The 55,082-nt window shown below is 40.1% G+C and overlaps 2 protein-coding genes across 2 annotated transcripts; both read right to left on the bottom strand.

Annotated features, from left to right (window-relative positions):
- Positions 1-10,596: 10,596 nt before the first annotated feature.
- On the bottom strand, positions 10,597-33,347 carry LOC116366503 (WAP four-disulfide core domain protein 3-like; the record flags this gene model as incomplete). The annotated part of the gene is made up of 9 exons (XM_031818609.1): positions 33,229-33,347; positions 32,280-32,411; positions 31,406-31,542; positions 22,956-23,073; positions 22,001-22,138; positions 21,200-21,336; positions 12,353-12,470; positions 11,398-11,535; positions 10,597-10,733 (listed from the first exon to the last, which is right to left on the bottom strand). Coding segments are annotated over exons 1-9 (1,158 nt in total), but the record flags the coding sequence as incomplete, so codon positions are not given.
- An 8,732-nt stretch (positions 33,348-42,079) lies between these two features.
- LOC116366502 (WAP four-disulfide core domain protein 2-like) lies at positions 42,080-44,849 on the bottom strand. The gene is made up of 4 exons (XM_031818608.1): positions 44,731-44,849; positions 43,782-43,913; positions 42,912-43,049; positions 42,080-42,237 (listed from the first exon to the last, which is right to left on the bottom strand). Exons 1-4 carry the CDS (start codon positions 44,831-44,833, stop codon positions 42,080-42,082), a joined length of 531 nt encoding a protein of 176 aa, XP_031674468.1. The 5' UTR covers positions 44,834-44,849.
- Between the last annotated feature and the right edge of the window lie 10,233 nt (positions 44,850-55,082).

Raw genomic sequence — 55,082 nt, 5'->3', positions numbered from 1 at the left:
ATCCCCATGCCCCATCGTCTAACAGGGCACACTCCAGGCTTGCTTTGGGACAACACATTTGAGCAGATGTCAGGGGACCCGACATACCACAAAGAGACATGAACACGGACAAAATTGGACTGAACCATTTTCTGGAAATCAGTCATATTTTGTGAGGAGATGGTTACGATAAATAGGCATTTGCATTTTGTGGAAGTCAAACAGAAAGCGTGACATTGTCAGCTGCTACAGAATCACACAGTGTTCCACAATGTCATCATACAATACAACAGTGAATAATCAGTGTGTCCTCGGTCCTCTACTGGGACCTCCAGTCTGCGTCAATCATATCACAAAGAATATGAGAACAATCCATAACATTCATCATCAAGTCTAGTGAGCATCAACCCACCCTTGAATGTCCCAAGAAAAACAATGGAAATCATGTGTATTACAGAAGCTCTATACTACACATTGTTTTGATCACTCTAAATTAATATGAGCTTTACTGGTCTTAAATGTACCCATTACAAATCAAAAGGTTTATGGTGTATATCATATAGGTATATATAGATTATATATATATATATATATAACATAAAAACTCTAATATACTACATGGCTCTCAGAAATCTTCTTTTGAGTGTCTCGCTCTAACTGATATTGTATGAACCTATTGACTATGGTGAAGAAATGTACATTACAAGCTCCATCTTTTTGTTTCCAAAGTAATGCAGCAATAATGAATGCAATAGATGGGTGTATCTGTCACTCTGGGACCATATCCTACCTGTGTAAGGGTGCAATGCAGTTATGCCCACATCCATTGTGGCAGCATTTTTCGTCATTGGGGCAGTCACTGTCATTGGAACATAACTCTGCACATATCATATCCCCCATCGTCTAACAGGGCACACTCCCAGCTTTGCTTTGGGACAAACACAATTTGAGCAGATGTCAGGGACCCAACTTGCCACAAGAGACATAGACACAATTGGACTGAACCAATTTCTGAAAATCTATTTGCATCTCTGGAAAGTTTGTAGGCCATACTCCAGTAAGTAATTTAGTGTCTAATTAATAGTTTTGGAGACATTTGTCCCCCATCATCATGGTTTCCCCCCCATAACACCCATAAAATGCATGACAGCCTTCTGAACACTCACAATCTATTGGTTCAAAGAAGTAGGGTGAAATGAACACATTGTATGTAAATCAAATGGGCTGTGCAGCTAGTTCACCACAGAACACAAACAGTGCTTTAAGATGCAGAAATAATCATTTCTAGTTAAATGAACATATGAGACGAAATTGACACAACATCATTCTATGTTTACTGAATTGTTGTTCATAAGTTTTTTCTCAAGTTGGAGCTAAGTTTGGGGCCAAACTAAAAAGATAAGTTCAGGTAACTTTTTATCTAGAAGTTGAATAAACTGAAAAAGGCTTTGGAACCACTTACTTCATAATCATTGTTGAAACAACTAGAATTTATTTACAGTGTATGCGTAAAATGGCCCAGGGTAGGCTGGGTTGTTTCAAAGTCAAATGGCTGGCTTGTATTTCTTAGTAAGGTTGCAACAAAATAGGTTGCAAAGGGGCTATGCACAACTATAGGCTATTGTTTATAACCAATTAGGTAGGCTTTAACACCTAAGTCAAGTGTAGCAGGGCTTCTTAAAATAAATCATCAAATTGTCACAGTGTGTTTCATGACAAATAATGCAAAGTAGCTAATTAGAACAACTCACCTGTAGATGTGCCTTCCGTTTCTCAGCAGCGACTATTTTCAAATCTACAATGCCAAAAGAAAAAGAACCAAAGCCACAACGCGCTGACAAATTCATGTCCATGCTGACTTTCAAGACTGTTAGAGCAAATGCAGTCCAAATCAATTTAATAGAAGAGGAGGACCAGATATATGTATTAACCTTAGATGACTAAGAGGGGACGCTGCTTTGAAGCCATCGCACAGCCATTTTGGTACTCCTCCTTCATTTGACAAATATATCTATTCGACACCTTACATACATGCAAATTTATGAATTGAATTGAACATGAACATTTATCATTTTGATAGTGTTGTGTGTTACTGCCCCCACCACAACAAAGAATTACTTAAATACATTGATTGTTGTCCTTGAAACATTTGATTGAAATATTGTAGAATTCCATTCATTCCTATAGAGGACTGCTCTTTCTGGATGTGCCAATGTGGCGGCCTGTGGCTTCAAAAGCCTCTCATTGGCCATTACAAAGCATCAGCAATCCAGGGTTTATTACATCATTGGGGAGAGACCATAGAAAAAGATGAATGCACAAGGAACAATGCATCTGCAGGGTCCCTATGCCCATCAAATTACATTCCGAGTTCGGATCCGGAACACTTGCTTAGGTCACATGGAATGAGAAGAATTAAACGAGGATATGGCACTTGTGCCCTGGGGGTGCTCTTTGATCCAAAAGTGGTCCCCCAATGGACAGTAATATTGTCCAGAAATTAAGTCAAAATTTGATGTAAACATTCACAACTATCTCAAGGCCATCAGGCCATCAGACCTGTTAAACAGCCACCACTAACATTGAGTGGCTGCTGCCAACACACTGACTCAACTCCAGCCACTTTAATAATGGGAATTGATGGAAATTATGTAAAATATATCATAGCCACTTTAAACAACAAGCTACCTAATATAATGTTTACATACCCTACATTATTAATCTCATATGTATACGTATATACTGTACTCTATATCATCTACTGCATCTTTATGTAATACATGTATCACTAGCCACTTTAACTATGCCAACTTTGTTTACATACTCATCTCATATGTATATACTGTACTCGATACCATCTACTGTATCTTGCCTATGCCGCTCTGTACCATCACTCATTCATATATCTTTATGTACATATTATTTATCCCCCTACACTTGTGTGTGTATATGACAGTAGTTTTGGAATTGTTAGTTACATTACTTGTGGTTTATTACTGCATTGTCGGAACTAGAAGCACAAGCATTTCGCTACACTCGCATTAACATCTGCTAACCATGTGTATGTGACAAATAAACATTTGATTTGATTTGATTTTCAATAGTGTGTCTTCAACTGAGTTTGTAGTTTCAAGGACTGTTAAACTGCAGGTGAAAATCCACCATGTATAATCATTCATAACGAAATGTTTCAAAGTACAGTATGTGGAGAGCTATAACACTGTTGATGGGTTGATTTTTGGGCAACGGTTGGGAAATGTTTACATGGTATATGATTTTTTTACTTGTAATTCGTTTTAAGAAATAGGCCTATACATGTCCCAAAATAACTTTTTGAATTTCTATCAAATATTTTCTCTCTCATCTGTCTTGTTCATGATGGGCAGACCTATACGCTTTTATCATTTTACTACACTGATATCTTGTAGCTTAGAGCGGACAACTATTTGGCGGACTAAAATAAATTCTCAACATTGGATTTTCTACATTATTCTCTCACAATAACGTCGTAGGACTATACACATCACATTCTATATGACTGACTGTTAACCTGTCTCCTACCCTTCATCTACACTGATTGAAGTGGTTTTAACAGGTGAAATTAATAAGGGATCGCAGCTTCACCTGGTCAGTCTATATCAGTCTATGTTCATAATATTTGTACAGTCAGTCTATAACATGTTGTGGTTGACAAAGTGATTAGCCATTTGATTCGCTGTTCAAGAGTCTTATGGCTTGGGTTAGAAGCTATTTAGGATCCTCTTGGACCTAGACTTGGCGCTCCGGTACTGCTTGCCGTGCGGTAGCAGAGAGAACAGTCTATGACCAGGGTGGCTGGAGTCTTTGACCATTTTTAGGGCCTTCCTCTGACACCGCCTGGTATAGAGGTCCTGGGTGGCAGGAAGATTGTCCCCGGTGATGTACTGGGCCGTAAGCACTACCCTCTGTAGTGCCTTGCAGGCAGAGGCCAAGCAGTTGCCATACCAGGCAGTGAACCAACCTGTCAGGATGCTCTCGATGATGCAGCTGTAAAATCTTTTGAGGATCTGAGGACCCATGCCAAATCTTTTCAGTCTACTGAGGGGGAATATGTTTTGTCGTGCCCTCTTTACAACTGTCTTGGTGTGTTTGGACCATGTTAGTTTGTTGGTGATGTGGACGCCAAGGATCTTGAATCCTGCTCCACTACAGCCCCGTCAATGAGAATGGGGCGTGCTCGGTCCTCCTTTTCCTGCAGTCCACAATCATCTCCTTTGTCTTGATCACGTTGAGTGGGTGTTGTTGTCCTTGCACCACACGGTCAGGTCTCTGAACTCCTCACTATAGGCTGTCTCATCGTTGTCGGTGATCAGGTCTACAACTGTTGTGTCATCAGCAAACTTAATGATGGTGTTGGAATAGTGCCTGGCCGTGCAGTCATGAGTGAACAGGGAGTACAGGAAGGGGCTGAGCACGCGCCCCTACCCTTACCACCTGGGGGCGGCCCATCATGAAATCCAGGATTCAGTTACAGAAGGAGGTGTTTAGTCCCAGGGTCCTTAGCTTAGTGATGAGCTTTGAGGGCACTATGGCGTTGAACACTGAGCTGTAGTCAATGAATAGCATTCTCACATAGGTGTTCATTTTGTCCAGGTGTGACAGGGCAGTGTGGAGTGCAATAGAGCTTGCATAGTGTGTGGATCTTTTGGTGTGGTGAATGCTGCAGACATGAGTACCACGGGTCGGTAATCATTTAGGCAGGCTATCTTAGTTTTTTCTCGGGCACAGGGACTATGGTGGTCTGCTTGAAACATGTTGGTATTACAGATTCAGACAGGGAGAGGTTGAAAATGTCAGTGAAGACACTTGCCAGTTGGTCAGCGCCTGCTCTGGGAACATGTCCTGGTAGTCTGTCTGGCCCTGCGGCCTTGTGAATGTTGACCTGTTTGAAGGTCTTACTCACATCGGCTGCGGAAAGCGTGATCACACAGTTGTCCGGAACAGCTGATGCTCTCGTGCATGTTTCAGTGTTACTTGTCTCTAAGCGAGCATTTATTATAAGATCTCTGTTGCTCTAGGTCGACAGGTTCCGGCTCCTTATCAGAGGTGACCGGTCTGCTCCTGATCCCCGGGACCGTCATCTTGGTCTGCGTCCTGTGTCTGGAGCCGCGCGTCAGGGAGGGGCAAATGTCACGTGTGCTCCCTCTCCGTCCTCTAGGTCACCAGCCTGCTCGTTATGGCGCAGCCCTGTCACCATCGTTACGGTCATCAGTGTGTTGTGACACTCACCTGGACTCCATCACCTCCCTGATTACCTGCCCTATATTTGTCACTCGCTTTGGTTCCTTCCCCAGGCGTCATTGTTTCTGTTTCAGTTTGGTCTGTGCGTTGTTTGTGTTTCTTGTTTTCTATTATGTTTTGTTTATTGATTAAATCACTCACTCCCTGAACTTGCTTCCCAACTCTCAGCGCACATCGTTACACTAATATTCATAAGACCATTACACAAGATATGTAATATAGGTCTTTATAAACGACTTTACTAATCATCAGTTAAGTCTTTTTGCGTGGCCTCATCTAAAGTGTGGGCTATTTATACATAATAAATACTAAATACTTTCTAAACAATAAGCACACAATATTCCGAAACGGTCACGCTGTTGCGATATGGTGATGTGTAACTTCAGACAAACTCTATGTTGAGTAACATAATGTTTTTAGTGAATAAATGCTTTTCTTAATTACATAAATGCTTCAAAATTCGCAAAAAGTGACATTAGCTGATGAAGATTATCTCATAGAACAAAACGTATAAGATCTCCCAAACCGGTCTTCACCACAAAACGTAATTTCAGCGTTTATCCAAAAACCCTACAAAAACTCAATACATTTTCCCATAGGCTTTGTTCAAAGAACCATGATGGAGTTAGTCCCTACAAAGAGACATCATTACTATTGCTCTCTATACATGTTAGCAATTGGGAGTATCCAACCCTTGCAAAAGTAACCTCACAGTCCAATCCCCCCATCCCCCCTTTGCTAATTTCACCACCAGCAAAGCATTAAAAAAGAATCTGCCCACAATATCTCATAATGACAGTGAAAACATGATTTTAGAAATGTTTGCTAATTTATTGAAAGTGAAATACAGAAATATCTCATTTACATACAGTACCAGTCAAAAGTTTGGACACACCTAGTCATTCCAGGTTTTTTCATTTATTATTATTATTATTATTATTATTTTACTATTTTCTACATTGTGTTATAATAGTGAAGACATCAACACTATGAAATAACACATATGGAATCAAGTAGTAACCAAAAAAGTGTTAAACAAATAAAAATATATTTTAAATTCTTCTTAGTAGCCACACTTTGCCTTGATGACAGCTTTGCACATGCTTGGCATTCTCTCAACCAGCTTCACCTGGAACGCTTTTCCAGCAGTCTTGAAGGAGTTCCCCACATATGCTGAGCACTTGTTGGCCCTTCCTCCCCAATTAAGGTGCCACCAACCACCTGTGCTAGACAGCCATTTTCAAAAACGGTTCTCTTTGCGGTTATACAAATTAAAACCATCCATTTCTGGTGGATTGACAATGGAACTCTGTTTAAAGTATCATTTTTAAATTAAGCCAAACAGAGTAGGCTACTATTTAAATGTTATCCTCCAGAAGAGGCAGAACATAGGCTATATTACAGCAAATAATGTCAAATCTCGAAAGTACCGATAGAGGAAAAAACTTTTTCTTGTAGAGAATGCATAAGGAAGGTGTCATGTTAATGAATGACATTGTAAACAACAAAGGTCAAATTATGTCACACAAGCAATTAATCACAGTATAAGGAAATGTATGCTCAATACAAAATTATAACCAGTTCATCGCAGCTCTGCCACGAAAATGGAAGAGGCAATTACTTAAAAGAGAAAGGAATTAATTAATCGTAAATGGCTTAAAATGACCAATATGAATCTTAAAATGTATCAGTTTCACTTATGGTCAAGAGGGTTGACAACTATACCGCATAAAATTCAAGATAGTTGGGAACAGATATCCCAATACCATGGCATCAGATTTATTGAAGTAATATTTTCTTTTTAATTTAAGCTATTATATAAGATTCCCGCTACAAAAAGAATGCTCAGTATATGGGGCATTGAACAGAATCAATAGAGTATCTATTTTGGTACTGTCCATCGGTGGCTTGTTTTTGTAGTCAGGTTCAGGAATGGTTGTTAACATGGGTACCACTGGGCGCACATTTGGTGGTTTTGCCCTAGCACTACACAGCTGATTCAAATAACCAACTCATCATCAAGCTTTGATTATTTTCATCAGCTGTGTAGAGCTAGAGCAAAAACCAAAACGTGAACCCAGGAGGAGCCCCAGGACCGAGTTTGGGAAACCCTGCCCTATGGTACTGCCCAGGGACACAGTGATTTAATGCAAAGTGGTGGATTGTGGGCATGCGCCTGCCACGGAGGAACATGCAAATATTCCACTGTTTGATGTCAGAGTAGCTCACCATTGTCCCAGGGGACATGCGGACTACCTCCAAATCATCTCACATCTGACGCACCAGGGCTGTCCCCTTTGTGTGTCCAAGTTGTTTCCACCGAGATGGATGACGATATTCACGGTCACAACTCGACTCGGCGAGAGAGAATATTTCAGAACCCTTCAACTGAGAACAGCTCGGCCATATTTCCGGCTCGTGTAGTCGTCTATCTAGCCAGCTACATTGTGTAATCGCATAGTAAATATTTGCTTCAGTCTTTGTTTCCTTGCTCTCGCCAATTTTCTGTGAGCAATGATCAGTATGATTATGACCATGGATCTTATCAATAAATAAAACGTACAACATCGTGAAGATTCACAAGGAGAGCATGTGTTAAACTATATTATAAAGTGGGTGGTTCGTGCCCCGAATGCTGATTGGCTGACAGCCGTGGAATATCAGGCCATATACCACGGGTATGACAAAACATTTATTTTTACAGCTTCAATTACGTTGGTAATCAGTTTATAATAGCAATAAGGAACCTCGGGGGTTTGTGGTATATGGCCAATATACCACGGCCAAGGGCTGTATGTGAAGGCACGTGCTAAGAACAGTCCTTAGCATGGTATATTGGCCGTATACCACACCTCCTTGTGCATTTTTGCTTAATTATAATGTTCTATAATAAGGTTGCACGATCACCTTCCGGTGTAAAAACCATGGAAATTAAAAACAAAACACTATGTTTAAACTGAGAACAGGCATTGGTCTGAAGCCGGAAAATGAAGGATATTCACATGAGCACCACACGAGTCTCAAATAACCCCCTAAAAAACCAAGCACAGGTGTTCAAAATCTTGTTTTATTCAAATTCAGCAGTCCACATGAGTTTGTCCATTCACATACTGCCGTTTGTCAATTCACATACTGCCCATGAAAATGGTCCAGTTTCCATAAAAGCTATGATCATTTTTCATATTTATTATTGCATAAAATCATCAGTTTTCATAGACATAATTGTACATGTAATGATTTGTATTTTCTACTTATTTCTTATAACGAATAAGAATTTCCAATAAAGCTTCAATGGCTCACTGCAGGCATAGAATCAACATATCCGGAAACACATCTGTTCCTCGGGGCACTGGCCATCTTTGTAACAGTACTCGGCACACATGTAGGTCCCGTTGGGCAGGACACAGCGACCGGGCTTCACTATGGTAACAAATTAAAAGTTGTTAGTTATACAGTAGAAACATACGTGTAATAGGAATTTCCAGGATAACAATCGAGAAAAGCAGTCGCAGGTAAAGTCAATCAAATCTATCCATAATAAATCGATACATGTAAAATGTATATGTACAATGTATGTGCATGAATATACATGTAACGGTTCTCTTGTGGTACAGTGGGGAGAACAAGTATTTGATACACTGCCGATTTTGATTTGATACACTGCCGATATCCATATAAAATGTATATGTAAAATGTATGTACATGAATATACATGTAACGGTTCTCTTGTGGTGAAGGAGAGTCGGACCAAAATGCGGCGTGTAGATTGCGATCCATGTTTAATCAACAAACGTAAAACACGAATCAATACAAAAACTACAAACGTGGAAACGTAACGAAAACCGAAACAGCCCTATCTGGTGCAAACACAGAGACAGGAACAGATCACCCACAAACACACAGTGAAACCCAGGCTACCTAAATATGGTTCCCAATCAGAGACAATGACTAACACCTGCCTCTGATTGAGAACCATATCAGGCCAGACATAGAAATAGACAAACTAGACATGAAACATAGAATGCCCACTCAGCTCACACCCTGACCAACCAAAACATAGAAATATACAAAGTAATCTATGGTCAGGGTGTGACAATACAGCAGAAAAGCTGTAAAACTCCAAAATATTTGTGTCCTCCAAAGAGGTGGATTGGTTAATATTAATGATTTTTTATTTAGAAAATAATTATATCCAGTTTATTACAAGCTGCAACAGGGAGACACTTCCAGCACAGAAGCATAGAAAATGTCTAACTGGCATCTTGGAGACATGTCCTTTACATTCTAATCAGACAGCACCAAATGTTCTGTAAACACCAGCTCTAGAGGCTTGTAGGAAGTCAAAACAAACAGGCTGTCAGCTGCTACAGAATCACACAGTGTTCACAGAATGTCATCAATACAACATAACAGTGAATAATCAGTGTGTCCTCGGCCCTTATACCTCAAGTCCGGCGTGAACCTCTATCAACAGATATGAGAACAATCCATAACATTCAGCATCAAGTCTAGTGACCATCAATCCACACCTTGAGTGTCACAAGTAGAACACTGGAAATCATCTGTACACTGATTCTTTCCATTGAGGTCTTACTATTACAATGAGTTGGAATTTTGTTGGTGGCCCTTGACAAATTGTCAGCTTAAAGTTCTGTGAATTGCTGTATCGTAAGAAACGTATGTTGCTACTCCTCTGAAGTCTCAGCCTGATATTCCCAAAATCCTTTTTCCCTGAAATATTTTACTTTTATTTATCTAGGCAAGTCAGTTAAGAAAAAAATCTCATTTTCAATGACGGCCTAGGAACAGTGGGTTAACTGCCTTGTTCTTAACGACAGATTTTTATCAGCTCAGGGATTTGCTTTTGCAACCTTTCGGTTACTAGTCCGACGCTCTAACCACTAGGCTACCCTGCCGACAACGGTCCACCAACCAAAGGACATCTAGCCAACATGACACAACTGTGAGAAGCATTGGAGTCAACATGGGCCAGCATCCCTATGGAACGCTTTAAACACCTTGTAGACCCCATGCCCTGATGAATTGAGGCTTTTCTTAGGGCAAATGGGGGTGCAACTCAAAAATAGGAAAGTGTTCCTAAAGTTTGGTATACTCAGAGTGTATAGATGTTGCATAACATTGGTATATACTCTAAAGGCCTGCATGGATCTTGAAAATCTTCTTAATTGAGTGTCTCAGCTCTAAAGAGAGTGTATGTGAAAAATATCTATCTATGTGTATGAAATGTACAAGCCCCAGCTTTCTTGTTTCCAGAGTAATGCAGCAAATAATGAATACAGTGGATGTGTGTATCTGTCACTCTGGGACCATTCCTACCTGTGTCGGTGCAATGCAGTTATGCCCACATCCATTGTGGCAGCATTTTTCATTATTGGGGCAGTCACTGTCATTGGAACAGAACTCCACACACATCCCCATGCCCCATCGTCTACGAGGGCACACTCCAGGCTTTGCTTTAGGACAACACAATTTGAGCAGACATGTCAGGGGACCCGACATACCACAAAGAGACATGAACACGGACAAAATTGGACTGAACCATTTTCTGGAAATGGAGATGGTTACGATAAATAGGCATTTGCATTTGTAGGAAGTCAAAACAGAAAGCGGTGACATTGTCAGCTGCTACAGAATCACACAGTGTTCCACAATGTCATCAATACAATACAACAGTGAATAATCAGTGTGTCCTCGGTCCTTCTACTGGGACCTCCAGTCTGGCGTCAATCACTATCAACAGATATGAGAACAATCCATAACATTCATCATCAAGTCTAGTGAGCATCAACCCACACCTTGAATGTCACAAGAAGAACAATGGAAATCATGTGTATTACAGAAGCTCTATACTAAACATTGTGTTGATCACTCTAAATTAAATATGAGCTTTACTGGTCTTAAATGTACCCATTACAAAATGTTTATGGTGTATATATATATATATATTTATATATATACATATAAAACTCTAAATACCTACATGGCTCTCAGAAATCTTCTTAATTGAGTGTCTCAGCTCTAATTTGAGTGTATGTGAAACATATTGATCTATGTGATAATGCAGCAATAATGAATGCAATAGATGGGTGTATCTGTCACTCTGGGACCATATCCTACCTGTGTAAGGTGCAATGCAGTTATGCCCACATCCATTGTGGCAGCATTTTTCGTCATTGGGGCAGTCACTGTCATTGGAACATAACTCTGCACATATCCCCATGCCCCATCGTCTAACAGGGCACACTCCAGGCTTTGCTTTGGGACAACACAATTTGAGCAGATGTCAGGGAACCCAACTTGCCACAAAGAGACATAGACACAATTGGACTGAACCAATTTATGAAAATCTATTTGCATCTCTGGAAAGTTTGTAGGCCATACTCCAAGTAATTTAGTGTCTAATGAATAGTTTTGGAGACATTTGTCCCCCATCATCAATGTTTCCCCCATAACACCCATGAAAATGCATGACAGCCTTCTGAACACTCACAATCTATTGGTTCAAAGAAGTAGGTTGAAAACATTGTATGTTAACTCAAATGGGCTGTGCAGCTAGTTACACACAGACACACAAACAGTGCTTTTAAGATGCAGAAATAATCATTTCTAGTTAAATGAACATATGAGACAAATTGACAAACACATCATTATATGGTGACTGAATTGTTGCATATGTTTTCTCAAGTTGGAGCTAAGTTTGGGCCAACTAAAAATGATAAGTTCAGGTAACATTTTTATCTAGAAGTTGAATAAACTGAAAAAGGCTTTGGAACCACTTACTTCATAATCATTTGTTGAAACAACTAGAATTTATTTGACAGTGTATGCGTAAAATGGCCAAGGGTAGGCTGGGTTGTTTCAAAGTCATAATGGCTGGCTTGTATTTCTTAGTAAGGTTGCAACAAAATAGGTTGCAAAGGGGCTATGCACAACTATAGGCTATTGTTTATAACCAATTAGGTAGGCTTTAACACCTAAGTCAAGTGTAGCAGGCTTCTTAAAATAAATCATCAAATTGTCACAGTGTGTTTCATGACAAATAATGCAAAGTAGGCTAATTAGAACAACTCACCTGTAGATGTGCCTTCCGTTTCTGCAGCAGAGACTATTTTCAAATCTACAAATGCCAACAGAAAAAGAACCAAAGCACAACGCGCTGACAAATTCATGTCCATGCTGACTTCAAGACTGTTAGAGCAAATGCAGTCCAAATCAATTTAATAGAAGAGGAGGAGACCATAATATGTATTAACCTTAGATGACTAAGAGGGGAGCGCTGCTTTGAAGCCATCGCACAGCCATTTTGGTACTCCTCCTTCATTTGACAAATATATTCTATTACAGACACCTTAATGCATACATGCAAATTATATGAATTGAATTGAACATGAACATTTTATATTTTGAGAGTGTTAATGTTACTGCCCCCACCACAACAAAGAATTACTTAAATACATGAAATTGTGTCCTTGAAACATTTGATTTAAATATTGTAGAATTCCATTCATTCCTATAGAGGACTGCTCTTTCTGGGATGTGCCAATGTGGCAGCCTGTGGCTTCAAAGCCTCTCATTGGCCATTACAAAGCATCAGCAATCCAGGGTTTATATACATCATTGGGGAGAGACCATAGAAAAGATGAATGCACAAGGAACAATGCATCTGCAGGGTCCCTATGCCCATCAAATTACATTCCGAGTTCGGATCCGAACACTTGCTTAGGTCACATGTAATGAGAATAATTAAAGAGGATATATGGAACTTGTGCCTCTGGGGGTGCTCTTGATCCAAAAGTGGTCCCCCAAATGGACAGTAATATTGTCCAGAAATTAAGTCAAAATTTGATGTAAACAATTCACAACTATCTCAAGGCCATCAGGCCATCAGACTGTTAAACAGCCACCACTAACATTGAGTGGCTGCTGCCAACACACTGACTCAACTCCAGCCACTTTAATAATGGGAATTGATGGGAAATTATGTAAAATATATCACTAGCCACTTTAAACAATGCTACCTAATATAATGTTTACATACCCTACATTATTCATCTCATATGTATACGTATATACTGTACTCTATATCATCTACTGCATCTTTATGTAATACATGTATCACTAGCCACTTTAACTATGCCACTTTGTTTACATACTCATCTCATATGTATATACTGTACTCGATACCATCTACTGTATCTTGCCTATGCCGCTCTGTACCATCACTCATTCATATATCTAGTTATATAACTATATATATATAGTTTTGGAATTGTTAGTTACATTACTTGTTGGTTATTACTGCATTGTCGGAACTAGAAGCACAAGCATTTCGCTACACTCGCATTAACATCTGCTAACCATGTGTATGTGACAAATAAACATTTGATTTGATTTGATTTTCAATAGTGTGTCTTCAACTGAGTTTGTAGTTCAATGACTGTTAAACTGCAGGTGAAAATCCACAATGTATAATCATTCATAACGAAATGTTTCAAAGTACAGTATGTGGAGAGCTATAACACTGTTGATGGGTTGATTTTTGGGCAACGGTTGGGAAATGTTTACATGGTATATGATTTTTTACTTGTAATTCGTTTTAAGAAATAGGCCTATACATGTCCCAAAATAACTTTTTGAATTTCTATCAAATATTTTCTCTCTCATCTGTCTTGTTCATGATGGGCAGACCTATACGCTTTTATCATTTTACTACACTGATATCTTGTAGCTTAGAGCGGACAACTATTTGGCGGACTAAATAAATTCTCAACATTGGATTTTCTTACATTATTCTCTCACAATAACGTCGTAGGACTATACACATCACATTCTATATGACTGACTGTTAACCTGTCTCCTACCCTTCATCTACACTGATTGAAGTGGTTTTAACAGGTGAAATTAATAAGGGATCGCAGCTTCACCTGGTCAGTCTATATCAGTCTATGTTCATAATATTTTGTACAGTCAGTCTATAACATGTTGTGGTTGACAAAGTGATTAGCCAATTGATTCGCTGTTCAAGAGTCTTATGGCTTGGGTTAGAAGCTATTTAGGATCCTCTTGGACCTAGACTTGGCGCTCCGGTACTGCTTGCCGTGCGGTAGCAGAGAGAACAGTCTATGACCAGGGTGGCTGGAGTCTTTGACCATTTTTAGGGCCTTCCTCTGACACCGCCTGGTATAGAGGTCCTGGGTGGCAGGAAGATTGTCCCCGGTGATGTACTGGGCCGTAAGCACTACCCTCTGTAGTGCCTTGCAGGCAGAGGCCAAGCAGTTGCCATACCAGGCAGTGAACCAACCTGTCAGGATGCTCTCGATGATGCAGCTGTAAAATCTTTTGAGGATCTGAGGACCCATGCCAAATCTTTTCAGTCTACTGAGGGGGAATATGTTTTGTCGTGCCCTCTTTACAACTGTCTTGGTGTGTTTGGACCATGTTAGTTTGTTGGTGATGTGGACGCCAAGGATCTTGAATCCTGCTCCACTACAGCCCCGTCAATGAGAATGGGGCGTGCTCGGTCCTCCTTTTCCTGCAGTCCACAATCATCTCCTTTGTCTTGATCACGTTGAGTGGGTGTTGTTGTCCTTGCACCACACGGTCAGGTCTCTGAACTCCTCACTATAGGCTGTCTCATCGTTGTCGGTGATCAGGTCTACAACTGTTGTGTCATCAGCAAACTTAATGATGGTGTTGGAATAGTGCCTGGCCGTGCAGTCATGAGTGAACAGGGAGTACAGGAAGGGGCTGAGCACGCGCCCCTACCCTTACCACCTGGGGGCGGCCCATCATGAAATCCAGGATTCAGTTACAGAAGGAGGTGTTTAGTCCCAGGGTCCTTAGCTTAGTGATGAGCTTTGAGGGCACTATGGCGTTGAACACTGAGCTGTAGTCAATGAATAGCATTCTCACATAGGTGTTCATTTTGTCCAGGTGTGACAGGGCAGTGTGGAGTGCAATAGAGCTTGCATAGTGTGTGGATCTTTTGGTGTGGTGAATGCTGCAGACATGAGTACCACGGGTCGGTAATCATTTAGGCAGGCTATCTTAGTTTTTCTCGGGCACAGGGACTATGGTGGTCTGCTTGAAACATGTTGGTATTACAGATTCAGACAGGGAGAGGTTGAAAATGTCAGTGAAGACACTTGCCAGTTGGTCAGCGCCTGCTCTGGGAACATGTCCTGGTAGTCTGTCTGGCCCTGCGGCCTTGTGAATGTTGACCTGTTTGAAGGTCTTACTCACATCGGCTGCGGAAAGCGTGATCACACAGTTGTCCGGAACAGCTGATGCTCTCGTGCATGTTTCAGTGTTACTTGTCTCTAAGCGAGCATTTATTATAAGATCTCTGTTGCTCTAGGTCGACAGGTTCCGGCTCCTTATCAGAGGTGACCGGTCTGCTCCTGATCCCCGGGACCGTCATCTTGGTCTGCGTCCTGTGTCTGGAGCCGCGCGTCAGGGAGGGGCAAATGTCACGTGTGCTCCCTCTCCGTCCTCTAGGTCACCAGCCTGCTCGTTATGGCGCAGCCCTGTCACCATCGTTACGGTCATCAGTGTGTTGTGACACTCACCTGGACTCCATCACCTCCCTGATTACCTGCCCTATATTTGTCACTCGCTTTGGTTCCTTCCCCAGGCGTCATTGTTTCTGTTTCAGTTTGGTCTGTGCGTTGTTTGTGTTTCTTGTTTTCTATTATGTTTTGTTTATTGATTAAATCACTCACTCCCTGAACTTGCTTCCCAACTCTCAGCGCACATCGTTACACTAATATTCATAAGACCATTACACAAGATATGTAATATAGGTCTTTATAAACGACTTTACTAATCATCAGTTAAGTCTTTTTGCGTGGCCTCATCTAAAGTGTGGGCTATTTATACATAATAAATACTAAATACTTTCTAAACAATAAGCACACAATATTCCGAAACGGTCACGCTGTTGCGATATGGTGATGTGTAACTTCAGACAAACTCTATGTTGAGTAACATAATGTTTTTAGTCAATAAATGCTTTTCTTAATTACATAAATGCTTCAAAATTCGCAAAAAGTGACATTAGCTGATGAAGATTATCTCATAGAACAAAACGTATAAGATCTCCCAAACCGGTCTTCACCACAAAACGTAATTTCAGCGTTTATCCAAAAACCCTACAAAAACTCAATACATTTTCCCATAGGCTTTGTTCAAAGAACCATGATGGAGTTAGTCCCTACAAAGAGACATCATTACTATTGCTCTCTATACATGTTAGCAATTGGGAGTATCCAACCCTTGCAAAAGTAACCTCACAGTCCAATCCCCCCATCCCCCCTTTGCTAATTTCACCACCAGCAAAGCATTAAAAAAGAATCTGCCCACAATATCTCATAATGACAGTGAAAACATGATTTTAGAAATGTTTGCTAATTTATTGAAAGTGAAATACAGAAATATCTCATTTACATACAGTACCAGTCAAAAGTTTGGACACACCTAGTCATTCCAGGTTTTTTCATTTATTATTATTATTATTATTATTTTACTATTTTCTACATTGTGTTATAATAGTGAAGACATCAACACTATGAAATAACACATATGGAATCAAGTAGTAACCAAAAAAGTGTTAAACAAATAAAAATATATTTTAAATTCTTCTTAGTAGCCACACTTTGCCTTGATGACAGCTTTGCACATGCTTGGCATTCTCTCAACCAGCTTCACCTGGAACGCTTTTCCAGCAGTCTTGAAGGAGTTCCCCACATATGCTGAGCACTTGTTGGCCCTTCCTCCCCAATTAAGGTGCCACCAACCACCTGTGCTAGACAGCCATTTTCAAAAACGGTTCTCTTTGCGGTTATACAAATTAAAACCATCCATTTCTGGTGGATTGACAATGGAACTCTGTTTAAAGTATCATTTTTAAATTAAGCCAAACAGAGTAGGCTACTATTTAAATGTTATCCTCCAGAAGAGGCAGAACATAGGCTATTACAGCAAATAATGTCAAATCTCGAAAGTACCGATAGAGGAAAAAACTTTTTCTTGTAGAGAATGCATAAGGAAGGTGTCATGTTAATGAATGACATTGTAAACAACAAAGGTCAAATTATGTCACACAAGCAATTAATCACAGTATAAGGAAATGTATGCTCAATACAAAATTATAACCAGTTCATCGCAGCTCTGCCACGAAAATGGAAGAGGCAATTACTTAAAAGAGAAAGGAATTAATTAATCGTAAATGGCTTAAAATGACCAATATGAATCGTAAAATGTATCAGTTTCACTTATGGTCAAGAGGGTTGACAACTATACCGCATAAAATTCAAGATAGTTGGGAACAGATTTCGATATCCCAATACCATGGCATCAGATTTATTGAAGTAATATTTTCTTTTTAATTTAAGCTATTATATAAGATTCCCGCTACAAAAAGAATGCTCAGTATATGGGGCATTGAACAGAATCAATAGAGTATCTATTTTGGTACTGTCCATCGGTGGCTTGTTTTTGTAGTCAGGTTCAGGAATGGTTGTTAACATGGGTACCACTGGGCGCACATTTGGTGGTTTTGCCCTAGCACTACACAGCTGATTCAAATAACCAACTCATCATCAAGCTTTGATTATTTTCATCAGCTGTGTAGAGCTAGAGCAAAAACCAAAACGTGAACCCAGGAGGAGCCCCAGGACCGAGTTTGGGAAACCCTGCCCTATGGTACTGCCCAGGGACACAGTGATTTAATGCAAAGTGGTGGATTGTGGGCATGCGCCTGCCACGGAGGAACATGCAAATATTCCACTGTTTGATGTCAGAGTAGCTCACCATTGTCCCAGGGGACATGCGGACTACCTCCAAATCATCTCACATCTGACGCACCAGGGCTGTCCCCTTTGTGTGTCCAAGTTGTTTCCACCGAGATGGATGACGATATTCACGGTCACAACTCGACTCGGCGAGAGAGAATATTTCAGAACCCTTCAACTGAGAACAGCTCGGCCATATTTCCGGCTCGTGTAGTCGTCTATCTAGCCAGCTACATTGTGTAATCGCATAGTAAATATTTGCTTCAGTCTTTGTTTCCTTGCTCTCCGCCAATTTTCTGTGAGCAATGATCAGTATGATTATGACCATGGATCTTATCAATAAATAAAACGTACAACATCGTGAAGATTCACAAGGAGAGCATGTGTTAAACTATATTATAAAGTGGGTGGTTCGTGCCCCGAATGCTGATTGGCTGACAGCCGTGGAATATCAGGCCATATACCACGGGTATGACAAAACATTTATTTTTACAGCTTCAATTACGTTGGTAATCAGTTTATAATAGCAATAAGGAACCTCGGGGGTTTGTGGTATATGGCCAATATACCACGGCCAAGGGCTGTATGTGAAGGCACGTGCTAAGAACAGTCCTTAGCATGGTATATTGGCCGTATACCACACCTCCTTGTGCATTTTTGCTTAATTATAATGTTCTATAATAAGGTTGCACGATCACCTTCCGGTGTAAAAACCATGGAAATTAAAAACAAAACACTATGTTTAAACTGAGAACAGGCATTGGTCTGAAGCCGGAAAATGAAGGATATTCACATGAGCACCACACGAGTCTCAAATAACCCCCTAAAAAACCAAGCACAGGTGTTCAAAATCTTGTTTTATTCAAATTCAGCAGTCCACATGAGTTTGTCCATTCACATACTGCCGTTTGTCAATTCACATACTGCCCATGAAAATGGTCCAGTTTCCATAAAAGCTATGATCATTTTTCATATTTATTATTGCATAAAATCATCAGTTTTCATAGACATAATTGTACATGTAATGATTTGTATTTTCTACTTATTTCTTATAACTAATAAGAATTTCCAATAAAGCTTCAATGGCTCACTGCAGGCATAGAATCAACATATCCGGAAACACATCTGTTCCTCGGGGCACTGGCCATCTTTGTAACAGTACTCGGCACACATGTAGGTCCCGTTGGGCAGGACACAGCGACCGGGCTTCACTATGGTAACAAATTAAAAGTTGTTAGTTATACAGTAGAAACATACGTGTAATAGGAATTTCCAGGATAACAATCGAGAAAAGCAGTCGCAGGTAAAGTCAATCAAATCTATCCATAATAAATCGATACATGTAAAATGTATATGTACAATGTATGTGCATGAATATACATGTAACGGTTCTCTTGTGGTACAGTGGGGAGAACAAGTATTTGATACACTGCCGATTTTGATTTGATACACTGCCGATATCCATATAAAATGTATATGTAAAATGTATGTACATGAATATACATGTAACGGTTCTCTTGTGGTGAAGGAGAGTCGGACCAAAATGCGGCGTGTAGATTGCGATCCATGTTTAATCAACAAACGTAAAACACGAATCAATACAAAAACTACAAACGTGGAAACGTAACGAAAACCGAAACAGCCCTATCTGGTGCAAACACAGAGACAGGAACAGATCACCCACAAACACACAGTGAAACCCAGGCTACCTAAATATGGTTCCCAATCAGAGACAATGACTAACACCTGCCTCTGATTGAGAACCATATCAGGCCAGACATAGAAATAGACAAACTAGACATGAAACATAGAATGCCCACTCAGCTCACACCCTGACCAACCAAAACATAGAAATATACAAAGTAATCTATGGTCAGGGTGTGACAATACAGCAGAAAAGCTGTAAAACTCCAAAATATTTGTGTCCTCCAAAGAGGTGGATTGGTTAATATTAATGATTTTTTATTTAGAAAATAATTATATCCAGTTTATTACAAGCTGCAACAGGGAGACACTTCCAGCACAGAAGCATAGAAAATGTCTAACTGGCATCTTGGAGACATGTCCTTTACATTCTAATCAGACAGCACCAAATGTTCTGTAAACACCAGCTCTAGAGGCTTGTAGGAAGTCAAAACAAACAGGCTGTCAGCTGCTACAGAATCACACAGTGTTCACAGAATGTCATCAATACAACATAACAGTGAATAATCAGTGTGTCCTCGGCCCTTATACCTCAAGTCCGGCGTGAACCTCTATCAACAGATATGAGAACAATCCATAACATTCAGCATCAAGTCTAGTGACCATCAATCCACACCTTGAGTGTCACAAGTAGAACACTGGAAATCATCTGTACACTGATTCTTTCCATTGAGGTCTTACTATTACAATGAGTTGGAATTTTGTTGGTGGCCCTTGACAAATTGTCAGCTTAAAGTTCTGTGAATTGCTGTATCGTAAGAAACGTATGTTGCTACTCCTCTGAAGTCTCAGCCTGATATTCCCAAAATCCTTTTTCCCTGAAATATTTTACTTTTATTTATCTAGGCAAGTCAGTTAAGAAAAAAATCTCATTTTCAATGACGGCCTAGGAACAGTGGGTTAACTGCCTTGTTCTTAACGACAGATTTTTATCAGCTCAGGGATTTGCTTTTGCAACCTTTCGGTTACTAGTCCGACGCTCTAACCACTAGGCTACCCTGCCGACAACGGTCCACCAACCAAAGGACATCTAGCCAACATGACACAACTGTGAGAAGCATTGGAGTCAACATGGGCCAGCATCCCTATGGAACGCTTTAAACACCTTGTAGACCCCATGCCCTGATGAATTGAGGCTTTTCTTAGGGCAAATGGGGGTGCAACTCAAAAATAGGAAAGTGTTCCTAAAGTTTGGTATACTCAGAGTGTATAGATGTTGCATAACATTGGTATATACTCTAAAGGCCTGCATGGATCTTGAAAATCTTCTTAATTGAGTGTCTCAGCTCTAAAGAGAGTGTATGTGAAAAATATCTATCTATGTGTATGAAATGTACAAGCCCCAGCTTTCTTGTTTCCAGAGTAATGCAGCAAATAATGAATGCAGTGGATGTGTGTATCTGTCACTCTGGGACCATTCCTACCTGTGTCGGTGCAATGCAGTTATGCCCACATCCATTGTGGCAGCATTTTTCATTATTGGGGCAGTCACTGTCATTGGAACAGAACTCCACACACATCCCCATGCCCCATCGTCTACGAGGGCACACTCCAGGCTTTGCTTTAGGACAACACAATTTGAGCAGACATGTCAGGGGACCCGACATACCACAAAGAGACATGAACACGGACAAAATTGGACTGAACCATTTTCTGGAAATGGAGATGGTTACGATAAATAGGCATTTGCATTTGTAGGAAGTCAAAACAGAAAGCGGTGACATTGTCAGCTGCTACAGAATCACACAGTGTTCCACAATGTCATCAATACAATACAACAGTGAATAATCAGTGTGTCCTCGGTCCTTCTACTGGGACCTCCAGTCTGGCGTCAATCACTATCAACAGATATGAGAACAATCCATAACATTCATCATCAAGTCTAGTGAGCATCAACCCACACCTTGAATGTCACAAGAAGAACAATGGAAATCATGTGTATTACAGAAGCTCTATACTAAACATTGTGTTGATCACTCTAAATTAAATATGAGCTTTACTGGTCTTAAATGTACCCATTACAAAATGTTTATGGTGTATATATATATATATATTTATATATATACATATAAAACTCTAAATACCTACATGGCTCTCAGAAATCTTCTTAATTGAGTGTCTCAGCTCTAATTTGAGTGTATGTGAAACATATTGATCTATGTGATAATGCAGCAATAATGAATGCAATAGATGGGTGTATCTGTCACTCTGGGACCATATCCTACCTGTGTAAGGTGCAATGCAGTTATGCCCACATCCATTGTGGCAGCATTTTTCGTCATTGGGGCAGTCACTGTCATTGGAACATAACTCTGCACATATCCCCATGCCCCATCGTCTAACAGGGCACACTCCAGGCTTTGCTTTGGGACAACACAATTTGAGCAGATGTCAGGGAACCCAACTTGCCACAAAGAGACATAGACACAATTGGACTGAACCAATTTATGAAAATCTATTTGCATCTCTGGAAAGTTTGTAGGCCATACTCCAAGTAATTTAGTGTCTAATTAATAGTTTTGGAGACATTTGTCCCCCATCATCAATGTTTCCCCCATAACACCCATGAAAATGCATGACAGCCTTCTGAACACTCACAATCTATTGGTTCAAAGAAGTAGGTTGAAAACATTGTATGTTAACTCAAATGGGCTGTGCAGCTAGTTACACACAGACACACAAACAGTGCTTTTAAGATGCAGAAATAATCATTTCTAGTTAAATGAACATATGAGACAAATTGACAAACACATCATTATATGTTGACTGAATTGTTGCATATGTTTTCTCAAGTTGGAGCTAAGTTTGGGCCAACTAAAAATGATAAGTTCAGGTAACATTTTTATCTAGAAGTTGAATAAACTGAAAAAGGCTTTGGAACCACTTACTTCATAATCATTTGTTGAAACAACTAGAATTTATTTGACAGTGTATGCGTAAAATGGCCAAGGGTAGGCTGGGTTGTTTCAAAGTCATAATGGCTGGCTTGTATTTCTTAGTAAGGTTGCAACAAAATAGGTTGCAAAGGGGCTATGCACAACTATAGGCTATTGTTTATAACCAATTAGGTAGGCTTTAACACCTAAGTCAAGTGTAGCAGGCTTCTTAAAATAAATCATCAAATTGTCACAGTGTGTTTCATGACAAATAATGCAAAGTAGGCTAATTAGAACAACTCACCTGTAGATGTGCCTTCCGTTTCTGCAGCAGAGACTATTTTCAAATCTACAAATGCCAACAGAAAAAGAACCAAAGCACAACGCGCTGACAAATTCATGTCCATGCTGACTTCAAGACTGTTAGAGCAAATGCAGTCCAAATCAATTTAATAGAAGAGGAGGAGACCATAATATGTATTAACCTTAGATGACTAAGAGGGGAGCGCTGCTTTGAAGCCATCGCACAGCCATTTTGGTACTCCTCCTTCATTTGACAAATATATTCTATTACAGACACCTTAATGCATACATGCAAATTATATGAATTGAATTGAACATGAACATTTTATATTTTGAGAGTGTTAATGTTACTGCCCCCACCACAACAAAGAATTACTTAAATACATGAAATTGTGTCCTTGAAACATTTGATTTAAATATTGTAGAATTCCATTCATTCCTATAGAGGACTGCTCTTTCTGGGATGTGCCAATGTGGCAGCCTGTGGCTTCAAAGCCTCTCATTGGCCATTACAAAGCATCAGCAATCCAGGGTTTATATACATCATTGGGGAGAGACCATAGAAAAGATGAATGCACAAGGAACAATGCATCTGCAGGGTCCCTATGCCCATCAAATTACATTCCGAGTTCGGATCCGAACACTTGCTTAGGTCACATGTAATGAGAATAATTAAAGAGGATATATGGAACTTGTGCCTCTGGGGGTGCTCTTGATCCAAAAGTGGTCCCCCAAATGGACAGTAATATTGTCCAGAAATTAAGTCAAAATTTGATGTAAACAATTCACAACTATCTCAAGGCCATCAGGCCATCAGACTGTTAAACAGCCACCACTAACATTGAGTGGCTGCTGCCAACACACTGACTCAACTCCAGCCACTTTAATAATGGGAATTGATGGGAAATTATGTAAAATATATCACTAGCCACTTTAAACAATGCTACCTAATATAATGTTTACATACCCTACATTATTCATCTCATATGTATACGTATATACTGTACTCTATATCATCTACTGCATCTTTATGTAATACATGTATCACTAGCCACTTTAACTATGCCACTTTGTTTACATACTCATCTCATATGTATATACTGTACTCGATACCATCTACTGTATCTTGCCTATGCCGCTCTGTACCATCACTCATTCATATATCTAGTTATATAACTATATATATATAGTTTTGGAATTGTTAGTTACATTACTTGTTGGTTATTACTGCATTGTTCGGAACTAGAAGCACAAGCATTTCGCTACACTCGCATTAACATCTGCTAACCATGTGTATGTGACAAATAAACATTTGATTTGATTTGATTTTCAATAGTGTGTCTTCAACTGAGTTTGTAGTTCAATGACTGTTAAACTGCAGGTGAAAATCCACAATGTATAATCATTCATAACGAAATGTTTCAAAGTACAGTATGTGGAGAGCTATAACACTGTTGATGGGTTGATTTTTGGGCAACGGTTGGGAAATGTTTACATGGTATATGATTTTTTACTTGTAATTCGTTTTAAGAAATAGGCCTATACATGTCCCAAAATAACTTTTTGAATTTCTATCAAATATTTTCTCTCTCATCTGTCTTGTTCATGATGGGCAGACCTATACGCTTTTATCATTTTACTACACTGATATCTTGTAGCTTAGAGCGGACAACTATTTGGCGGACTAAATAAATTCTCAACATTGGATTTTCTTACATTATTCTCTCACAATAACGTCGTAGGACTATACACATCACATTCTATATGACTGACTGTTAACCTGTCTCCTACCCTTCATCTACACTGATTGAAGTGGTTTTAACAGGTGAAATTAATAAGGGATCGCAGCTTCACCTGGTCAGTCTATATCAGTCTATGTTCATAATATTTTGTACAGTCAGTCTATAACATGTTGTGGTTGACAAAGTGATTAGCCATTTGATTCGCTGTTCAAGAGTCTTATGGCTTGGGTTAGAAGCTATTTAGGATCCTCTTGGACCTAGACTTGGCGCTCCGGTACTGCTTGCCGTGCGGTAGCAGAGAGAACAGTCTATGACCAGGGTGGCTGGAGTCTTTGACCATTTTTAGGGCCTTCCTCTGACACCGCCTGGTATAGAGGTCCTGGGTGGCAGGAAGATTGTCCCCGGTGATGTACTGGGCCGTAAGCACTACCCTCTGTAGTGCCTTGCAGGCAGAGGCCAAGCAGTTGCCATACCAGGCAGTGAACCAACCTGTCAGGATGCTCTCGATGATGCAGCTGTAAAATCTTTTGAGGATCTGAGGACCCATGCCAAATCTTTTCAGTCTACTGAGGGGGAATATGTTTTGTCGTGCCCTCTTTACAACTGTCTTGGTGTGTTTGGACCATGTTAGTTTGTTGGTGATGTGGACGCCAAGGATCTTGAATCCTGCTCCACTACAGCCCCGTCAATGAGAATGGGGCGTGCTCGGTCCTCCTTTTCCTGCAGTCCACAATCATCTCCTTTGTCTTGATCACGTTGAGTGGGTGTTGTTGTCCTTGCACCACACGGTCAGGTCTCTGAACTCCTCACTATAGGCTGTCTCATCGTTGTCGGTGATCAGGTCTACAACTGTTGTGTCATCAGCAAACTTAATGATGGTGTTGGAATAGTGCCTGGCCGTGCAGTCATGAGTGAACAGGGAGTACAGGAAGGGGCTGAGCACGCGCCCCTACCCTTACCACCTGGGGGCGGCCCATCATGAAATCCAGGATTCAGTTACAGAAGGAGGTGTTTAGTCCCAGGGTCCTTAGCTTAGTGATGAGCTTTGAGGGCACTATGGCGTTGAACACTGAGCTGTAGTCAATGAATAGCATTCTCACATAGGTGTTCATTTTGTCCAGGTGTGACAGGGCAGTGTGGAGTGCAATAGAGCTTGCATAGTGTGTGGATCTTTTGGTGTGGTGAATGCTGCAGACATGAGTACCACGGGTCGGTAATCATTTAGGCAGGCTATCTTAGTTTTTCTCGGGCACAGGGACTATGGTGGTCTGCTTGAAACATGTTGGTATTACAGATTCAGACAGGGAGAGGTTGAAAATGTCAGTGAAGACACTTGCCAGTTGGTCAGCGCCTGCTCTGGGAACATGTCCTGGTAGTCTGTCTGGCCCTGCGGCCTTGTGAATGTTGACCTGTTTGAAGGTCTTACTCACATCGGCTGCGGAAAGCGTGATCACACAGTTGTCCGGAACAGCTGATGCTCTCGTGCATGTTTCAGTGTTACTTGTCTCTAAGCGAGCATTTATTATAAGATCTCTGTTGCTCTAGGTCGACAGGTTCCGGCTCCTTATCAGAGGTGACCGGTCTGCTCCTGATCCCCGGGACCGTCATCTTGGTCTGCGTCCTGTGTCTGGAGCCGCGCGTCAGGGAGGGGCAAATGTCACGTGTGCTCCCTCTCCGTCCTCTAGGTCACCAGCCTGCTCGTTATGGCGCAGCCCTGTCACCATCGTTACGGTCATCAGTGTGTTGTGACACTCACCTGGACTCCATCACCTCCCTGATTACCTGCCCTATATTTGTCACTCGCTTTGGTTCCTTCCCCAGGCGTCATTGTTTCTGTTTCAGTTTGGTCTGTGCGTTGTTTGTGTTTCTTGTTTTCTATTATGTTTTGTTTATTGATTAAATCACTCACTCCCTGAACTTGCTTCCCAACTCTCAGCGCACATCGTTACACTAATATTCATAAGACCATTACACAAGATATGTAATATAGGTCTTTATAAACGACTTTACTAATCATCAGTTAAGTCTTTTTGCGTGGCCTCATCTAAAGTGTGGGCTATTTATACATAATAAATACTAAATACTTTCTAAACAATAAGCACACAATATTCCGAAACGGTCACGCTGTTGCGATATGGTGATGTGTAACTTCAGACAAACTCTATGTTGAGTAACATAATGTTTTTAGTCAATAAATGCTTTTCTTAATTACATAAATGCTTCAAAATTCGCAAAAAGTGACATTAGCTGATGAAGATTATCTCATAGAACAAAACGTATAAGATCTCCCAAACCGGTCTTCACCACAAAACGTAATTTCAGCGTTTATCCAAAAACCCTACAAAAACTCAATACATTTTCCCATAGGCTTTGTTCAAAGAACCATGATGGAGTTAGTCCCTACAAAGAGACATCATTACTATTGCTCTCTATACATGTTAGCAATTGGGAGTATCCAACCCTTGCAAAAGTAACCTCACAGTCCAATCCCCCCATCCCCCCTTTGCTAATTTCACCACCAGCAAAGCATTAAAAAAGAATCTGCCCACAATATCTCATAATGACAGTGAAAACATGATTTTAGAAATGTTTGCTAATTTATTGAAAGTGAAATACAGAAATATCTCATTTACATACAGTACCAGTCAAAAGTTTGGACACACCTAGTCATTCCAGGTTTTTTCATTTATTATTATTATTATTATTATTTTACTATTTTCTACATTGTGTTATAATAGTGAAGACATCAACACTATGAAATAACACATATGGAATCAAGTAGTAACCAAAAAAGTGTTAAACAAATAAAAATATATTTTAAATTCTTCTTAGTAGCCACACTTTGCCTTGATGACAGCTTTGCACATGCTTGGCATTCTCTCAACCAGCTTCACCTGGAACGCTTTTCCAGCAGTCTTGAAGGAGTTCCCCACATATGCTGAGCACTTGTTGGCCCTTCCTCCCCAATTAAGGTGCCACCAACCACCTGTGCTAGACAGCCATTTTCAAAAACGGTTCTCTTTGCGGTTATACAAATTAAAACCATCCATTTCTGGTGGATTGACAATGGAACTCTGTTTAAAGTATCATTTTTAAATTAAGCCAAACAGAGTAGGCTACTATTTAAATGTTATCCTCCAGAAGAGGCAGCAAATAATGTCAAATCTCGAAAGTACCGATAGAGGAAAAAACTTTTTCTTGTAGAGAATGCATAAGGAACGTGTCATGTTAATGAATGACATTGTAAACAACAAAGGTCAAATTATGTCACACAAGCAATTAATCACAGTATAAGGAAATGTATGCTCAATACAAAATTATAACCAGTTCATCGCAGCTCTGCCACGAAAATGGAAGAGGCAATTACTTAAAAGAGAAAGGAATTAATTAATCGTAAATGGCTTAAAATGACCAATATGAATCGTAAAATGTATCAGTTTCACTTATGGTCAAGAGGGTTGACAACTATACCGCATAAAATTCAAGATAGTTGGGAACAGATTTTCGATATCCCAATACCATGGCATCAGATTTATTGAAGTAATATTTTCTTTTTAATTTAAGCTATTATATAAGATTCCCGCTACAAAAAGAATGCTCAGTATATGGGGCATTGAACAGAATCAATAGAGTATCTATTTTGGTACTGTCCATCGGTGGCTTGTTTTTGTAGTCAGGTTCAGGAATGGTTGTTAACATGGGTACCACTGGGCGCACATTTGGTGGTTTTGCCCTAGCACTACACAGCTGATTCAAATAACCAACTCATCATCAAGCTTTGATTATTTTCATCAGCTGTGTAGAGCTAGAGCAAAAACCAAAACGTGAACCCAGGAGGAGCCCCAGGACCGAGTTTGGGAAACCCTGCCCTATGGTACTGCCCAGGGACACAGTGATTTAATGCAAAGTGGTGGATTGTGGGCATGCGCCTGCCACGGAGGAACATGCAAATATTCCACTGTTTGATGTCAGAGTAGCTCACCATTGTCCCAGGGGACATGCGGACTTCCTCCAAATCATCTCACATCTGACGCACCAGGGCTGTCCCCTTTGTGTGTCCAAGTTGTTTCCACCGAGATGGATGACGATATTCACGGTCACAACTCGACTCGGCGAGAGAGAATATTTCAGAACCCTTCAACTGAGAACAGCTCGGCCATATTTCCGGCTCGTGTAGTCGTCTATCTAGCCAGCTACATTGTGTAATCGCATAGTAAATATTTGCTTCAGTCTTTGTTTCCTTGCTCCCGCCAATTTTCTGTGAGCAATGATCAGTATGATTATGAGCATGGATCTTATCAATAAATAAAACGTACAACATCGTGAAGATTCACAAGGAGAGCATGTGTTAAACTATATTATAAAGTGGGTGGTTCGTGCCCCGAATGCTGATTGGCTGACAGCCGTGGAATATCAGGCCATATACCACGGGTATGACAAAACATTTATTTTTACAGCTTCAATTACGTTGGTAATCAGTTTATAATAGCAATAAGGAACCTCGGGGGTTTGTGGTATATGGCCAATATACCACGGCCAAGGGCTGTATGTGAAGGCACGTGCTAAGAACAGTCCTTAGCATGGAATATTGGCCGTATACCACACCTCCTTGTGCATTTTTGCTTAATTATAATGTTCTATAATAAGGTTGCACGATCACCTTCCGGTGTAAAAACCATGGAAATTAAAAACAAAACACTATGTTTAAACTGAGAACAGGCATTGGTCTGAAGCCGGAAAATGAAGGATATTCACATGAGCACCACACGAGTCTCAAATAACCCCCTAAAAAACCAAGCACAGGTGTTCAAAATCTTGTTTTATTCAAATTCAGCAGTCCACATGAGTTTGTCCATTCACATACTGCCGTTTGTCAATTCACATACTGCCCATGAAAATGGTCCAGTTTCCATAAAAGCTATGATCATTTTTCATATTTATTATTGCATAAAATCATCAGTTTTCATAGACATAATTGTACATGTAATGATTTGTATTTTTCTACTTATTTCTTATAACTAATAAGAATTTCCAATAAAGCTTCAATGGCTCACTGCAGGCATAGAATCAACATATCCGGAAACACATCTGTTCCTCGGGGCACTGGCCATCTTTGTAACAGTACTCGGCACACATGTAGGTCCCGTTGGGCAGGACACAGCGACCGGGCTTCACTATGGTAACAAATTAAAAGTTGTTAGTTATACAGTAGAAACATACGTGTAATAGGAATTTCCAGGATAACAATCGAGAAAAGCAGTCGCAGGTAAAGTCAATCAAATCTATCCATAATAAATCGATACATGTAAAATGTATATGTACAATGTATGTGCATGAATATACATGTAACGGTTCTCTTGTGGTACAGTGGGGAGAACAAGTATTTGATACACTGCCGATTTTGGTTTGATACACTGCCGATATCCATATAAAATGTATATGTAAAATGTATGTACATGAATATACAGCAGAAAAACTGTAAAACTCCAAAATATTTGTGTCCTCCAAAGAGGTGGATTGGTTAATATTAATTCTTTTTTATTTAGAAAATAATTATATCCAGTTTATTACAAGCTGCAACAGGGAGACACTTCCAGCACAGAAGCATAGAAAATGTCTAACTGGCATCTTGGAGACATGTCCTTTACATTCTAATCAGACAGCACCAAATGTTCTGTAAACACCAGCTCTAGAGGCTTGTAGGAAGTCAAAACAAACAGGCTGTCAGCTGCTACAGAATCACACAGTGTTCACAGAATGTCATCAATACAACATAACAGTGAATAATCAGTGTGTCCTCGGCCCTTATACCTCAAGTCCGGCGTGAACCTCTATCAACAGATATGAGAACAATCCATAACATTCAGCATCAAGTCTAGTGACCATCAATCCACACCTTGAGTGTCACAAGTAGAACACTGGAAATCATCTGTACACTGATTCTTTCCATTGAGGTCTTACTATTACAATGAGTTGGAATTTTGTTGGTGGCCCTTGACAAATTGTCAGCTTAAAGTTCTGTGAATTGCTGTATCGTAAGAAACGTATGTTGCTACTCCTCTGAAGTCTCAGCCTGATATTCCCAAAATCCTTTTTCCCTGAAATATTTTACTTTTATTTATCTAGGCAAGTCAGTTAAGAAAAAAATCTCATTTTCAATGACGGCCTAGGAACAGTGGGTTAACTGCCTTGTTCTTAACGACAGATTTTTATCAGCTCAGGGATTTGCTTTTGCAACCTTTCGGTTACTAGTCCGACGCTCTAACCACTAGGCTACCCTGCCGACAACGGTCCACCAACCAAAGGACATCTAGCCAACATGACACAACTGTGAGAAGCATTGGAGTCAACATGGGCCAGCATCCCTATGGAACGCTTTAAACACCTTGTAGACCCCATGCCCTGATGAATTGAGGCTTTTCTTAGGGCAAATGGGGGTGCAACTCAAAAATAGGAAAGTGTTCCTAAAGTTTGGTATACTCAGAGTGTATAGATGTTGCATAACATTGGTATATACTCTAAAGGCCTGCATGGATCTTGAAAATCTTCTTAATTGAGTGTCTCAGCTCTAAAGAGAGTGTATGTGAAAAATATCTATCTATGTGTATGAAATGTACATTACAAGCCCCAGCTTTCTTGTTTCCAGAGTAATGCAGCAAATAATGAATGCAGTGGATGTGTGTATCTGTCACTCTGGGACCATTCCTACCTGTGTCGGTGCAATGCAGTTATGCCCACATCCATTGTGGCAGCATTTTTCATTATTGGGGCAGTCACTGTCATTGGAACAGAACTCCACACACATCCCCATGCCCCATCGTCTACGAGGGCACACTCCAGGCTTTGCTTTAGGACAACACAATTTGAGCAGACATGTCAGGGGACCCGACATACCACAAAGAGACATGAACACGGACAAAATTGGACTGAACCATTTTCTGGAAATCAGTCATATTTGTGAGGAGATGGTTACGATAAATAGGCATTTGCATTTGTAGGAAGTCAAAACAGAAAGCGGTGACATTGTCAGCTGCTACAGAATCACACAGTGTTCCACAATGTCATCAATACAATACAACAGTGAATAATCAGTGTGTCCTCGGTCCTTCTACTGGGACCTCCAGTCTGGCGTCAATCACTATCAACAGATATGAGAACAATCCATAACATTCATCATCAAGTCTAGTGAGCATCAACCCACACCTTGAATGTCACAAGAAGAACAATGGAAATCATGTGTATTACAGAAGCTCTATACTAAACATTGTGTTGATCACTCTAAATTAAATATGAGCTTTACTGGTCTTAAATGTACCCATTACAAAATGTTTATGGTGTATATATATATATATATATATATATATATATATTTATATATATACATATAAAACTCTAAATACCTACATGGCTCTCAGAAATCTTCTTAATTGAGTGTCTCAGCTCTAATGAGAGTGTATGTGAAACATATTGATCTATGTGAATGAAATGTACATTACAAGCTCCATCTTTCTTGTTTCCAAAGTAATGCAGCAATAATGAATGCAATAGATGGGTGTATCTGTCACTCTGGGACCATATCCTACCTGTGTAAGGTGCAATGCAGTCATGCCCACATCCATTGTGGCAGCATTTTTCGTCATTGGGGCAGTCACTGTCATTGGAACATAACTCTGCACATATCCCCCATCGTCTAACAGGGCACACTCCAGGCTTTGCTTTGGGACAACACAATTTGAGCAGATGTCAGGGAACCCAACTTGCCACAAAGAGACATAGACACAATTGGACTGAACCAATTTATGAAAATCTATTTGCATCTCTGGAAAGTTTGTAGGCCATACTCCAAGTAATTTAGTGTCTAATTAATAGTTTTGGAGACATTTGTCCCCCATCATCAATGTTTCCCCCATAACACCCATGAAAATGCATGACAGCCTTCTGAACACTCACAATCTATTGGTTCAAAGAAGTAGGTTGAAAACATTGTATGTTAACTCAAATGGGCTGTGCAGGTAGTTACACACAGACACACAAACAGTGCTATTAAGATGCAGAAATAATAATTTCTAGTTAAATGAACATATGAGACAAATTGACAAACACATCATTATATGTTGACTGAATTGTTGCATATGTTTTCTCAAGTTGGAGCTAAGTTTGGGCCAACTAAAAATGATAAGTTCAGGTAACATTTTTATCTAGAAGTTGAATAAACTGAAAAAGGCTTTGGAACCACTTACTTCATAATCATTTGTTGAAACAACTAGAATTTATTTGACAGTGTATGCGTAAAATGGCCAAGGGTAGGCTGGGTTGTTTCAAAGTCATAATGGCTGGCTTGTATTTCTTAGTAAGGTTGCAACAAAATAGGTTGCAAAGGGGCTATGCACAACTATAGGCTATTGTTTATAACCAATTAGGTAGGCTTTAACACCTAAGTCAAGTGTAGCAGGCTTCTTAAAATAAATCATCAAATTGTCACAGTGTGTTTCATGACAAATAATGCAAAGTAGGCTAATTAGAACAACTCACCTGTAGATGTGCCTTCCGTTTCTGCAGCAGAGACTATTTTCAAATCTACAAATGCCAACAGAAAAAGAACCAAAGCACAACGCGCTGACAAATTCATGTCCATGCTGACTTCAAGACTGTTAGAGCAAATGCAGTCCAAATCAATTTAATAGAAGAGGAGGAGACCATAATATGTATTAACCTTAGATGACTAAGAGGGGGGCGCTGCTTTGAAGCCATCGCACAGCCATTTTGGTACTTCTCCTTCATTTGACAAATATATTCTATTACAGACACCTTAATGCATACATGCAAATTATATGAATTGAATTGAACATGAACATTTTATATTTTGAGAGTGTTAATGTTACTGCCCCCACCACAACAAAGAATTACTTAAATACATGAAATTGTGTCCTTGAAACATTTGATTGAAATATTGTAGAATTCCATTCATTCCTATAGAGGACTGCTCTTTCTGGGATGTGCCAATGTGGCGGCCTGTGGCTTCAAAGCCTCTCATTGGCCATTACAAAGCATCAGCAATCCAGGGTTTATATACATCATTGGGGAGAGACCATAGAAAAGATGAATGCACAAGGAACAATGCATCTGCAGGGTCCCTATGCCCATCAAATTACATTCCGAGTTCGGATCCGAACACTTGCTTAGGTCACATGTAATGAGAATAATTAAAGAGGATATATGGAACTTGTGCCTCTGGGGGTGCTCTTGATCCAAAAGTGGTCCCCCAAATGGACAGTAATATTGTCCAGAAATTAAGTCAAAATTTGATGTAAACAATTCACAACTATCTCAAGGCCATCAGGCCATCAGACTGTTAAACAGCCACCACTAACATTGAGTGGCTGCTGCCAACACACTGACTCAACTCCAGCCACTTTAATAATGGGAATTGATGGGAAATTATGTAAAATATATCACTAGCCACTTTAAACAATGCTACCTAATATAATGTTTACATACCCTACATTATTAATCTCATATGTATACGTATATACTGTACTCTATATCATCTACTGCATCTTTATGTAATACATGTATCACTAGCCACTTTAACTATGCCACTTTGTTTACATACTCATCTCATATGTATATACTGTACTCGATACCATCTACTGTATCTTGCCTATGCCGCTCTGTACCATCACTCATTCATATATCTTTATGTACATATTATTTATCCCCCTACACTTGTGTGTGTATATGACAGTAGTTTTGGAATTGTTAGTTACATTACTTGTTGGTTATTACTGCATTGTCGGAACTAGAAGCACAAGCATTTCGCTACACTCGCATTAACATCTGCTAACCATGTGTATGTGACAAATAAACATTTGATTTGATTTGATTTTCAATAGTGTGTCTTCAACTGAGTTTGTAGTTCAATGACTGTTAAACTGCAGGTGAAAATCCACAATGTATAATCATTCATAACGAAATGTTTCAAAGTACAGTATGTGGAGAGCTATAACACTGTTGATGGGTTGATTTTTGGGCAACGGTTGGGAAATGTTTACATGGTATATGATTTTTTACTTGTAATTCGTTTTAAGAAATAGGCCTATACATGTCCCAAAATAACTTTTTGAATTTCTATCAAATATTTTCTCTCTCATCTGTCTTGTTCATGATGGGCAGACCTATACGCTTTTATCATTTTACTACACTGATATCTTGTAGCTTAGAGCGGACAACTATTTGGCGGACTAAATAAATTCTCAACATTGGATTTTCTTACATTATTCTCTCACAATAACGTCGTAGGACTATACACATCACATTCTATATGACTGACTGTTAACCTGTCTCCTACCCTTCATCTACACTGATTGAAGTGGTTTTAACAGGTGAAATTAATAAGGGATCGCAGCTTCACCTGGTCAGTCTATATCAGTCTATGTTCATAATATTTTGTACAGTCAGTCTATAACATGTTGTGGTTGACAAAGTGATTAGCCATTTGATTCGCTGTTCAAGAGTCTTATGGCTTGGGTTAGAAGCTATTTAGGATCCTCTTGGACCTAGACTTGGCGCTCCGGTACTGCTTGCCGTGCGGTAGCAGAGAGAACAGTCTATGACCAGGGTGGCTGGAGTCTTTGACCATTTTTAGGGCCTTCCTCTGACACCGCCTGGTATAGAGGTCCTGGGTGGCAGGAAGATTGTCCCCGGTGATGTACTGGGCCGTAAGCACTACCCTCTGTAGTGCCTTGCAGGCAGAGGCCAAGCAGTTGCCATACCAGGCAGTGAACCAACCTGTCAGGATGCTCTCGATGATGCAGCTGTAAAATCTTTTGAGGATCTGAGGACCCATGCCAAATCTTTTCAGTCTACTGAGGGGGAATATGTTTTGTCGTGCCCTCTTTACAACTGTCTTGGTGTGTTTGGACCATGTTAGTTTGTTGGTGATGTGGACGCCAAGGATCTTGAATCCTGCTCCACTACAGCCCCGTCAATGAGAATGGGGCGTGCTCGGTCCTCCTTTTCCTGCAGTCCACAATCATCTCCTTTGTCTTGATCACGTTGAGTGGGTGTTGTTGTCCTTGCACCACACGGTCAGGTCTCTGAACTCCTCACTATAGGCTGTCTCATCGTTGTCGGTGATCAGGTCTACAACTGTTGTGTCATCAGCAAACTTAATGATGGTGTTGGAATAGTGCCTGGCCGTGCAGTCATGAGTGAACAGGGAGTACAGGAAGGGGCTGAGCACGCGCCCCTACCCTTACCACCTGGGGGCGGCCCATCATGAAATCCAGGATTCAGTTACAGAAGGAGGTGTTTAGTCCCAGGGTCCTTAGCTTAGTGATGAGCTTTGAGGGCACTATGGCGTTGAACACTGAGCTGTAGTCAATGAATAGCATTCTCACATAGGTGTTCATTTTGTCCAGGTGTGACAGGGCAGTGTGGAGTGCAATAGAGCTTGCATAGTGTGTGGATCTTTTGGTGTGGTGAATGCTGCAGACATGAGTACCACGGGTCGGTAATCATTTAGGCAGGCTATCTTAGTTTTTCTCGGGCACAGGGACTATGGTGGTCTGCTTGAAACATGTTGGTATTACAGATTCAGACAGGGAGAGGTTGAAAATGTCAGTGAAGACACTTGCCAGTTGGTCAGCGCCTGCTCTGGGAACATGTCCTGGTAGTCTGTCTGGCCCTGCGGCCTTGTGAATGTTGACCTGTTTGAAGGTCTTACTCACATCGGCTGCGGAAAGCGTGATCACACAGTTGTCCGGAACAGCTGATGCTCTCGTGCATGTTTCAGTGTTACTTGTCTCTAAGCGAGCATTTATTATAAGATCTCTGTTGCTCTAGGTCGACAGGTTCCGGCTCCTTATCAGAGGTGACCGGTCTGCTCCTGATCCCCGGGACCGTCATCTTGGTCTGCGTCCTGTGTCTGGAGCCGCGCGTCAGGGAGGGGCAAATGTCACGTGTGCTCCCTCTCCGTCCTCTAGGTCACCAGCCTGCTCGTTATGGCGCAGCCCTGTCACCATCGTTACGGTCATCAGTGTGTTGTGACACTCACCTGGACTCCATCACCTCCCTGATTACCTGCCCTATATTTGTCACTCGCTTTGGTTCCTTCCCCAGGCGTCATTGTTTCTGTTTCAGTTTGGTCTGTGCGTTGTTTGTGTTTCTTGTTTTCTATTATGTTTTGTTTATTGATTAAATCACTCACTCCCTGAACTTGCTTCCCAACTCTCAGCGCACATCGTTACACTAATATTCATAAGACCATTACACAAGATATGTAATATAGGTCTTTATAAACGACTTTACTAATCATCAGTTAAGTCTTTTTGCGTGGCCTCATCTAAAGTGTGGGCTATTTATACATAATAAATACTAAATACTTTCTAAACAATAAGCACACAATATTCCGAAACGGTCACGCTGTTGCGATATGGTGATGTGTAACTTCAGACAAACTCTATGTTGAGTAACATAATGTTTTTAGTCAATAAATGCTTTTCTTAATTACATAAATGCTTCAAAATTCGCAAAAAGTGACATTAGCTGATGAAGATTATCTCATAGAACAAAACGTATAAGATCTCCCAAACCGGTCTTCACCACAAAACGTAATTTCAGCGTTTATCCAAAAACCCTACAAAAACTCAATACATTTTCCCATAGGCTTTGTTCAAAGAACCATGATGGAGTTAGTCCCTACAAAGAGACATCATTACTATTGCTCTCTATACATGTTAGCAATTGGGAGTATCCAACCCTTGCAAAAGTAACCTCACAGTCCAATCCCCCCATCCCCCCTTTGCTAATTTCACCACCAGCAAAGCATTAAAAAAGAATCTGCCCACAATATCTCATAATGACAGTGAAAACATGATTTTAGAAATGTTTGCTAATTTATTGAAAGTGAAATACAGAAATATCTCATTTACATACAGTACCAGTCAAAAGTTTGGACACACCTAGTCATTCCAGGTTTTTTCATTTATTATTATTATTATTATTATTATTTTACTATTTTCTACATTGTGTTATAATAGTGAAGACATCAACACTATGAAATAACACATATGGAATCAAGTAGTAACCAAAAAAGTGTTAAACAAATAAAAATATATTTTAAATTCTTCTTAGTAGCCACACTTTGCCTTGATGACAGCTTTGCACATGCTTGGCATTCTCTCAACCAGCTTCACCTGGAACGCTTTTCCAGCAGTCTTGAAGGAGTTCCCCACATATGCTGAGCACTTGTTGGCCCTTCCTCCCCAATTAAGGTGCCACCAACCACCTGTGCTAGACAGCCATTTTCAAAAACGGTTCTCTTTGCGGTTATACAAATTAAAACCATCCATTTCTGGTGGATTGACAATGGAACTCTGTTTAAAGTATCATTTTTAAATTAAGCCAAACAGAGTAGGCTACTATTTAAATGTTATCCTCCAGAAGAGGCAGAACATAGGCTATATTACAGCAAATAATGTCAAATCTCGAAAGTACCGATAGAGGAAAAAACTTTTTCTTGTAGAGAATGCATAAGGAAGGTGTCATGTTAATGAATGACATTGTAAACAACAAAGGTCAAATTATGTCACACAAGCAATTAATCACAGTATAAGGAAATGTATGCTCAATACAAAATTATAACCAGTTCATCGCAGCTCTGCCACGAAAATGGAAGAGGCAATTACTTAAAAGAGAAAGGAATTAATTAATCGTAAATGGCTTAAAATGACCAATATGAATCGTAAAATGTATCAGTTTCACTTATGGTCAAGAGGGTTGACAACTATACCGCATAAAATTCAAGATAGTTGGGAACAGATATCCCAATACCATGGCATCAGATTTATTGAAGTAATATTTTCTTTTTAATTTAAGCTATTATATAAGATTCCCGCTACAAAAAGAATGCTCAGTATATGGGGCATTGAACAGAATCAATAGAGTATCTATTTTGGTACTGTCCATCGGTGGCTTGTTTTTGTAGTCAGGTTCAGGAATGGTTGTTAACATGGGTACCACTGGGCGCACATTTGGTGGTTTTGCCCTAGCACTACACAGCTGATTCAAATAACCAACTCATCATCAAGCTTTGATTATTTTCATCAGCTGTGTAGAGCTAGAGCAAAAACCAAAACGTGAACCCAGGAGGAGCCCCAGGACCGAGTTTGGGAAACCCTGCCCTATGGTACTGCCCAGGGACACAGTGATTTAATGCAAAGTGGTGGATTGTGGGCATGCGCCTGCCACGGAGGAACATGCAAATATTCCACTGTTTGATGTCAGAGTAGCTCACCATTGTCCCAGGGGACATGCGGACTACCTCCAAATCATCTCACATCTGACGCACCAGGGCTGTCCCCTTTGTGTGTCCAAGTTGTTTCCACCGAGATGGATGACGATATTCACGGTCACAACTCGACTCGGCGAGAGAGAATATTTCAGAACCCTTCAACTGAGAACAGCTCGGCCATATTTCCGGCTCGTGTAGTCGTCTATCTAGCCAGCTACATTGTGTAATCGCATAGTAAATATTTGCTTCAGTCTTTGTTTCCTTGCTCTCGCCAATTTTCTGTGAGCAATGATCAGTATGATTATGACCATGGATCTTATCAATAAATAAAACGTACAACATCGTGAAGATTCACAAGGAGAGCATGTGTTAAACTATATTATAAAGTGGGTGGTTCGTGCCCCGAATGCTGATTGGCTGACAGCCGTGGAATATCAGGCCATATACCACGGGTATGACAAAACATTTATTTTTACAGCTTCAATTACGTTGGTAATCAGTTTATAATAGCAATAAGGAACCTCGGGGGTTTGTGGTATATGGCCAATATACCACGGCCAAGGGCTGTATGTGAAGGCACGTGCTAAGAACAGTCCTTAGCATGGTATATTGGCCGTATACCACACCTCCTTGTGCATTTTTGCTTAATTATAATGTTCTATAATAAGGTTGCACGATCACCTTCCGGTGTAAAAACCATGGAAATTAAAAACAAAACACTATGTTTAAACTGAGAACAGGCATTGGTCTGAAGCCGGAAAATGAAGGATATTCACATGAGCACCACACGAGTCTCAAATAACCCCCTAAAAAACCAAGCACAGGTGTTCAAAATCTTGTTTTATTCAAATTCAGCAGTCCACATGAGTTTGTCCATTCACATACTGCCGTTTGTCAATTCACATACTGCCCATGAAAATGGTCCAGTTTCCATAAAAGCTATGATCATTTTTCATATTTATTATTGCATAAAATCATCAGTTTTCATAGACATAATTGTACATGTAATGATTTGTATTTTCTACTTATTTCTTATAACGAATAAGAATTTCCAATAAAGCTTCAATGGCTCACTGCAGGCATAGAATCAACATATCCGGAAACACATCTGTTCCTCGGGGCACTGGCCATCTTTGTAACAGTACTCGGCACACATGTAGGTCCCGTTGGGCAGGACACAGCGACCGGGCTTCACTATGGTAACAAATTAAAAGTTGTTAGTTATACAGTAGAAACATACGTGTAATAGGAATTTCCAGGATAACAATCGAGAAAAGCAGTCGCAGGTAAAGTCAATCAAATCTATCCATAATAAATCGATACATGTAAAATGTATATGTACAATGTATGTGCATGAATATACATGTAACGGTTCTCTTGTGGTACAGTGGGGAGAACAAGTATTTGATACACTGCCGATTTTGATTTGATACACTGCCGATATCCATATAAAATGTATATGTAAAATGTATGTACATGAATATACATGTAACGGTTCTCTTGTGGTGAAGGAGAGTCGGACCAAAATGCGGCGTGTAGATTGCGATCCATGTTTAATCAACAAACGTAAAACACGAATCAATACAAAAACTACAAACGTGGAAACGTAACGAAAACCGAAACAGCCCTATCTGGTGCAAACACAGAGACAGGAACAGATCACCCACAAACACACAGTGAAACCCAGGCTACCTAAATATGGTTCCCAATCAGAGACAATGACTAACACCTGCCTCTGATTGAGAACCATATCAGGCCAGACATAGAAATAGACAAACTAGACATGAAACATAGAATGCCCACTCAGCTCACACCCTGACCAACCAAAACATAGAAATATACAAAGTAATCTATGGTCAGGGTGTGACAATACAGCAGAAAAGCTGTAAAACTCCAAAATATTTGTGTCCTCCAAAGAGGTGGATTGGTTAATATTAATGATTTTTTATTTAGAAAATAATTATATCCAGTTTATTACACGCTGCAACAGGGAGACACTTCCAGCACAGAAGCATAGAAAATGTCTAACTGGCATCTTGGAGACATGTCCTTTACATTCTAATCAGACAGCACCAAATGTTCTGTAAACACCAGCTCTAGAGGCTTGTAGGAAGTCAAAACAAACAGGCTGTCAGCTGCTACAGAATCACACAGTGTTCACAGAATGTCATCAATACAACATAACAGTGAATAATCAGTGTGTCCTCGGCCCTTATACCTCAAGTCCGGCGTGAACCTCTATCAACAGATATGAGAACAATCCATAACATTCAGCATCAAGTCTAGTGACCATCAATCCACACCTTGAGTGTCACAAGTAGAACACTGGAAATCATCTGTACACTGATTCTTTCCATTGAGGTCTTACTATTACAATGAGTTGGAATTTTGTTGGTGGCCCTTGACAAATTGTCAGCTTAAAGTTCTGTGAATTGCTGTATCGTAAGAAACGTATGTTGCTACTCCTCTGAAGTCTCAGCCTGATATTCCCAAAATCCTTTTTCCCTGAAATATTTTACTTTTATTTATCTAGGCAAGTCAGTTAAGAAAAAAATCTCATTTTCAATGACGGCCTAGGAACAGTGGGTTAACTGCCTTGTTCTTAACGACAGATTTTTATCAGCTCAGGGATTTGCTTTTGCAACCTTTCGGTTACTAGTCCGACGCTCTAACCACTAGGCTACCCTGCCGACAACGGTCCACCAACCAAAGGACATCTAGCCAACATGACACAACTGTGAGAAGCATTGGAGTCAACATGGGCCAGCATCCCTATGGAACGCTTTAAACACCTTGTAGACCCCATGCCCTGATGAATTGAGGCTTTTCTTAGGGCAAATGGGGGTGCAACTCAAAAATAGGAAAGTGTTCCTAAAGTTTGGTATACTCAGAGTGTATAGATGTTGCATAACATTGGTATATACTCTAAAGGCCTGCATGGATCTTGAAAATCTTCTTAATTGAGTGTCTCAGCTCTAAAGAGAGTGTATGTGAAAAATATCTATCTATGTGTATGAAATGTACAAGCCCCAGCTTTCTTGTTTCCAGAGTAATGCAGCAAATAATGAATGCAGTGGATGTGTGTATCTGTCACTCTGGGACCATTCCTACCTGTGTCGGTGCAATGCAGTTATGCCCACATCCATTGTGGCAGCATTTTTCATTATTGGGGCAGTCACTGTCATTGGAACAGAACTCCACACACATCCCCATGCCCCATCGTCTACGAGGGCACACTCCAGGCTTTGCTTTAGGACAACACAATTTGAGCAGACATGTCAGGGGACCCGACATACCACAAAGAGACATGAACACGGACAAAATTGGACTGAACCATTTTCTGGAAATGGAGATGGTTACGATAAATAGGCATTTGCATTTGTAGGAAGTCAAAACAGAAAGCGGTGACATTGTCAGCTGCTACAGAATCACACAGTGTTCCACAATGTCATCAATACAATACAACAGTGAATAATCAGTGTGTCCTCGGTCCTTCTACTGGGACCTCCAGTCTGGCGTCAATCACTATCAACAGATATGAGAACAATCCATAACATTCATCATCAAGTCTAGTGAGCATCAACCCACACCTTGAATGTCACAAGAAGAACAATGGAAATCATGTGTATTACAGAAGCTCTATACTAAACATTGTGTTGATCACTCTAAATTAAATATGAGCTTTACTGGTCTTAAATGTACCCATTACAAAATGTTTATGGTGTATATATATATATATATATATATATATTTATATATATACATATAAAACTCTAAATACCTACATGGCTCTCAGAAATCTTCTTAATTGAGTGTCTCAGCTCTAATTTGAGTGTATGTGAAACATATTGATCTATGTGATAATGCAGCAATAATGAATGCAATAGATGGGTGTATCTGTCACTCTGGGACCATATCCTACCTGTGTAAGGTGCAATGCAGTTATGCCCACATCCATTGTGGCAGCATTTTTCGTCATTGGGGCAGTCACTGTCATTGGAACATAACTCTGCACATATCCCCATGCCCCATCGTCTAACAGGGCACACTCCAGGCTTTGCTTTGGGACAACACAATTTGAGCAGATGTCAGGGGACCCGACATACCACAAAGAGACATGAACACGGACAAAATTGGACTGAACCATTTTCTGGAAATCAGTCATATTTGTGAGGAGATGGTTACGATAAATAGGCATTTGCATTTGTAGGAAGTCAAAACAGAAAGCGGTGACATTGTCAGCTGCTACAGAATCACACAGTGTTCCACAATGTCATCAATACAATACAACAGTGAATAATCAGTGTGTCCTCGGTCCTTCTACTGGGACCTCCAGTCTGGCGTCAATCACTATCAACAGATATGAGAACAATCCATAACATTCATCATCAAGTCTAGTGAGCATCAACCCACACCTTGAATGTCACAAGAAGAACAATGGAAATCATGTGTATTACAGAAGCTCTATACTAACATTGTGTTGATCACTCTAAATTAAATATGAGCTTTACTGGTCTTAAATGTACCCATTACAAAATGTTTATGGTGTATATATATATATATATATATATATATATATTTATATATATACATATAAAACTCTAAATACCTACATGGCTCTCAGAAATCTTCTTAATTGAGTGTCTCAGCTCTAATGAGAGTGTATGTGAAACATATTGATCTATGTGAATGAAATGTACATTACAAGCTCCATCTTTCTTGTTTCCAAAGTAATGCAGCAATAATGAATGCAATAGATGGGTGTATCTGTCACTCTGGGACCATATCCTACCTGTGTAAGGTGCAATGCAGTCATGCCCACATCCATTGTGGCAGCATTTTTCGTCATTGGGGCAGTCACTGTCATTGGAACATAACTCTGCACATATCCCCCATCGTCTAACAGGGCACACTCCAGGCTTTGCTTTGGGACAACACAATTTGAGCAGATGTCAGGGAACCCAACTTGCCACAAAGAGACATAGACACAATTGGACTGAACCAATTTATGAAAATCTATTTGCATCTCTGGAAAGTTTGTAGGCCATACTCCAAGTAATTTAGTGTCTAATTAATAGTTTTGGAGACATTTGTCCCCCATCATCAATGTTTCCCCCATAACACCCATGAAAATGCATGACAGCCTTCTGAACACTCACAATCTATTGGTTCAAAGAAGTAGGTTGAAAACATTGTATGTTAACTCAAATGGGCTGTGCAGGTAGTTACACACAGACACACAAACAGTGCTATTAAGATGCAGAAATAATAATTTCTAGTTAAATGAACATATGAGACAAATTGACAAACACATCATTATATGTTGACTGAATTGTTGCATATGTTTTCTCAAGTTGGAGCTAAGTTTGGGCCAACTAAAAATGATAAGTTCAGGTAACATTTTTATCTAGAAGTTGAATAAACTGAAAAAGGCTTTGGAACCACTTACTTCATAATCATTTGTTGAAACAACTAGAATTTATTTGACAGTGTATGCGTAAAATGGCCAAGGGTAGGCTGGGTTGTTTCAAAGTCATAATGGCTGGCTTGTATTTCTTAGTAAGGTTGCAACAAAATAGGTTGCAAAGGGGCTATGCACAACTATAGGCTATTGTTTATAACCAATTAGGTAGGCTTTAACACCTAAGTCAAGTGTAGCAGGCTTCTTAAAATAAATCATCAAATTGTCACAGTGTGTTTCATGACAAATAATGCAAAGTAGGCTAATTAGAACAACTCACCTGTAGATGTGCCTTCCGTTTCTGCAGCAGAGACTATTTTCAAATCTACAAATGCCAACAGAAAAAGAACCAAAGCACAACGCGCTGACAAATTCATGTCCATGCTGACTTCAAGACTGTTAGAGCAAATGCAGTCCAAATCAATTTAATAGAAGAGGAGGAGACCATAATATGTATTAACCTTAGATGACTAAGAGGGGGGCGCTGCTTTGAAGCCATCGCACAGCCATTTTGGTACTTCTCCTTCATTTGACAAATATATTCTATTACAGACACCTTAATGCATACATGCAAATTATATGAATTGAATTGAACATGAACATTTTATATTTTGAGAGTGTTAATGTTACTGCCCCCACCACAACAAAGAATTACTTAAATACATGAAATTGTGTCCTTGAAACATTTGATTGAAATATTGTAGAATTCCATTCATTCCTATAGAGGACTGCTCTTTCTGGGATGTGCCAATGTGGCGGCCTGTGGCTTCAAAGCCTCTCATTGGCCATTACAAAGCATCAGCAATCCAGGGTTTATATACATCATTGGGGAGAGACCATAGAAAAGATGAATGCACAAGGAACAATGCATCTGCAGGGTCCCTATGCCCATCAAATTACATTCCGAGTTCGGATCCGAACACTTGCTTAGGTCACATGTAATGAGAATAATTAAAGAGGATATATGGAACTTGTGCCTCTGGGGGTGCTCTTGATCCAAAAGTGGTCCCCCAAATGGACAGTAATATTGTCCAGAAATTAAGTCAAAATTTGATGTAAACAATTCACAACTATCTCAAGGCCATCAGGCCATCAGACTGTTAAACAGCCACCACTAACATTGAGTGGCTGCTGCCAACACACTGACTCAACTCCAGCCACTTTAATAATGGGAATTGATGGGAAATTATGTAAAATATATCACTAGCCACTTTAAACAATGCTACCTAATATAATGTTTACATACCCTACATTATTAATCTCATATGTATACGTATATACTGTACTCTATATCATCTACTGCATCTTTATGTAATACATGTATCACTAGCCACTTTAACTATGCCACTTTGTTTACATACTCATCTCATATGTATATACTGTACTCGATACCATCTACTGTATCTTGCCTATGCCGCTCTGTACCATCACTCATTCATATATCTTTATGTACATATTATTTATCCCCCTACACTTGTGTGTGTATATGACAGTAGTTTTGGAATTGTTAGTTACATTACTTGTTGGTTATTACTGCATTGTCGGAACTAGAAGCACAAGCATTTCGCTACACTCGCATTAACATCTGCTAACCATGTGTATGTGACAAATAAACATTTGATTTGATTTGATTTTCAATAGTGTGTCTTCAACTGAGTTTGTAGTTCAATGACTGTTAAACTGCAGGTGAAAATCCACAATGTATAATCATTCATAACGAAATGTTTCAAAGTACAGTATGTGGAGAGCTATAACACTGTTGATGGGTTGATTTTTGGGCAACGGTTGGGAAATGTTTACATGGTATATGATTTTTTACTTGTAATTCGTTTTAAGAAATAGGCCTATACATGTCCCAAAATAACTTTTTGAATTTCTATCAAATATTTTCTCTCTCATCTGTCTTGTTCATGATGGGCAGACCTATACGCTTTTATCATTTTACTACACTGATATCTTGTAGCTTAGAGCGGACAACTATTTGGCGGACTAAATAAATTCTCAACATTGGATTTTCTTACATTATTCTCTCACAATAACGTCGTAGGACTATACACATCACATTCTATATGACTGACTGTTAACCTGTCTCCTACCCTTCATCTACACTGATTGAAGTGGTTTTAACAGGTGAAATTAATAAGGGATCGCAGCTTCACCTGGTCAGTCTATATCAGTCTATGTTCATAATATTTTGTACAGTCAGTCTATAACATGTTGTGGTTGACAAAGTGATTAGCCATTTGATTCGCTGTTCAAGAGTCTTATGGCTTGGGTTAGAAGCTATTTAGGATCCTCTTGGACCTAGACTTGGCGCTCCGGTACTGCTTGCCGTGCGGTAGCAGAGAGAACAGTCTATGACCAGGGTGGCTGGAGTCTTTGACCATTTTTAGGGCCTTCCTCTGACACCGCCTGGTATAGAGGTCCTGGGTGGCAGGAAGATTGTCCCCGGTGATGTACTGGGCCGTAAGCACTACCCTCTGTAGTGCCTTGCAGGCAGAGGCCAAGCAGTTGCCATACCAGGCAGTGAACCAACCTGTCAGGATGCTCTCGATGATGCAGCTGTAAAATCTTTTGAGGATCTGAGGACCCATGCCAAATCTTTTCAGTCTACTGAGGGGGAATATGTTTTGTCGTGCCCTCTTTACAACTGTCTTGGTGTGTTTGGACCATGTTAGTTTGTTGGTGATGTGGACGCCAAGGATCTTGAATCCTGCTCCACTACAGCCCCGTCAATGAGAATGGGGCGTGCTCGGTCCTCCTTTTCCTGCAGTCCACAATCATCTCCTTTGTCTTGATCACGTTGAGTGGGTGTTGTTGTCCTTGCACCACACGGTCAGGTCTCTGAACTCCTCACTATAGGCTGTCTCATCGTTGTCGGTGATCAGGTCTACAACTGTTGTGTCATCAGCAAACTTAATGATGGTGTTGGAATAGTGCCTGGCCGTGCAGTCATGAGTGAACAGGGAGTACAGGAAGGGGCTGAGCACGCGCCCCTACCCTTACCACCTGGGGGCGGCCCATCATGAAATCCAGGATTCAGTTACAGAAGGAGGTGTTTAGTCCCAGGGTCCTTAGCTTAGTGATGAGCTTTGAGGGCACTATGGCGTTGAACACTGAGCTGTAGTCAATGAATAGCATTCTCACATAGGTGTTCATTTTGTCCAGGTGTGACAGGGCAGTGTGGAGTGCAATAGAGCTTGCATAGTGTGTGGATCTTTTGGTGTGGTGAATGCTGCAGACATGAGTACCACGGGTCGGTAATCATTTAGGCAGGCTATCTTAGTTTTTCTCGGGCACAGGGACTATGGTGGTCTGCTTGAAACATGTTGGTATTACAGATTCAGACAGGGAGAGGTTGAAAATGTCAGTGAAGACACTTGCCAGTTGGTCAGCGCCTGCTCTGGGAACATGTCCTGGTAGTCTGTCTGGCCCTGCGGCCTTGTGAATGTTGACCTGTTTGAAGGTCTTACTCACATCGGCTGCGGAAAGCGTGATCACACAGTTGTCCGGAACAGCTGATGCTCTCGTGCATGTTTCAGTGTTACTTGTCTCTAAGCGAGCATTTATTATAAGATCTCTGTTGCTCTAGGTCGACAGGTTCCGGCTCCTTATCAGAGGTGACCGGTCTGCTCCTGATCCCCGGGACCGTCATCTTGGTCTGCGTCCTGTGTCTGGAGCCGCGCGTCAGGGAGGGGCAAATGTCACGTGTGCTCCCTCTCCGTCCTCTAGGTCACCAGCCTGCTCGTTATGGCGCAGCCCTGTCACCATCGTTACGGTCATCAGTGTGTTGTGACACTCACCTGGACTCCATCACCTCCCTGATTACCTGCCCTATATTTGTCACTCGCTTTGGTTCCTTCCCCAGGCGTCATTGTTTCTGTTTCAGTTTGGTCTGTGCGTTGTTTGTGTTTCTTGTTTTCTATTATGTTTTGTTTATTGATTAAATCACTCACTCCCTGAACTTGCTTCCCAACTCTCAGCGCACATCGTTACACTAATATTCATAAGACCATTACACAAGATATGTAATATAGGTCTTTATAAACGACTTTACTAATCATCAGTTAAGTCTTTTTGCGTGGCCTCATCTAAAGTGTGGGCTATTTATACATAATAAATACTAAATACTTTCTAAACAATAAGCACACAATATTCCGAAACGGTCACGCTGTTGCGATATGGTGATGTGTAACTTCAGACAAACTCTATGTTGAGTAACATAATGTTTTTAGTGAATAAATGCTTTTCTTAATTACATAAATGCTTCAAAATTCGCAAAAAGTGACATTAGCTGATGAAGATTATCTCATAGAACAAAACGTATAAGATCTCCCAAACCGGTCTTCACCACAAAACGTAATTTCAGCGTTTATCCAAAAACCCTACAAAAACTCAATACATTTTCCCATAGGCTTTGTTCAAAGAACCATGATGGAGTTAGTCCCTACAAAGAGACATCATTACTATTGCTCTCTATACATGTTAGCAATTGGGAGTATCCAACCCTTGCAAAAGTAACCTCACAGTCCAATCCCCCCATCCCCCCTTTGCTAATTTCACCACCAGCAAAGCATTAAAAAAGAATCTGCCCACAATATCTCATAATGACAGTGAAAACATGATTTTAGAAATGTTTGCTAATTTATTGAAAGTGAAATACAGAAATATCTCATTTACATACAGTACCAGTCAAAAGTTTGGACACACCTAGTCATTCCAGGTTTTTTCATTTATTATTATTATTATTATTATTATTTTACTATTTTCTACATTGTGTTATAATAGTGAAGACATCAACACTATGAAATAACACATATGGAATCAAGTAGTAACCAAAAAAGTGTTAAACAAATAAAAATATATTTTAAATTCTTCTTAGTAGCCACACTTTGCCTTGATGACAGCTTTGCACATGCTTGGCATTCTCTCAACCAGCTTCACCTGGAACGCTTTTCCAGCAGTCTTGAAGGAGTTCCCCACATATGCTGAGCACTTGTTGGCCCTTCCTCCCCAATTAAGGTGCCACCAACCACCTGTGCTAGACAGCCATTTTCAAAAACGGTTCTCTTTGCGGTTATACAAATTAAAACCATCCATTTCTGGTGGATTGACAATGGAACTCTGTTTAAAGTATCATTTTTAAATTAAGCCAAACAGAGTAGGCTACTATTTAAATGTTATCCTCCAGAAGAGGCAGAACATAGGCTATATTACAGCAAATAATGTCAAATCTCGAAAGTACCGATAGAGGAAAAAACTTTTTCTTGTAGAGAATGCATAAGGAAGGTGTCATGTTAATGAATGACATTGTAAACAACAAAGGTCAAATTATGTCACACAAGCAATTAATCACAGTATAAGGAAATGTATGCTCAATACAAAATTATAACCAGTTCATCGCAGCTCTGCCACGAAAATGGAAGAGGCAATTACTTAAAAGAGAAAGGAATTAATTAATCGTAAATGGCTTAAAATGACCAATATGAATCTTAAAATGTATCAGTTTCACTTATGGTCAAGAGGGTTGACAACTATACCGCATAAAATTCAAGATAGTTGGGAACAGATATCCCAATACCATGGCATCAGATTTATTGAAGTAATATTTTCTTTTTAATTTAAGCTATTATATAAGATTCCCGCTACAAAAAGAATGCTCAGTATATGGGGCATTGAACAGAATCAATAGAGTATCTATTTTGGTACTGTCCATCGGTGGCTTGTTTTTGTAGTCAGGTTCAGGAATGGTTGTTAACATGGGTACCACTGGGCGCACATTTGGTGGTTTTGCCCTAGCACTACACAGCTGATTCAAATAACCAACTCATCATCAAGCTTTGATTATTTTCATCAGCTGTGTAGAGCTAGAGCAAAAACCAAAACGTGAACCCAGGAGGAGCCCCAGGACCGAGTTTGGGAAACCCTGCCCTATGGTACTGCCCAGGGACACAGTGATTTAATGCAAAGTGGTGGATTGTGGGCATGCGCCTGCCACGGAGGAACATGCAAATATTCCACTGTTTGATGTCAGAGTAGCTCACCATTGTCCCAGGGGACATGCGGACTACCTCCAAATCATCTCACATCTGACGCACCAGGGCTGTCCCCTTTGTGTGTCCAAGTTGTTTCCACCGAGATGGATGACGATATTCACGGTCACAACTCGACTCGGCGAGAGAGAATATTTCAGAACCCTTCAACTGAGAACAGCTCGGCCATATTTCCGGCTCGTGTAGTCGTCTATCTAGCCAGCTACATTGTGTAATCGCATAGTAAATATTTGCTTCAGTCTTTGTTTCCTTGCTCTCGCCAATTTTCTGTGAGCAATGATCAGTATGATTATGACCATGGATCTTATCAATAAATAAAACGTACAACATCGTGAAGATTCACAAGGAGAGCATGTGTTAAACTATATTATAAAGTGGGTGGTTCGTGCCCCGAATGCTGATTGGCTGACAGCCGTGGAATATCAGGCCATATACCACGGGTATGACAAAACATTTATTTTTACAGCTTCAATTACGTTGGTAATCAGTTTATAATAGCAATAAGGAACCTCGGGGGTTTGTGGTATATGGCCAATATACCACGGCCAAGGGCTGTATGTGAAGGCACGTGCTAAGAACAGTCCTTAGCATGGTATATTGGCCGTATACCACACCTCCTTGTGCATTTTTGCTTAATTATAATGTTCTATAATAAGGTTGCACGATCACCTTCCGGTGTAAAAACCATGGAAATTAAAAACAAAACACTATGTTTAAACTGAGAACAGGCATTGGTCTGAAGCCGGAAAATGAAGGATATTCACATGAGCACCACACGAGTCTCAAATAACCCCCTAAAAAACCAAGCACAGGTGTTCAAAATCTTGTTTTATTCAAATTCAGCAGTCCACATGAGTTTGTCCATTCACATACTGCCGTTTGTCAATTCACATACTGCCCATGAAAATGGTCCAGTTTCCATAAAAGCTATGATCATTTTTCATATTTATTATTGCATAAAATCATCAGTTTTCATAGACATAATTGTACATGTAATGATTTGTATTTTCTACTTATTTCTTATAACGAATAAGAATTTCCAATAAAGCTTCAATGGCTCACTGCAGGCATAGAATCAACATATCCGGAAACACATCTGTTCCTCGGGGCACTGGCCATCTTTGTAACAGTACTCGGCACACATGTAGGTCCCGTTGGGCAGGACACAGCGACCGGGCTTCACTATGGTAACAAATTAAAAGTTGTTAGTTATACAGTAGAAACATACGTGTAATAGGAATTTCCAGGATAACAATCGAGAAAAGCAGTCGCAGGTAAAGTCAATCAAATCTATCCATAATAAATCGATACATGTAAAATGTATATGTACAATGTATGTGCATGAATATACATGTAACGGTTCTCTTGTGGTACAGTGGGGAGAACAAGTATTTGATACACTGCCGATTTTGATTTGATACACTGCCGATATCCATATAAAATGTATATGTAAAATGTATGTACATGAATATACATGTAACGGTTCTCTTGTGGTGAAGGAGAGTCGGACCAAAATGCGGCGTGTAGATTGCGATCCATGTTTAATCAACAAACGTAAAACACGAATCAATACAAAAACTACAAACGTGGAAACGTAACGAAAACCGAAACAGCCCTATCTGGTGCAAACACAGAGACAGGAACAGATCACCCACAAACACACAGTGAAACCCAGGCTACCTAAATATGGTTCCCAATCAGAGACAATGACTAACACCTGCCTCTGATTGAGAACCATATCAGGCCAGACATAGAAATAGACAAACTAGACATGAAACATAGAATGCCCACTCAGCTCACACCCTGACCAACCAAAACATAGAAATATACAAAGTAATCTATGGTCAGGGTGTGACAATACAGCAGAAAAGCTGTAAAACTCCAAAATATTTGTGTCCTCCAAAGAGGTGGATTGGTTAATATTAATGATTTTTTATTTAGAAAATAATTATATCCAGTTTATTACAAGCTGCAACAGGGAGACACTTCCAGCACAGAAGCATAGAAAATGTCTAACTGGCATCTTGGAGACATGTCCTTTACATTCTAATCAGACAGCACCAAATGTTCTGTAAACACCAGCTCTAGAGGCTTGTAGGAAGTCAAAACAAACAGGCTGTCAGCTGCTACAGAATCACACAGTGTTCACAGAATGTCATCAATACAACATAACAGTGAATAATCAGTGTGTCCTCGGCCCTTATACCTCAAGTCCGGCGTGAACCTCTATCAACAGATATGAGAACAATCCATAACATTCAGCATCAAGTCTAGTGACCATCAATCCACACCTTGAGTGTCACAAGTAGAACACTGGAAATCATCTGTACACTGATTCTTTCCATTGAGGTCTTACTATTACAATGAGTTGGAATTTTGTTGGTGGCCCTTGACAAATTGTCAGCTTAAAGTTCTGTGAATTGCTGTATCGTAAGAAACGTATGTTGCTACTCCTCTGAAGTCTCAGCCTGATATTCCCAAAATCCTTTTTCCCTGAAATATTTTACTTTTATTTATCTAGGCAAGTCAGTTAAGAAAAAAATCTCATTTTCAATGACGGCCTAGGAACAGTGGGTTAACTGCCTTGTTCTTAACGACAGATTTTTATCAGCTCAGGGATTTGCTTTTGCAACCTTTCGGTTACTAGTCCGACGCTCTAACCACTAGGCTACCCTGCCGACAACGGTCCACCAACCAAAGGACATCTAGCCAACATGACACAACTGTGAGAAGCATTGGAGTCAACATGGGCCAGCATCCCTATGGAACGCTTTAAACACCTTGTAGACCCCATGCCCTGATGAATTGAGGCTTTTCTTAGGGCAAATGGGGGTGCAACTCAAAAATAGGAAAGTGTTCCTAAAGTTTGGTATACTCAGAGTGTATAGATGTTGCATAACATTGGTATATACTCTAAAGGCCTGCATGGATCTTGAAAATCTTCTTAATTGAGTGTCTCAGCTCTAAAGAGAGTGTATGTGAAAAATATCTATCTATGTGTATGAAATGTACAAGCCCCAGCTTTCTTGTTTCCAGAGTAATGCAGCAAATAATGAATACAGTGGATGTGTGTATCTGTCACTCTGGGACCATTCCTACCTGTGTCGGTGCAATGCAGTTATGCCCACATCCATTGTGGCAGCATTTTTCATTATTGGGGCAGTCACTGTCATTGGAACAGAACTCCACACACATCCCCATGCCCCATCGTCTACGAGGGCACACTCCAGGCTTTGCTTTAGGACAACACAATTTGAGCAGACATGTCAGGGGACCCGACATACCACAAAGAGACATGAACACGGACAAAATTGGACTGAACCATTTTCTGGAAATGGAGATGGTTACGATAAATAGGCATTTGCATTTGTAGGAAGTCAAAACAGAAAGCGGTGACATTGTCAGCTGCTACAGAATCACACAGTGTTCCACAATGTCATCAATACAATACAACAGTGAATAATCAGTGTGTCCTCGGTCCTTCTACTGGGACCTCCAGTCTGGCGTCAATCACTATCAACAGATATGAGAACAATCCATAACATTCATCATCAAGTCTAGTGAGCATCAACCCACACTTGAATGTCACAAGAAGAACAATGGAAAATCATGTGTATTTACAGAAGGCTCTATACTAAACAATTGTGTTGATCACTCTACAATTAAATATGAGCTTTACGGGTCTTAATGTACCCACATACAAAATGTTTATGGTGTTATATATATATATATATTATATATATACATATCAACACTCTAAATACCTACATGGCGTCTCAGAAGTCTTCTTTAATTGAGTGTCTCAGCTCTAATTGAGTGTAATGTGGAAACATATTGGATCTATGTGATAATGCAGCAATAATGCATGCATAGATGGGTGTTACTGTCACTCTGGGACCATATCCTACCTGTGTAAGGTGTTAAGTGCAATTGCAGTTTATGCCCCACATCCATTGTGCAAGCATTTTTCGTCATTGGGGGCAGGTCACTGTCATTGGAACATAACTCGTCAAATAGGGCACACTCCAGGCTTTGCTTTGGGACAACACAATTTGAGCAGATGTCAGGGAACCCAACTTGCCACAAAGAACCCAGACTGCCCCAAAATGAAACACATCTGTTTGAACCATACTATGAAAATCTAATTAATAGTTTTGGAGACATGGAAAGTTTGTAGGCCATACTCCAAGTAATTTAGTGTCTAATGAATAGTTTTGGAGACATTTGTTCAACAATGTTCCCCATCACCCATGAAAATGCATGACAGCCTTCTGAACACTCACAATCATTGGTTCAAAGATGTAGGTTGAAACATTGTTGTTAACTCAAAAGGGCTGTGCAGCTAGTTACAAAGACACACAAACAGTGCTTTTAAAGATGCATAATAATCATTTCTAGTTAAATGAACATAAGACATTGACAAACACATCTTAAGGTTGACTGAATTGTTGCATATGTTTTCTCAAGTTGGAGCTAAGTTTGGGCCAACTAAAAACATGTAGGTAAAATTTTTATCTAGAAGTTGAATAAACTGTTTCAAAGTCATACTGGCTTGTTTTCTTAGTAAGGTTGCAAATAG

The sequence above is a fragment of the Oncorhynchus kisutch genome, unplaced genomic scaffold (assembly GCF_002021735.2).
Source record: "Oncorhynchus kisutch isolate 150728-3 unplaced genomic scaffold, Okis_V2 scaffold1511, whole genome shotgun sequence".
Taxonomy (NCBI): Eukaryota; Metazoa; Chordata; class Actinopteri; order Salmoniformes; family Salmonidae; genus Oncorhynchus; species Oncorhynchus kisutch.
This window is presented reverse-complemented; position numbering and strand designations above follow the sequence as displayed.

Bases quoted from the DNA above. Each gene is read 5' to 3' on its own strand.
- LOC116366502 (XM_031818608.1), bottom strand. From the start codon at position 44,833: ATGGACATGAATTTGTCAGCGCGTTGTGCTTTGGTTCTTTTTCTGTTG. The intron at 43,050-43,781 runs GTAGGATATGGT...GTTGTCCCAAAG, and splicing joins CTGCATTGCACCTTACACAG to CAAAGCCTGGAGTGTGCCCT. The intron at 42,238-42,911 runs GTAGGATATGGT...GTTGTCCTAAAG, and splicing joins CTGCATTGCACCTTACACAG to CAAAGCCTGGAGTGTGCCCT.